Source organism: Lolium perenne, chromosome 7, assembly GCF_019359855.2.
Source record: "Lolium perenne isolate Kyuss_39 chromosome 7, Kyuss_2.0, whole genome shotgun sequence".
NCBI lineage: Eukaryota > Viridiplantae > Streptophyta > Magnoliopsida > Poales > Poaceae > Lolium > Lolium perenne.
In genome coordinates, this window is record NC_067250.2 from 58,535,778 (window position 1) to 58,607,866 (window position 72,089).

Consider the following 72,089-nt stretch of genomic DNA (forward strand, 5'->3'; position numbering starts at 1 on the left):
ACACCACTAAGGCCAACAATCCCTCTAGGGCTCCAAGAACCCTAGAGGGAACTCACACGAACTCACATGAGACCGAAACCCCAGAGAGAACCCAAACCGATGCACCTAATGCAATGGCTAAGAACACCACTAAGATGCCCAACTTCTTCTCTCCAAAACTCCAACAAAAGCTACAAAAGCTATTGGGGGAATAAGGGAGGAAGAGCAAATATGAGGAGGAATACCAAATTACTCCAAGATCTAGATCTAGCAAGATCCCCTCACTTGGAGGGGGTGGAGCACTAGATCTAGATATCCTCTCTCCTTTCCCCCAAAAAGATGCAAAAAATAGTGGAGGATCAAGAGGAGGATCAAGTTCTTCAAGGTCAACAATAGAGGAGAGAGAATAGATGGGAAGAGCTAGATTGGACGGAGGTGGAAGAGAGGTATAAATAGGGGGCTCCAAAATATAGCTGTTGGTGACGAGGGATCACCTCAGCAATGCCTATGTGTTGTAGACTTGGGTTTCAGGAAAGAGCGACGATGGAGATTCCGGGAGCGAGATTGGGCACACGATATTGATAACCCACAAGTATAGGGGACCGCAACAGTCTTCGCTGGAAGTAAAACCCAATTTATTGATTCGACACAAGGGGAGACAAAGAATACTTGAAAGCCTTAACAGCGGAGTTGTCAATTCAGCTGCACCTGGAAACAGACTTGCTCGCAAGAGTTTATCAGTAGTAACAGTTTTATAGCAGTAGCAGTAGCGAAATAACAGCAGCAGAGTAACAGAGACAGCAGTAGTGATTTTAGTAAACAGCAGGATTAAAATACTGTAGGCACAGGGATGGATGACGGGCGTTGCATGGATGAGAGAAACTCATGTAACAATCAAAGCAGGGCATTTGCAGATAATAATAAAACGGTGTCCAAGTACAAAGCAATCCATAGGCATGTGTTCCGTATATAGTCATACGTGCTCGCAATGAGAAACTTGCACAACATCTTTTGTCCTACCAGCCGATGGCAGCCGGGCCTCTAGGGAATCTACTGGATATTAAGGTACTCCTTTTAATAGAGTACCGGAGCAAAGCATTAACACTCCGTGAACACATGTGATCCTCACATCACCGCCATCCCCTCCGGTTGTCCCGATTTCTGTCACTTCGGGGCCTTTGGTTCCGGACAGCGACATGTGTATACAACTTGCAGGTATGATCATAAAACAATGCATATCATGATGAAATAATAACATGTTCAGATCTGAGATCATGGCACTCGGGCCCTAGTGACAAGCATTAAGCATAACAAGTTGCAACAATATCATCAAAGTACCAATTACGGACACTAGGCACTATGCCCTAACAATCTTATGCTATTACATGACCAATCTCATCCAATCCCTACCATCCCCTTCATCCTACAGCGGGGGAATTACTCACACATGGATGGGGGAAGCATTGCTGGTCGATGGAGACGCGTCGGTGGTGATGATGGCGATGATCTCCTCCAATTCCCCATCCCGGCGGAGTGCCAGAACGGAGTTTCTGGTCCCCGAGACGGAGTTTCGCGATGTGGCGGCGTTCTGGAGGGTTTCTGGCGACTTCCACCTCTTCCTCGCGTTTTTTAGATCGAACCCCTTAAGTAGTCCAGAGGGGGGCGTCGGAGGCCAGCCGAGGGGGCCACACACTAGGGCGGCGCGCCCCCCTGGGCCACGCCGGCCTGGTGTGTGGGGCCCTCGGGCCTCCACCTGGCTTGCCCTTCTGGCTCCCTGAGTCTTCTGGTAAAATAGGCCCTTTGGTATAAATTCCGAGGATTTTCCCGAAAGTTGAATTTCTGCACAAAAACAAGACACCAGAGTAATTCTGCTGAAAACAGCGTTAGTCCGTGTTAGTTGTATCCAAAATACACAAATTAGAGGCAAAACAATAGCAAAAGTGTTCGGGAAAGTAGATACGTTTTGGACGTATCAGATATACCTAGCGTCGGGTCCCCTCGATGGAGGATCCTTACGTGCTGCTAGCAATCTAGTATATGATTACAAGTAGGTTACAAGGAGCCGCCGTAGCGGAGCTATGTTGTCTATCTCTTCTCCCCCCTCTATCGGGTGCCCTGGCTAGCTTTATATATGCAACCAGCCTAAGGTTTTACAAGAGTCCTAGTCGACTACTTCTTCGGGTTTCCTTCTTGGGCCTTCTCCATATTGGGCTGAGCCAGGTATACTAATAATGGGTACCTGAATGTTATGCCCAGGACAGTAGCCCCCGAGTGTCTAGGAAAGTCAAAGACTTGCGTAGAGACTCCAATCATAATCATCTCCGAAGTCGAAGAAATACAAGGCGAGGCCATAACAGCTAGGTCAACGTCGTAGATCACGTGTATCGTAGATGATGTCAACGATTCTCGAAGTTATTTCTCTATTGGGTGCGCGGCCAGCACTCCCAATGGGAGTAGCCCCCGAGTCTATGGGCATGTGTTTGCACCTGTGCATAGACTCAAGTTGTACTACTCGATGAAGAACTCGACTATATTTCTAGGCGCAACCCCTATTTTTATGGACTCCTGCTGGAGGACTTAATGAAATACATGCGCTCCCGATGAGAGTAGACTCCACTCGAGTCGTAGAGTCGAGTTGAGTCTACAAACCTTATATATTTACCTGCAAGACAAAACACGAAACTCGGGTTGAACAAATTAGTTTACTATCTTGTCTATTTTGATATATTTCTTTATAAATCTGAAGCTTTGTGTAAACAACTTTGCTATATTTATTTGACTTGCAGAATCGAATGACATCTCCATGCTTTCTCTCCTTTTCAAATTCTTCGAGTCCGTGGAAACCCTATATTTTCTTCGACTTCTATATTGCACAGGGATATAGGTAAATGCGTTTGGTTCATTTGACAGATCAGGTACCAGCTAATTGCTCTAGTGGCAAATCCAGATAAACCTACTTCAAACTCACGTCCCCGGAGACGAATTCGGGATACTGGCGTAATTCACAACGTGCCTCTTTAGGACTTACCAAAACTGAATTCCAACAAAATTATCGGATCCACAGCGCGTCCGCCGGGAATTTTCTTCACATTTGTTGATGTGGATAGAGTGGGAGAGCGCATTGGGGTACGATGCCATGCCACACAGGACGGATCCTGGGATCTTACCTTCGTGACCTTTTTATGAGTAACGACATTCGAAGTTTTTACCGCGGAGGACACGCTCCGAGAATATGTTGTCTAGCGCCTTGTTCGGCTAATGTAATGACCCATTTTGTCGGGATTTTCTATATTGTCATCGAGTGTGATGCAGTAGCCGAATTTATCACATTCTTCTATATTTTCGTCGGGTATGCCGCCGATTCTTGTGATGGGAGCCCATGAAAGTTGGTGTGCATCGAACAACCACACCTCAAGGTGAGGCCTCTTGTGGCGTTCGGGAGCACTAAGCCACCACACCTCTCCAATGGAGATTATCATTCACAAGAGTGTGAACTTTGGGATAAATCATTGTCTCCCGCGTGCCTCGATTATTTATATACCCGAGCTCTTTACTTATGCGCTTTACTTTGTGATAGCCATCGTGCTTGAAGTTATATATCGTGCTATCACATAGTTGCTTGTATTGCTATGCATAAGTTGTTGGTGCACATAGGTGAACCATAGTATATAGGTTTTGGGCTTGACAAAATGAACGCTAGTTTTATTCCGCATTTCTTAAGCCCATCTCGTAAAAGTTTTAAATCACCTATTCACCCCCTTCTAGGCGACATTCGTGTCCTTTCAACCTTTTCCAGCATTGATGGGCCTTTGCCTAGCCAGATTCAGACTACTAGGAAAAGGCCTATAGCCACATGGGTTGCCGCTGGTGCACCAATCTGGACATGCGCCGGTGCTAAATACCGTAGGCGCACCATGTTCGGCCGCACCGCTGACGACTCAATACCACCGGCGCAGAGAAAATTCAGTGCGCCGGTAATAAGGGTGAACCTAGGTCCGGGCCAAACCCAAAATCGGATCCCTCTTACCGCCGGTGCACCACCATGTTGGTGCGGTGGGGGTAATTTACTTACCACCGGCGCACCAACATGGTGGTGCGCTGGCGGTAAGAAGAGCTGCGGTTTTTCCTCCCCACCCCCACCCCCCGTGGATCGCCTTTTCAATTTTTGAAAAAATAAATGAAAATGATAGAAAATTCAAAAAATAAATTCCTTCAAAATGCCCATGTGTTATGTCATATAGTTTCCTTGAAAATTTTAAAAAATGAATTTCGATATATTATGCAAAATAGCGTCGAATCTTGGTAAAACGGGATTTCTGGTTGCATACGACCTCCGATGGAAAAAAATTTATATCTAAATCTATCTACGCAAAATTTCCTATTCAAATTCAACGACCCACGGTCGTTTGGACAAAAAATGGATTCGCCAAATTCATAATAGAAACAGGACTTTTTTTAACTTTTCGATTTTGGTAAAAAAATAAAAAAAAACCCGGCGCACCGCCATATTATGTGCGCCGGCGGTAACTTAGACTATATATATGCTGACGGCCCTCATGCCTCTTCTCCTTCCTTACTTATCCACTTCTCATCTTTCCCTCCTCGTCTTCTCCTTGTAATCCTCACCAGCGGCCTCCTCCTCCTCCTCCTTCTCTTACTCCGGTGACATCCTCCACCTCGGGCCTCCTCCTCCTCCTCCTTCTCCTACTCCGATGACCTCCTCCTCCTCCGGTGACATCCTCCAACTCGGGTCTCCTCCTCCACCTCCACCTTCGGCCTTCTCCTTCTCCTCCACCTCCACCTTCGGCCTTCTCCTCCTCCTCCTAAACCACCACCTTCGGCATCAGCCTCCTCCTCCTCCTCCTAAACCACCACCTCCGACCTCATCCTCATCCTCCTCCTCCTCCTCCTCCCCCTCCTCCTACTCCTACACTGGCGCGGAAAAGACAACAAGGCGGTGCACGACCACCATTTTCTAGGACGAACCCGAGATAGATGAGCCAGAGCTAGATCTAGATCTAGATCGGCCTTTTTTTTGAATTTTCAAAAAAAAACATACCACTGGCGCACCAGGCCTAGTGCACCGGGGATAATTCGTGTTAATGATGGCGCACCAGCTGGTGCGCCGGAGGTGACTCATTATCACCGGCATGTTTCCACCGGCGGGCTCTGGTGCGTCGGCAATAAGGCTTTTCGTAGTAGTGTCATGGTTGGTGATGCCAAATCAGCGAACCTTATTAATCATTGACAATGTTACATGATTTTTTTTGTATAAGTGATTTCAAAACGTAACAAAATTGTATAAGGATTGTTGTGAGATAAGACGGGATATGTTGCTTTGGTTTCAAGGAGTTTGCTACAAATAGTGTTTTTCTTCGATTTTTCAGCAATGATGCAAACACATAGTTTTTTGGTGCAAATGTTTGTGATTCTTGTTGGAATAGTTGGTATTTTTCCAATGGCAAAAAGTTGTTGCTCAACCATTTTTTATTGTGGCAAACTCATGGTTTTCTTGTTGCAATCGCTACTGATTTTTGTTGAAGTCGCTGATAAATTTTCTTTGTAAATCAATCTCGAGCAAAAATTATTGTTCAGTCACTTTCATAGCATTACTAAAAAATTGTGTCATTTTTTTTACAATAGCATATTTTTTGGAGGTACGGTTAGATTTTTTTTGCAATACTCGCTACACTTGTGGTGAATGACCATAGTGGCATATTTGTTGTGAATGTTAGAAAAGTCAGGGGAAAAGGTATATACCTTGATTTTAGTGGATAAGCATGAGAATGCGGGTTCATTTTCCAAAAACTAAGTGACAAAAATAAAAAAATACATTATGTAGTATTGGAAAATTCTTTGATCTGGAAGGAATTAGAATAAACTGAATAATGGGATTATTTCAAGCGAGTTCTTTAAAAGGAAGAAGGCTATCAAATGTATAAAGCAAATTAAATTATCATATGACATTTATACTTTAAGTGTATTTTAAAAGAAAGAAGCAATAATTCTAGGTCTTCAAACTCCTTGTTTCTCAAAGACACGAGACTTTTCTGAAGGCAGAGGTAGCATGATGACATGGAGACAAAACAAAATGCATGTAAATTCCAGTGAGGATTCTTCGATAATTTTTATTTTAGGCCGCACTGACAAGGCTATGTGCTCGACACGTTCACTGAAAAAATTCACCAACATCTGCAAGAGTACCAACACACCAGTTACTACCAAAAGTCTGGCCGGTGTCACTTGGGAATTGAGAGTATGCATTGCCATTGGTGAGGATGTAGCAACCATGAAAAATATTGTGAGAAGCATCATCCTCATGATAACCATTAGAAAAACAATCCAAAATCGATTTGGCAAAGCATAATGTAAAAGATCGAAATTTAGTCTTTCAACACCACCATTTACGTCGAGAAATAATTCTCGTCGTCAAGCAAGGTACCGAAGAGTACTTATTGAATATGATGTCTTCTCCATCGACACGATGCCCAAAAAGAACATGGAAACCAAGAACCTAAACCAATCTACGGAAACAATTGCTTTTGTTGGAGAACTCCACTCATAGATCATGTTCCCCAACCCTCCTGACACCAAAAAAGATGGTCGGAGGAGTGGGGGCAATGGATGATGGAGGTGAATCTATGGCAGCTAGGGTTCCAGAAGAGATGGCACCTAGTATTGGGAAATATTCCCTAGAGGCAATTATGTATGATGTATTTCCAAATGTATTCATAACATTAATTAAGTCTTACTTGTATAGACATTTTATATATACCACCAAATATGTGATTTGGTTGTGGAACCATGTATTCATGTTGTTCATAATAGATTATCCTTATGGACCGAGGTTGTGCTGGATACACGACTTAGACTAACGTGCAAGTCGGATGATGGCCCGGTTCCAATTCTCATGGGAATGGTGATGCTAATCCGACTTACACTGACTCTGCTAATTTTTTTAGCGAGTCAGACATACTCATATTGAGATACAATGAGCAAGTTGTCATTTTCTCAATCATTCTTTAGCTTTCCCTCAATGTTAAAAGCGAAATGAGTCTAGCTTGACATCATTTGGGTCTTCATCCTTTATGTGCATCATGTTGCATAGCTTCGTAAAATTTATTTAAGTGCATAATTGCATCCTCAAAATCCAAGTCATAACCCCCAAGAGAAGGGGATCACTTCGGCACCTCCCAATGTGGAATGGGTATCGAACCACATGAGAAAGAAGGAAATGCTATTTACTCTCTCCAACTAGAGTATCATAATTCTAGTTGTTTATGCACTAAACGAAACAAAGTAACGAAGCCGTCTAACTTGATGCTTGAAAGTAAGAAAAAACAGAAAACGTAAAAGTGTCCAAATCATGTAAGTGCAAGAGGACTAGATGGATGCTTACTCTTGTGGAAACAATGGATCCCAGTTTCATGGTTTCACTTATTTTTTCTCTCTTAAAAAATGGTGGATATCATGTTACAAGATGATTATAGTACAAACAATTGTCATGATTTAGAGGTTAACATTAATAGCGGCTAGATGTCCTAAAATTCTTTTGAAAAGAAGTACACATATTGTGTGCCGTGTCATGGGGCATGAGATTATTGTCACTTCTCCACTTCATAATTCTCCCCTTTGATCTCCCGCACAAAGGATGTTGGTGGTACCACTTCTATCACTCGGCTATGTTATTGTTGTCACTTGGCTACACCCTTCATCTACATACATCATACTTATCTATACACAAACACACTACAATACTATGGAAAAGGTTTTCTTTGTTGTGCGCATACCACATCTCTCTCATCAACCTACACTAAGTGTTGTCAAAAACCTCTTGATGTGGGAATACAAGTCTACCACTAGCATTACCCCGATGCTTCTGTGACGCATAATAACAAAATGCTTTCAAATTATGACAAACTATAAAGTCTCAACACACCGTCTAATGCATAACATGTATCATCTGACACCACAATCTCTACCATAGAAATTACATGGATAGCAACACAATCTTGTGGGAAGATCATATGTGATAGAACCATGATCATATGTAGAAAGTTTGGATCAAGTTACTACCACAAAACCTAAGTCAGGGGGGTGGATGATGCGTGTAGTTGACACGTCCGTTGGGAACCCCAAGAGGAAGGTGTGATGCGCACAGCGGCAAGTTTCCCTCAGTAAGAAACCAAGGTTTAATCGAACCAGTAGGAGTCAAGAAGCACGTTGAAGGTTGATGGCGGCGGGATGTAGTGCGGCGCAACACCAGAGATTCCGGCGCCAACGTGGAACCTGCACAACACAACCAAAGTACTTTGCCCCAACAAAACAGTGAGGTTGTCAATCTCACCGGCTTGCTGTAACAAAGGATTAGATGTATAGTGTGGATGATGATTGTTTGCAGAAAACAGTAGAACAGTATTGCAGTAGATTGTATTTCAGTATAGAGAATTGGACCGGGGTCCACAGTTCACTAGAGGTGTCTCTCCCATAAGATAAACAGCATGTTGGGTGAACAAATTACAGTTGGGCAATTGACAAATAAAGAGGGCATGACCATGCACATACATATTATGATGAGTATAGTGAGATTTAATTGGGCATTACGACAAAGTACATAGACCGCTATCCAGCATGCATCTATGCCTAAAAAGTCCACCTTCAGGTTATCATCCGAACCCTCCGATATTAAGTTGCTAACAACAGACAATTGCATTAAGTATTGCGCGTAATGTAATCAGTAACTACATCCTTGAACATAGCACCAATGTTTTATCCCTAGTGGCAACAAGACATCCATAATCTTAGAGATTTCTCGTCACTTCCCGCATTCACGGAGACATGAACCCACTATCGAGCATAAATACTCCCTCTTGGAGTTACAAGCATCTACTTGGCCAGAGCATCTACTAGTAACGGAGAGCATGCAAGATCATAAACAACACATAGATATAAATTGATAATCAACATAACAAGTATTCTCTATTCATCGGATCCCAACAAACACAACATATAGAATTACAGATAGATGATCTTGATCATGTTCGGCAGCTCACAAGACCCGACAATTAAGCACAATGGGGAGAAGACAACCATCTAGCTACTGCTATGGACCCATAGTCCAGGGGTAGACTACTCACACATCACTCCGGAGGCGACCATGGCGGCGTAGAGTCCTCCGGGAGATGATTCCCCTCTCCGGCAGGGTGCCGGAGGCGATCTCCTGAATCCCCCGAGATGGGATTGGCGGCGGCGGCGTCTCAGGAAGGTTTTCCGTATCGTGGCTCTCGGTACTGGGAGTTTCGCGACGGAGGCTTTAAGTAGGCGGAAGGGCAGGTCAGGGGGCCACACGAGGGCCCCACACCACAGGTCGGCGCGGCCAAGGGCCAGGCCGCGCCGCCCTAGGGTGTGGCCGCCTCGTGGCCCCACTTCGTCTCCTCTTCGGTCTTCTGGAAGCTTCGTGGTAAAATAGGACCCTGGGCGTTGATTTCGTCCAATTCCGAGAATATTTCGTTACTAGGATTTCTGAAACCAAAAACAGCAGAAAACAAAGAATCGGCACTTCAGCATCTTGTTAATAGGTTAGTTCCAGAAAATGCACGAATATGACATAAAGTGTGCATAAAACATGTAGATATTATCAATAATGTGGCATGGAACACAAGAAATTATCGATACGTCGGAGACGTATCAGCATCCCCAAGCTTAGTTCTGCTCGTCCCGAGCAGGTAAAACGATAACAAAGATAATTTCTGGAGTGACATGCCATCATAACCTTGATCATACTATTTGTAAACATATGTAATGAATGCAGCGATCAAAATAATGTATATGACATGAGTAAACAAGTGAATCATATAGCAAAGACTTTTCGTGAATAGTACTTCAAGACAAGCATCAATAAGTCTTGCGTAAGAGTTAACTCATAAAGCAATAATTCATAGTAAAAGCATTGAAGCAACACAAAGGAAGATTAAGTTTCAGCGGTTGCTTTCAACTTGTAACATGTATATCTCATGGATATTGTCAACATAGAGTAATATAATAAGTGCAATATGCAAGTATGTAGGAATCAATGCACAGTTCACACAAGTGTTTGCTTCTTGAGGTGGAGAGAAATAGGTGAACTGACTCAACATTAAAAGTAAAAGAATGGTCCTCCATAGAGGAAAAGCATCGATTGCTATATTTGTGCTAGAGCTTTGGTTTTGAAAACATGAAACAATTTTGTCAACGGTAGTAATAAAGCATATGAGTTATGTAAATTATATCTTACAAGTTGCAAGCCTCATGCATAGTATACTAATAGTGCCCGCACCTTGTCCTAATTAGCTTGGACTACCGGGATCATCGCAATGCACATGTTTTAACCAAGTGTCACAATGGGGTACCTCTATGCCGCCTGTACAAAGGTCTAAGGAGAAAGCTCGCATCGGATTTCTCGCTATTGATTATTCTCAACTTAGACATCCATACCGGGACAACATAGACAACAGATAATGGACTCCTCTTTTATGCATAAGCATGTAACAACAATTAATTTTCTCATACGAGATTGAGGATATTTTTCCAAAACTGAAACTTCCACCATGAATCATGGCTTTAGTTAGCGGCCCAATGTTCTTCTCTAACAATATGCATGCTTAACCATAAGGTGGTAGATCGCTCTTACTTCAGACAAGACGAACATGCATAGCAACTCACATGAAATTCAACAAAGAATAGTTGATGGCGTCCCCAGTGAACATGGTTATCGCACAACAAGCAAATTAATAAGAGATAAAGTGCATAAGTACATATTCAATACCACAATAGTTTTTAAGCTATTTGTCCCATGAGCTATATATTGTAAAGGTGAATGATGGAATTTTAAAGGTAGCACTCAAGCAATTTACTTTGGAATGGCGGAGAAATACCATGTAGTAGGTAGGTATGGTGGACACAAATGGCATAGTGGTTGGCTCAAGGGTTTTGGATGCATGAGAAGTATTCCCTCTCGATACAAGGCTTAGGCTAGCAAGGTTGTTTGAAGCGAACACAAGCATGAACTAGTACATCAAAACTTACATAAAAGACATATTACAAGCATTATAAGACTATACATCGTCTTCCTTGTTGTTCAAACACCTCACCAGAAAATATCTAGACTCTAGAGAAACCACTCATGCAAACCAAATTTTAACCAGTTCTATGTATTTCTTCACTAATAGGTGCAAAGTATATGATGCAAGAGCTTAAACATGAGCACAACAATTGCCAAGTATCACATTATCCAAGACATTATAGCAATTACTACATGTATCATTTTCCAATTCCAACCATATAACGATTTAACGAAGAAGAAACTTCGCCATGAATATTATGAGTAGAGCCTAAGGACATACTTGTCCATACGCAACAGCGGAGCGTGTCTCTCTCCCACAAAGTGAATGCTAGGATCCATTTTATTCAAACAAAACAAAAACAAAAACAAACCGACGCTCCAAGAAAAGCACATAAGATGTGATGGAATAAAAATATAGTTTCAGGGGAGGAACCTGATAATGTTGTCGATGAAGAAGGGGATGCCTTGGGCATCCCCAAGCTTAGACGCTTGAGTCTTCTTGATATATGCAGGGGTGAACCACCGGGGCATCCCCAAGCTTAGAGCTTTCACTCTCCTTGATCATGTTGTATCATCTCCCTCTCTTGATCCTTGAAAACTTCCTCCACACCAAACTCGAAACAACTCATTAGAGGGTTAGTGGACAATAAAAATTAACATGTTCAGAGGTGACACAATCATTTTTAACACTTCTGGACATTGCATAAAGCTACTGGACATTAATGGATCAAAGAAATTCATCCAACATAGCAAAAGAGGCAATGCGAAATAAAAGGCAGAATCTGTCAAAACAGAACAGTTCGTATTGACGAATTTTATCGAGGCACCAGACTTGCTCAAATGAAAATGCTCAAATTGAATGAAAGTTGCGTACATATCTGAGGATCACTCACGTAAATTGGCATAATTTTCTGAGTTACCTACAGAGAAAACATCCCAGATTTGTGACAGCAAAGAAATCTGTTTCTGCGCAGTAATCCAAATCTAGTATGAACTTTACTATCAACGACTTTACTTGGCACAATAAAACACTAAACTAAGATAAGGAGAGGTTGCTACAGTAGTAAACAACTTCCAAGACACAAAATAAAAACAAAGTACTATAGTAAAAACCATGGGTTGTCTCCCATAAGCGCTTTTCTTTAACGCCTTTCAGCTAGGCTAAAGTGTGTATCAAGTATTATCAAGAGACGAAGTGTCAACATCATAATTTGTTCTAATAATAGAATCAAAAGGTAACTTCATTCTCTTTCTAGGGAAGTGTTCCATACCTTTCTTGAGAGGAAATTGATATTTAATATTACCTTCTTTCATATCAATGATAGCACCAACGGTTCGAAGAAAAGGTCTTCCCAATATAATGGGACAAGATGCATTGCATTCAATATCCAAGACAACAAAATCAACGGGGACAAGGTTATTGTTAACGGTAATGCGAACATTATCAACTTTCCCCAAAGGTTTCTTTGTAGAATGATCAGCAAGATTAACATCCAAATAACAATTTTTCAGCGGTGGCAAGTCAAGCATATTATAGATTTTCTTAGGCATAACAGAAATACTTGCACCAAGATCACATAAAGCATTACAATCAAAATCTTTAACCTTCATCTTAATGATGGGCTCCCAACCATCCTCTAGCTTTCTAGGAATAGAGGCTTCGCGCTCTAGTTTCTCTTCTCTAGCTTTTATGAGAGCATTTGTAATATGTTGCGTGAAAGCCAAATTTATAGCACTAGCATTAGGACTTTTAGCAAGTTTTTGCAAGAACTTTATAATTTCAGAGATGTGGCAATCATCAAAATCTAAATCATTATGAGCTACAGCAATGGGATCATCATCCCCAAGGTTGGAAAAAATTTCAGCAGTTTTATCACAGGCAGTTTCAGCAGTTTTAGCAATTTCAGTCAGTTTTGTACGCTTTGCACTAGGAGTAGAAATATTGCCAACACCAATTATTTTACCATTAATAGTAGGAGGTGCAGCAACATGTGAAGAATCAACATTGCTTGTGGTGGTAATAGTCCAAACTTTAGCTACATTTTTCTCTTTAGCTAGTTTTTCATTTTCTTCTCTATCCCACCTAGCACGCAATTCAGCCATTAATCTTATATTCTCATTAATTCTAACTTGGATGGCATTTGCTGTAGTAACAATTTTATTTTCAATATCCCTATTAGGCATAACTTTCGATTTCAAAAGATCAACATCAGAGGCAAGACTATCAACCTTAGAAGCGAGAATATCAATTTTATTGAGTTTTTCCTCAACAGATTTGTTAAAGGCAGTTTGTGTACTAATAAATTCTTTAAGCATAGCTTCAAGTCCAGGGGGTGTGTTCCTATTATTATGGTAAGAATTCCCATAAGAATTAGCATAACCGTTACCATTATTATAAGGATATGGCCTATAGTTATTACTAGAATTGTTCCGATAAGCATTGCTGTTGAAATTATTATTTTTAATGAAGTTTACATCAACATGTTCTTCTTGGGCAACCAATGAAGCTAACGGAACATTATTAGGATCAACATTAGTCCTATCATTCACAAGCATAGACATAATAGCATCAATCTTATCACTCAAGGAAGAGGTTTCTTCGACAGAATTTACCTTCTTACCTTGTGGAGCTCTTTCCGTGTGCCATTCAGAGTAATTGATCATCATATTGTCAAGAAGCTTTGTTGCTTCACCAAAAGTGATGGACATAAAGGTACCTCCAGCAGCTGAATCCAATAGGTTCCGCGAAGAAAAATTCAGTCCTGCATAAAAGGTTTGGATGATCATCCAAGTAGTCAATCCATGGGTTGGGCAATTTTTAACCAGAGATTTCATTCTTTCCCATGCTTGTGCAACATGTTCAGTATCTAATTGTTTAAAATTCATTATGCTACTTCTCAAAGATATAATTTTAGCAGGGGATAATATCTACCAATAAAAGCATCCTTGCATTTAGTCCAGGAATCAATACTATTCTTAGGCAGAGATAGCAACCAATCTTTAGCTCTTCCTCTTAATGAGAAAGGGAACAATTTTAATTTTATAATGTCACCATCTACATCTTTATAATTTTGCATTTCACATAGTTCAACAAAATTATTAAGATGGGCAGCAACATCATCAGAACTAACACCAGAAAATTGCTCTCGCATAACAAGATTCAGTAAAGCAGGTTTAATTTCAAAGAATTCTGCTGTAGTAGCAGGTGGAGCAATAGGTGTGCATAAGAAATCATTATTATTTGTGGTTGTGAAGTCACACAACTTAGTATTTTCAGGGGTGGCCATTTTAGCAGTAGTAAATAAAGCAAACTAGATAAAGTAAATGCGAGTAACTAATTTTTTTGTGTTTTTGATATAGTAAACAAGGTAGCAAATAAAGTAAAACTAGCAACTAATTTTTTTGTGTTTTGATATAATGCAGCAAACAAAGTAGTAAATAAAATAAAGCAAGACAAAAACAAAGTAAAGAGATTGGGAAGTGGAGACTCCCCTTGCAGCGTGTCTTGATCTCCCCGGCAACGGCGCCAGAAATTTGCTGTTGCCGTGGGAGTTGGCAATTTTCGTGGTGTAGCTTTTCTTCAGTTCCCCGGCAACGGCGCCAGAAATTTGCTTGATGCGTGTAGTTGACACGTCCGTTGGGAACCCCAAGAGGAAGGTGTGATGCGCACAGCGGCAAGTTTCCCTCAGTAAGAAACCAAGGTTTAATCGAACCAGTAGGAGTCAAGAAGCACGTTGAAGGTTGATGACGGCGGGATGTAGTGTGGCGCAACACCAGAGATTCCGGCGCCAACGTGGAACCTGCACAACACAACCAAAGTACTTTGCCCCAACGAAACAGTGAGGTTGTCAATCTCACCGGCTTGCTGTAACAAAGGATTAGATGTATAGTGTGGATGATGATTGTTTGCAGAAAACAGTAGAACAGTATTGGCAAGAGATTGTATTTCAAGATAGAGAATTGGACCGGGGTCCACAGTTCACTAGAGGTGTCTCTCCCATAAGATAAACAGCATGTTGGGTGAACAAATTACAGTTGGGCAATTGACAAATAAAGAGGGCATGACCATGCACATACATATTATGATGAGTATAGTGAGATTTAATTGGGCATTACGACAAAGTACATAGACCGCTATCCAGCATGCATCTATGCCTAAAAAGTCCACCTTCAGGTTATCATCCGAACCCCCTCCAGTATTAAGTTGCTAACAACAGACAATTGCATTAAGTATTGCGCGTAATGTAATCAGTAACTACATCCTTGAACATAGCACCAATGTTTTATCCCTAGTGGCAACAACACATCCATAATCTTAGAGATTTCTGTCACTTCCCCAGATTCACGGAGACATGAACCCACTATCGAGCATAAATACTCCCTCTTGGAGTTACAAGCATCTACTTGGCCAGAGCATCTACTAGTAACGGAGAGCATGCAAGATCATAAACAACACATAGATATAAATTGATAATCAACATAACAAGTATTCTCTATTCATCGGATCCCAACAAACACAACATATAGAATTACAGATAGATGATCTTGATCATGTTCGGCAGCTCACAAGACCCGACAATTAAGCACAATGGGGAGAAGACAACCATCTAGCTACTGCTATGGACCCATAGTCCAGGGGTAGACTACTCACACATCACTCCGGAGGCGACCATGGCGGCGTAGAGTCCTCCGGGAGATGATTCCCCTCTCCGGCAGGGTGCCGGAGGCGATCTCCTGAATCCCCCGAGATGGGATTGGCGGCGGCGGCGTCTCTGGAAGGTTTTCCGTATCGTGGCTCTCGGTACTGGGGGTTTCGCGATGGAGGCTTTAAGTAGGCGGAAGGGCAGGTCAGGGGGCCACACGAGGGCCCCACACCACAGGTCGGCGCGGCCAAGGGCCAGGCCGCGCCGCCCTAGGGTGTGGCCGCCTCGTGGCCCCACTTCGTCTCCTCTTCGGTCTTCTGGAAGCTTCGTGGCAAAATAGGACCCTGGGCGTTGATTTCGTCCAATTCCGAGAATATTTCGTTACTAGGATTTCTGAAACCAAAAACAGCAGAACAAGAATCGGCACTTCGGCATCTTGTTAATAGGTTAGTTCCAGAAAATGCACGAATATGACATAAAGTGTGCATAAAACATGTAGATATCATCAATAATGTGGCATGGAACACAAGAAATTATCGATACGTCGGAGACGTATCAGTGGACTACTCCCCTCCCATGGTGGAGAGCCATGTGGCCGGAGGCGTTGGATAAGGAGGAGAGGTGGCCTAAGGAGATTCCGACAGTGGTTCCTCCTTCAATCTTATGTCGGTGGCGAACTACAGACTATCTATTTTGTGTTTTCTATGTCCGCGTTCGCACATCGTGAGATCACCATCAGGGCCCCTTTTGTAGATGGTTTTAGGTCAAGACGAAGAGTTTGATGCGAAGACGGGCGACATGGGGCGCTCGAGGCCCAAAGTGAGCCCCATGGCGTGACACTTTTATCTAGCCACGCCATGGGCCTCATCTTGGGCCTCCAAGCCAACCTGGTGAGGTCCAAGTATGTCAAACCTTTCTTCCATAAAAACTTCCGCATACCAAATCACAAGTCCTTTTGAATTCGCGAAGGTCACTCAAAGTAAAAAAAAATAATAAAACATGTTTTTTCTAGCCTCCAAGGTTATAATACTAATAAAAGGGACCATTTAGGAAAATCTTTAAAATTATTCATCATTATAACACCTTATATGATGCAAATATAATGAAATATGGCACAATAAACTACAAAGAACACATATGCATTTTACACTACTATGAAAAGACTTATAAGCCCCGAGATACCACCGGTGCGCCAAAAAAAGAAGATCCGCTGGTGCTATATTACCACCGGCGCACCAAATATTGGTGCGTCGGTGCTTCTAAAATACCACTGGCGTACCCAACATTTTACACGTCGGGGTTAAGGGTCGCCCAGATCCGGGCCAGGGCAGAGATGTGACGTGCACTTACCGCCAACGCACATGTATAGTGGTGCACCCCCTCCCTGTAATCATCTTTTTAGTTTTTTTTTAATGATAGAAACATCAAATTTAAAATCCTTCTAGATGTCCATATGTTATGCAATCTAGTTGTAAGGAAAAAAACAAGAAATGTGAATTTTGACATATTTTGAAAAAAATGGCGCCATGTTCGGTAAAATGGCTATCAATTTTGCATATGACCTCCGATGGAAATGATTTTTATATGAAAATGTATCTACACAAAAGGTTACATCGGATCTTTTAGATTCCTCAAAATCAAAAAGGAAAATAGAGTTTTCAGAGGATTTATATTTCGCTATTTTTTTCCAAAAGGGCTCACTTATCGCCGGCGCATCACCATATTGGTGTGCCAGCGGTAAATTTCACTTCAGTTTGAAACCAGTCGGCGTGGCTCTCTTCTCCTTTACCCTCCTGCTCCTCCTCTTCCTCTTCTCCACCTTCTCGCTCCTTCTCTTTCACTTGTTCACCTTCTTTTCCTCCCCCTCTTCCACTTCTTCACCTTCTCCCCTTCGCATCTTCCCTTTCTCCCGCCGGCACCCCATGTTCTCCTCCCTTCGGTGCCCTTCCACTACTTCTCTCTGGCGACCTCGAGCTCCTCCCTCCCGCGACCACCACCTTCTTTGCCCCTTCCTCTGGTGACCACCTCCTCTCTGGCGCCCTTTCCTCCGGCAGCCGCTTTCGGCGACCACCTCCCTCCCGCGCGATGATCCACAACCAAGGTGGCCACGGTTCGGCGGTTCCCGAGCGATCACCAAATTCTCGATCTAAGTCTCGATCCAGCGCCTTTTTTGAATTCTGGAAAAAATACCGCCAACGATAAGTCGTTACCACCGCTTATCGCTGGCGTGCGCCAGCGCCGGTGGTAGCCTTGTTTGGCGTGTTGTAGGTTTTTTCCTAGTAGAGTTAGATGCATCACCAAGTTCAATAGTTTAGGCTTAATTCCATAGTTCTCCACCGTGTGACAGTGGGTTGCGCGAGAGGTGCATTGAGATAATTATCATTAGGAGTAGCAGACTCCCCAAGATTCTTTGTTGCCATACTACTATTTTTTTGGGGGTTTTCAAAAATAAAAAAACAAGTAAACTAAGAACAAGTGGGAATCAATCTATACATGATATAGAGGAGGCGAAACCGATCTTTATTTTTTCTTAAAACAAAAGCAAACAAAGAAAAATAGTTTAAGCATCGAAGATCAGTAAATCATGCAATGTTAACAATCTCTTGGGTGTTGGGGGGAGTATCTATAGAGGCAAGATAACCTGTCAAATACCGGGCGAGATTCTCAAACAAAATTAAATTTTAAACTTGAAAATGTCAAGCATTTTGAAATTAATGTTTTGTGGAGGATCTAGCGAAAGTTTCAGGCAAAAGATTTCGGGCATGGGGTTATAGCGGAGGGGGAACACACACGGTTTGGGTTGGACTTACCAACCAACCCAAATACAAATGAAATTCAGGTGAACTGAGATTTCTTTGGCACAGTAAACTCATTTACCGGAAGGGGCCGGATATTCCGATTACCAGGGGAACCATGATATTTTACTCGGTATCCAAATCCCTACCGGTTACCGAAAATACTGGTCCGAATACCATCTGAGATTCTTTAAAAGTTCAAAATTTTATCTAGGTTTTATCAAAATTCTTTCATTTAATCAAATTACATAAATTTTGATAAATACATGCCGATATTTTCTTATACCGATGGGTAGCGAGAAATATCAGCCGAAAAAGTGTCAACATTGTGTTTTTTGAGGGAGGTTTGGAGTGGGAGGAACAAACGTATCTTCCACAGTTGACCTTCCTCGGCACCCGGCACGTTCACGAAGATTGTTTTTAAACATAAGGCCAAAGGCCCAGCTTTAAATTAATAAAGCCCAAACGGCAGATACAGAGTGCAACAAGGCTTACACAGCTTACAAACCAAAGAGAAAAAATCACAAGACAACTATGATCACTAAGGCCATCGTCTTCCCGAGCAGCCACCAGAGGAAGAAACAGAGCTAGAAGGAAGCACCATCAGCAGAAGGAACGAGCTCGCCAGCTTCCAGAAGAGTGATTAGTGTCCAACTCATGGCCTCTGACTCCGAAGAGGACCCTTCCCTCTCGCCTTGGTCTGAAGATCGCCGCCGTCGGCAGACAGAGAAGCTCTCCCAAGAGCAAACCAGAGTAAGAACACCCGAAGAACATGGAAGTAGGCAAGCCGGCTAACGCAACAGAGAGCTCCCGACGAGCGCCATCAGCCGCCTCGGCACCAACAAGAGGAGGACACAAGCTGCTGGGCGTCGGCATACCACGAAGACCGGCAAACAAGAGCATCAACCTGGCCACAAGCGCAGGGTTGACATTGGAGCAGAACGCACTTCCAAGCACCACCACGACCAACCGAAACCCGCCAACCACCAATGCAATCGTCAGACGAAGCCTCCAGGAAGGGAACGCCATCGCAATGCCGCCAACGCCCACACGGAGGATTAGGGTTTTCAGCCCGTGCAGAGGTGTGGGTGGGAAAGGAACAAGGGATCTCAACGCTGCCTCCAAGGAGGGAAACGGCGCCAAGAGCGTCGCCAACGTCGTGGCCACCGCCGGCCACAGGTTTCCCCGGTCCCGAGCCTCCCGCCACCATCCATCAAACCAGAGCAAGCAGATCTGGCCATGGGATGCAGGTTTCACCGGCCGGAGAAGGAGATCTCCCGGGGATAGGCATAGAGAGCTGGCGGCAGCTCGCCAGGCCACACCGCACGCCCGCCACCCCTTCGCCGTCCGCACGACCAGAGAGGAGGGCAAGCACTCACAGCAACCGCTCGCTGTAGAGACGGAGCCGTCCACCAGATCAGGGCCGCCGCCCTGAGGTCTAGGGCCCCCGCCGAGGATGCCGCCGGCAGCACCCTCCCTTACCTTCGGCTAGGCCAGAGGCCAGCCAATGGCGACGGAAGAGCCACCGAGCAGACCCACCGGCCGCGGCGAACCCAGCGCGAAACTCCTCCACCTATCTTCCACGCGGGGGGCGAAGGCCCAGATCCCCGCCGCCCCTTACCGGCGTCGTGGGCTTAGCCCGGCTGCGCCTCTAGGGTCGACGAGGAGGTAGAGGACGACTGGAGGAGGCGGCGGCGGCGCGACTAGGGTTTCGCCCCCCTGGTCGCCTGGAGGGGGCGGCCCGAGAGGAAGATTGTGCAGACAGGCGGTCAAGAAAGTGGGAACAATTCAACTTCTTTTTCCTCACACAGAAGTGACGGGAGAAGAAAAAAAGAATATTAAAGATGAGCAGCGACCCACGCCCAAAGTTACATTAAAATCGGAAACACGTTAATCCGGGATAAGATAAGCATCTGCACAGCGGACCGATAAACCTTCTCTTAATCCTAATCCAGCCAGAGGTGCTATATATATTGGCGGCGCCCCCGTCTCTACTCGTCAAAGCCTCCTCTGCTCCCTGCATTTTCCTCTTTCCTTTCGATCGTAGTTGTGCTCCTGCTTTCTCGTTTGCGCAATGGCGGTTGATCTGACACCGAGGCAGCCGACCAAGGCGTACGGCGGCGAAGGAGGTGCCTACTATGAGTGGAGCCCCGCGGAGCTGCCTATGCTCGGCGTTGCGTCCATTGGCGCCGCCAAGCTCTCTCTCGCTGCCGGTGGGATGTCCCTCCCCAGCTACTCTGACTCCGCCAAGGTCGCCTACGTCCTTCAAGGTACGAACTCGTGATCGCGCATCGGTTAATTGTGGATTACTCCGATTGCGATCTCAGCTGTTTTATCTCGTCAGATTATCTGTCAGCTGTTTGATGCGATCAGTTCTGACGTCGTACGTAGCTGTTTAGTTTGGTCAGGTCTGCATCAGATCCTGCTTATCTGAAAGACTGAAACCTTTTCTTTTTGAACTTCTTTTCTGAAAGACTGAAACCAATCTTGACAGTAGCTGTAGTTAAATTTCTAATAACTGAATTGTTGTGGCTATTGATTTGATTGAATATATTTGTTTGAGATATCATGGTTGGTCATCTGTTTTGTCAAATCAACACACAGTTCTTGTTTCCGAGACTGTCCGCATGTCCCTTCTGTAATGTCACAACTTTGATGCATGTGTGCCCCTCCGATCTAAACACAACACATTGTGATGATGCAACCAATCCTAGAGTCATACTTGCTCTTTTTTTTGATTTCATGCTGTAGATTATTCTACTAAATTCTTGTAAAAAAATTCAGCATGCTTTGCTTGTTTTGATCTTTGAACCATAGGAAAGGGAACCTGCGGCATCGTCTTGCCTGAGAGCATGTCTAGTAGAACCCTTAAAACTGTAAAAGTTTTCTAGGATTTACAGGCCGAGATTTGCAAGTTTTGGACACATTTACAGGTTGAAAAACAGGGGCAAAGAATAGAACCCCTAAACCCAACCCGTGTAACAGAATATTCCGTTTTAGGGGTTTGAGGGTTTAGGGGTTCTATTCTTTGCCTCAACCCCAATCTCTAAACCTGTCACATATTCATCACAATATGACACAAAAACACAATGAATCATCAAACATACTACAAAAGTAATAATCATGGATGCATGGTTTAGTAGTTTTTACATCACATAATCATCATCTTGCCCATCTCATTGGCACCATCACCAAAAAATTACACGTCGGTGCCATATGCTAGGCCACTCCACCACCATCAAACCCCACCATCATGCGAGTTGTCGACACCGCCATCGCTCATGGTAGTGTCAACTACAAAGGTAGAGGAGGCGCGGCGGCGGCCGGGCGGGCGGCACGGCGGCGGCCGGGGCGGGCGGCACAACGGCGGCCGGGGCGGCCATTTCGTCGAACACCTCCGGGCGGCCGGGGCGGGCGGCACGGCGGCGGCCACCGGCAGCTTCGTCGGGGCCCTCCTCTTGGCCACGGCCTTCCGGGGCGCCGGGGAGGAAGCCGCCTTGGCCTTGGCAGCACGAGGACCACCGGTGGGCACGTTCGCCCGTGCCGGGGGAGGTGCGGGTGGTGGGGCCGGTGGGGGGGCGGGGGCGGGAGCGACGGTCGGTGCGGGGGCGACGGCCGGCACGAGGTGATGCCCCGCACGCCGCCGCCCGCGCCGACGTGGGTCGCAGCGACCACGGCGGCGACGTGCGGGTGGGCGGCCGGTGCGGGGGTGGGGCGGGAGCGACGGGCGGCGGGCGGGCGGCGGGCCAGGGGCGGGCGGCGGGCCGGGGGCGGGAGCGACGGGCGGCGGGGCGGGCGGCGCGGCCACGGGCGGCACGGGCGGGGCGGGGAGGCGGCCATGCGGCGGCGGCCGGTGCGCGGGGGCGGGGGCGGGGCGACGGGCGGCGGTGGCGGGTGGGTGGGATTGGGAAATTTCCCTCCCGCCCGAAATGCAGTTTAGAGGGTCAACCCCTCTCCAACCCGTTTTTGTACAGGCCAAGAATAGATTCCCAGGTCGGACCTGGGAAATTTTTTACAGTTTTACAGTTTTAGGGGCTCTAGTCTTTGCGATTTTTTCGTCAAAAACTGTAAAAAAACGGTTATTTTTACAGATTTAGGGGTTTAGGGGCTCTACTAGACATGCTCTGAGGCCGCCAAAGAGAAGGTGGTCCCTGTGAAGGAGGGCGACGCTCTGGCGCTCCCCTTCGGCGTGCTTACATGGTGGGACAACACTCCTGAGTCGGCCACGGAGCTCGTCGTCCTCTTTCTCGGCGACACCTCCAAGGGCCACAAGACTGGCCAGTTCACCAACTTCCAGCTCACCGGTTCCAGCGGCATCTTCACCGGCTTCTCCACGGAGTTTGTCGGCCGTGCCTGGGACCTCAAGGAGGACGACGCTGCCAAGCTCGTCTCCACCCAGCCGGCTTCCGGCATTGTCAAGCTCACTGCAGGGCAAAAGGTCCCTGAGGCCATCCCCGAGGACCGCAAGGACATGGCATTGAACTGCCTCGAGGCCAAGCTCGACGTGGACATCCCCAACGGCGGCCGCGTAGTGGTTCTCAACACTGCCAACCTGCCGCTGGTGAAGGAGGTCGGGCTAGGTGCCGATCTCGTCAGGATCGACGCCCATTCCATGTGCTCCCCGGGGTTCTCTTGTGACTCGGCGTACCAGGTGACGTACATCGTCCGTGGAAGCGGCCGCGTGCAGGTCGTCGGCCCTGACGGCAAGCGCGTCCTGGAGACCCGCATCGAGGGCGGCAGCCTCTTCATCGTGCCACGCTTCCATGTCGTCTCCAAGATCGCGGACGCATCCGGCATGGAGTGGTTCTCCATCATCACCACCCCCAAGTAAGAAACGCAATCTATTTATTCGTTGGCATTCAGTTGTACCATCGGTTTCCATGGCGACGGAGCTCATGATCCTTACGACAATGTGTATGTGTTTGTGCAGCCCGATCTTCAGCCACCTAGCCGGGAAGACCTCGGTGTGGAAGGCAATCTCACCGGAGGTGCTGGAGGCCGCGTTCAACACAACGCCGGAGATGGAAAAGCTGTTCCGCTCCAAGAGGCTTGACTCGGAGATCTTCTTCGCCCCCAACTAGAGGAAGCCATTCATTCATCCGCCCGGCCGGCCGGTCGTGTTAGGAAATAAATTTGTTTAGGAAATTGAAGTGTGTCAGTTAAGCTGGTTGTGATTTTGATCGATCACCTCAGGGAATCTGTCTTAGTTTTTTGAAGTGTGTAACCCTCCGAGCTGGTTTTAGAACTGAATGATGCAATCTATATGCCGTTTGATGATGTTACCATCTTTTTGTTTGAATTTTTTATTTCATTGTTATATTTGTTTGCTCATCTTCGTCTGAATGATGTAACCACCCTAATGTTTAGGGTCTTAAATCTGCATTATTATTAGTATAGAATCTATGAGGCGGAAAACAAAATCCTGAAAAATACAAGGATCACTATCTTTGTGATGGCACTGTATAAAAAGTGAAGTTCACACCAAATCAAAATACCGATCAGTACTTTGCTATGTGGTACACTTTTATGAAAATGAGTAGAGAAGATACACAAAACAGACACCATGAAACAGAGGCCCGGCCGGAGTTGTTTCATTTCATGATTTTCCTCCTCCGCAGGCGGCCACGCAGCAGTCGGCCACGCACTCCTTGCTGGTTTGCCTCTTGCAGTCGGAGCATGTACTGCCATAGCAAACGCCGGAGCACGCCATGTTGGCGTTGCTGTCGCAGGCGTCGCAGGGCTTGCCTTTGCAGGTGGCCCTGCACCTCTTGACCTCGTCGGACTTGCAGTCGGCGCAGCTGGAAGGGCCGCAGACCGGGCTGCATTCCTGGGCAACGGAGGCGTCGCACTTCGGGCTGCAGTAGCTGCAGTTGCATTCCACCGCCGGCGCCGGCGTTGCAGCTGGTACTGGTTCTGGGCCCTGCGATGGACACCGCGCCGAGGAAGGCAGCACCAGCACGGCGAGGACGGCAGCGACGGCGGCCGCCTTGATTGCGAGGGTGGCTGAACCTGAAGGCATATTGGAGAGGAATGAGAAGATTGACTGAGTGGTGTGTGCATACGAAGGAGCATAGCGACTCCATTTATAGGCGGCCCAAGGTCCCTAGAATGAGCAGCCTAATAGCTCCTACTCCTGGAGTATAGACATAATGCAATATACTGGTATTTATTGAAGTGCACATGGTTATCAGTTGAGATCTGCGCCATCCACGTTACTTCACAATTACTGTACTCATCTTGACCGTGCACGATTCCTCGTGTAAAACACGGAGTAGTAGCGCACTGCTTCTTCATTCGGTAGCCAGGCATAAAATCTTATCAACAAGATACTCAGCGCGTCTTTGGTAGGTTGGGCCAAATTTTACATATAAGGGCATCTCCAGCGGCGCGACGCAAACGGACGCTGAGCGACCGTTTGTGTCCGCCGTGACCGGAAATGCGTCTGGCACCACCTTCAGCGGGGCGACGCAAAGTGACCGGGCCGTCCGCGGAGACGCAAACCTGACCCAAATATGCGTCAGGTTTGCGTCTCGGCGGACGCTGCGCGGACGCGCAAAGTGTCCGCTCGTCCTCGCACGGGCCTGCCTGGTAGCGGCACAACTGCTTCGTCTTCCGCGGCATTACCTTCTGGGCGGCGCGCTGCAGCCTTTGCAGGGGCCGCGTTAATGGCGTGCCTCGGCTTCCGCGAGCGTGCGCAGCTAGTAGGCTTTGCACTGGCAGGCCATTGAAGGCGAGATGGCGTCGGAGCCTCTTAAAGGGACGCTGCCGACGCCCATTTCCCCGACCAAAACCATTGCCAAATCCCACAGTATCCACCACACCGACGCCATGGGGAAGAAATGCTGGCCGTTCCGGAAGACGAAGAACGACCAGGAGGCTAGCGGCTCGCGTTCCGGCAAGAAGGCACGGGTCGGCCGGTACGTCCGCGTTGACCTCGCGCGGCAGCTATGGGAGGAAAACCGGCCGGTACCATGGTCGGACGCGAACTTGCTGGGAGGGGGCTGGTACCTGAACTCGCGGCGCGTGTCGGTCCCCCCGTGCCGCGCGGGGGCCGAGAGCGGCGGGACGAGGTGCGCCGCCGCCGAGCGATCTTGCCGCCAGATCCGCGGGAGGATCCGGCGTACGCGCTAAACTCCTACAACTGGATTTCCTTCGGGACGTGGGAGTTCGACGCGCGGCGCCGCGCTGCCTACCTCGCCGACGTAGACTACTTTGAGCGCGAGATCGCCGCCGAAGAAGAAGAGAACGACCATGAGGACGCGGACGAGGACGGCGACGAGGATGAGGACGGCGACGTGACCATGGCGCAGTACGACCACGACGATGGCGGGCCGGCGTGGGATCCGGAGACCCAGCCGCCGGACATTTCAGAGGAGGAGGCCATTGCCATGGCACTGGCCAACAGCGAGCAGGACGAGCTCAACGAGCTCGCTTTGTGGGACGGGCTCGCAATCCAGCTCCACGAGTCCGCGCTCACGCAGGGGAGGCCGGCGACTGCTCCGGCCACGCCGACGCGTTCCAACGTCCGCGCTCCGCCTGCTGCTCCAGCGTGGGATCCCTGGCCACAGCCTCCTGCCCGTGCGGCGGTACCTCCTCCACCGCTGGCGTACGAGCTTCCATGGCCGACGCCGCAGCTGATTGACCGCGTCAGCGACGACGACCAGTAGACATCGCGTATTTTAGCACGCCCTTCTGGCTCTTTTATGTCCTTTTTTCCATGTAAATTATGGCGTATGAATGAAAAAAAAAATTATGCGTCGTGCCGCTGGAGCCACCCCCGATGCAAACGGACGCCCGGACGGTTTCGACCATTTGGCCGCGTCCATTTGGACGTCCGAAATGGGTCGCGCCGCTGAAGATGCCCTAATTAGGAGCCTCTCACTTCAAATGTTCCGTTGACCAAAGCAAAAGTAGATAAGGATGAAGAACTAGTTTTAATATGTTCCGTGACATGTTGCTAATAAAGTATAATATAATGCATATTTTCTTGGATTCTTTTTTAACAATCAAAATAAAATAAAAATTAAGTACGCATGATCCACGCACGAAATATTCTGCGCGATTTCGGCAGAAAACGCACCCATCAATTGCCCGAGTGGCTGAGACTAGTCACAATGGGAAGTATCATACACTAGTATTATGCACATGATACTAGTTTATGATGCTACCCCCACAATGCATAGTATCATAAGATAGTATCATGGTATCATCATAATTAATGTTTTGTAGAATCTCAATACAAATTTGTGTACATGATGTGCTTGCCATTAAGTTTTTTAGTTTTACGTGCTATGATACGGTATCATATTAGGCTAGTCATAGTGGGGAGTAACTTAGACTAGTAACATGACATATGTTACTAGTCTAAGTTACTACCTCCATAGTGGGTAGTAACCAATATGTGGTGTCATGCATTGTGTCATTTACTATGGTGTAGACTCAACTTGTCTTGGGGTGTGTGATGTTATGGTAACATAGCTAGTTACCACCTCACTCTTTTTCTTCATTCATTGTCATGCCATGTCACCAAAATGCATTGAGTTGTGTGATGTTACTAGCTAAGTTACTCCCACTATGAGCAGTCTTATGATACCACTTCCATCTCTCACCTCATTAATTGGTGTGCCACATCAGATTTTTACCAACATGGCATGTATGATACTACTTATGATACTCCCATTGTGGCTAGTCTGAGCCACTAGTTCACCACTCAACCAAGCTCGTCCCACTACGGTCACACGCCTACACACCACCACCGGACGTCCATTCTGCATAGCACTTGCGACCTTCTATCTTGCTGTCAGTCCAGCCCATGGCGACCAGTGTTCCGGCACCGGCAGGCCCTGTCCCGTTCAAGGACGTTGAGAACAACATCGACCTGCAGGTCAACACCGTGCCAGCGGAGAGATCTCCAGAAGAGCGCGATGACGCCATGCTGGTATCCGCGCTGCCGATCAAGCTGGCAGCCGGCACCAAGCTGAAGCTTCGCTGCTACCAGGGCTTCTGGCTGCCGGAGCACTTCGTCCCGGCGGCGGTCGCCATGCAGCGTCGACTCGTTCCCCGTCCCGACGACGTCGTCATCGCCAGCTTGCCCAAGTGCGGCACCACGTGGCTCAACGCCCTCGCGTTCGCCACGATGGCGCGCCGCTCCTACCCGCCCGCCGGCGCCGACCACCCGCTCCTCCGCCTCAACCCGCACGAGTGCGTCCCTTTCCTGGACGCCCTCCTCGCCGAAGGCGGCAGCAGGGAGGCCCGCCTCGCCGCGCTCCCGTCCCCGCGCCTCATGTACACGCACATGCCGCACGCCATGCTGCCGCGCGGCTTGAACAAGGTCGTGTACATCTGCAGGGAGCCCAAGGACACGGCTGTCTCGCTGTGGCAGTTCCGCCGGAGCGCGCACCCGGAGACCCCGTTCGGCGACACCCTCGACTCCATCTGCGACGGCGGCAGCACGTACGGCCCGTTCTGGGACCACGTCCTCGGGTACTGGAGCGCGAGCGCGGCGTGTCCGGAGCAGGTGCTCTTCCAGAGGTACGAGGAGCTGCTGCGCGACCCCGCCGCGAACGTGAGGAGGCTGGCGCGGTTCGTCGGCGTGCCGTTCTCCGAGGCGGAGGAGGAGGCCGGCGCCGTCCGCGGCATCGTCGAGCTCTGCAGCCTCGGCAGTCTGAGGAACGTGGAGGTGAACAGGACGGGGCTCATGGACGGCCTCGGGTTCCCGCGCAAGGCGCTGTTCAGGAAGGGCGTGGCCGGCGACTGGGCGAACCACATGACGCCGGAGATGGCGCGATGCATGGACGAGGTCGTCGCCGACAAGCTCCGCGGCACGGGGCTTACTTTTCAGTGAACCCAGAGAAACCATCCTGTGTAATCGACCATTGATTCAGTTGTATGCTGCTTCGATGTTCATCGTACCACAAATAAAGATTCACTGTTACATTACATTGGCCACCTCATAAACAACGCAACTTTCTTTTACGAAAATAGGGGAAATTGGTTCTATACCATTAAAAGATCCACATTTTAGAAAAATACCACTGAAAGATTTGGCTTTAGAAAACTACCATCGAAAGGTTGCTCCGTTAACTATTTCTACCACCACCGTTAACTGAACGTTTTGACTAGAACGATCCATTGTAATTTGGAAAACAAGTTCTGTACTGAACGCACGCACACACCTGATTGACAAAGCCAGCTGAACACATGCGACCTGAACACAACGCACGCACACAGAACTCCCAGACCACACGTGCACACCCTACCCAGCCCAGCCGACGTAGACCACCTGGCCGAGCGGGCTCCCAGCGGCGTATCTCCCGGCGGCGCGCCTCCCGCCTCCCCCGCGGCGTACCTCCCGGCGGCGCGCTTCCCCGGCAGCGCGCCCCCCGGCGGTGGCGGCTCTTCTTCCGGAATGCCCCTCATGGTAGGCACCTCTTTATCACTTTTTCTCTTGTCGCCTCTTCTTCCCGTGCTCGTGAATGGTCTGAACCCTAGTTTTCTTGGGGATTTTGCAGTGCTGAGACAAGAAATCGTGAAATTGGGGATGCATAGCAGTTGTTCCATTTGTTTTTTTTAGCTCAACGGTGGTGGTAGAAATAGACAACAGAGCAACCTTTGGATGGTAGTTTTCTAAAGCTAAAATTTTCAGTGGTATTTTTCTAAAGTGTGGATCTTTTGATGGTATAGAACCAATTTTCCCACGAAAATATACAGAGCAACTAAAGCTTTCCACCACCACGCACACGGCACACAGAGAGTCCGGCGGTCTCAGAGCTTGCTGGAGACGGCGATGGGCCTGGTCCTGGGCCGGGCGGGCGCGGGCTCCTTTGGCACGACGACGGTGAGCACGCCGTTTTCCACGCCGGCCCTGATCTGCTCCACCTTCACGTGCTCCGGCAGAGCCACCTCCCGCGCGAACTCCGGCTTCCCGCGCTCCGCCACGTGCCACACGGTCTCTTCGTTTTCCTCCTTTCCATTTTCCATCGCCGCGGCCCTGACTGTCAGCACGTTGCCGTCCTCCACCTGCACCTTGACATCGTCCTTGCCCAACCCCGGGACGTTGATCTTGATGATGTGGGAGGTCGGGGTCTCCACCCAGTCCATGGCGGCCGTGGCCGAGGCGTACGGGCGGGCGTAGAGCAGGCGCCTGAAGGGGCTGCCGAGGAAGAGGTCCGCCATTTCTTGGATTCGGAGAGCTCGGAAGGGATCAGCTGGTCGGCAATTTGGATACTGGAATTGGAGTGTCGATTGGTGTTGGAGAGTTGGGGAAGGCGAAGGAACTAGGAGAATGGCGCAAATAAATTGAGAAGTGTTCGCGGTTCGACGTCGGGAGATGATTCGAGAGACACGGGGAGACTGGATGATAGTGGATAATGGTGTAGAACGGAGAAGGTTCTGGGGTGTGGTTTGTTGAAGTCTGCACTCTTCTGGCTCATTTTTCAGTCGTTTGCTACCGGTGTCTCGATTGTCCCTTTCCCATCAACTGATCGAGCATAATGCAATGGTCCGAGTTCCTTCCAGACCAGTACGGTTCAGTGCAGTCTGCCTTCACAACCAAATTATATGTTCCAGACTGTTGCAAATGCTGAATAATGCACCACATGGTTAAGCTTTTTTTTCTGGACAGATGGTCCTAGCCAGGCCTTAAATTAATACATTTTTTTTCGATTTAAATTAATACATATAAATCGGTTGAAGATAAAAAAATGTTAAACCAACTTATAAAAACAAGCAAAGCCCCACACACTTACACACGGGATCAAGCCAAAATTTTCTACAGAGACTAATGAAGGCAGAACAAAACAGGCTGAATCTTTGCCGCAAAGACCATTTGACCCATTGAAATGCCACAAAGGACTTGTAAGCGGATTTGCTAAAAGTACAGTGGCGGCACGACAGTCAACCAATGTCGTGGGGATTGAACCTGAATGAATCTCAGAAAATCTGAGTGAAATGTACATGGGAGAATAACATTTATCGGGTTCCACAAATACAAAACCAGAACAAATATTGTAGCAGTTTGAAGAAAAAAGGGTGTACCCCAGCCCACTAGAGTTCAAACCCCAGGTTTGACATCTGTGTGTCTCATAAAGTCGGAATATTCATTCAGTGGGAGGGATGTTCGCGTCGATAGCGAGGCGTCTATGGTGACTTCGTCAATTTCAAGATCCAATCCACTGACTCAGTCTTCCGAAGGTGCTCATAGGTGTAGGGTGTACGTGTCTGCGTTCATGGGGATGAATGTATGCGCGTGTATGTGAACGTCTGTGTTTGTACTGTGTTTCTAAAAAAAGGTCTCATAGTGGAAAGAAAATCTTGTGCAACCAAGATCGTACGCTCCCTTCGCACTGGTAGAAAAATGGCCTTTAGTCGCGGTTCGCAACTGCCATTAGTCGCGGTTGCACAACCGCGACTAATTAAGCGCGACTAAAGCCCCCCCCCCCCCACCCCCTTTAGTCGCGGTTGCTTACGAACCGCGACTAAAGGCCCGTCCACGTGGGCGGCTACCGTGCGCCTGGGCGAAGGACCTTTAGTCGCGGTTGGTGTCCCCAACCGAGACTAAAGGCTATTTCGTTAAAAAAAATTAATTCATTTGGATTTCTAATTTTTTTTCACTCCGTTTTTTTTTCTTTTTTTTTCAGAATTTCTCTTATTTCAGTTATTTGCATAGCTTAGTCTCTATCTCTAACTACACTTATCTCTAGTCAAATTACTTACTCGTGGTCAAACTTCCCGCTCGGTCACCCATCCTCCCACTACTCCACCTCTAGCACGCTTAACTTCCGAGTTCCATTCCGTTCCGCATCCAAGTGCTTCGCGCGCATGTATGTGATAGTAGTATCATATCAATCCTATTAACATGTTGATCGATGTCACATTTCTTTATTGTTTGAATTTCAAATAATTCTTTTAATAAATAAAAGTAATGATGTAATAATAATATTGAATAAATAAATAAACATTAACTTTTTAATTTGTATTATTTTTAATTTTATTAATTAATTAAATTTTTTTTTTGCCAAACCTAAAATCTAAAAATTTGAAAATCTAAAAATTGGGTAAAAATGATAGTAATCTTTATGCAGAATGAAATTATTAATTTTAGGTTTTAAAAAATTAAAAAAATATAAAGTCCATAATTTATAGAAAAAACTAAAATCTTCCTGCTTTTGTATTTCCATTTGGAATTTTGAGAATCTAAAAATTGGCTAACCGGGTAAACCCCGGTGAATCCGGATGTAACTTTTTCCCAGGTTTTTTTTTGATATATTATACGTTTTTTTCCGACGTCGTATGCAAAAGTTATTGCGGTTTTACCATTTTTTAAACTTTTTTTGCAAAAAAAGTGGAAATTCGAATTTCTTAATTTCTCCGAATAGTAGGTTGCATAACATACAAGAATCTGAAAACAATTTTTTTTTGAATTTTCTATCATTTTCTTTTGTATTTTACAAACCAAAAAAAGGCGATCCACGGGGGGGGGGGGGGGGGTGCAGGGTGCGTGGGAGTAATAAAACTCGGAAAAACCTTTAGTCGCGGTTGGGGATACCAACCGCGACTAAAGGGGCCCTTTAGTCGCGGTTGGGGATACCAACCGCGACTAAAGGGGCCCTTTAGTCGCGGTTGGGGACCGACTAAAGGTTTTTCCGCCGGCCGCCTCCCGAACCGCGACTAAAGGGGTACCCTTTCGTCGCGGATGGAGCATTAGTCGCGGGTCGCCTCCCGAACCGCGACTAAAGCCCCCTTTAGTCGCGGTTCGAATATTTCCGGGACTAATGGAGGTGGACGGAAGCCTCTTTTTCTACTAGTGTCGGATTTGTTTGGTAGGGGAGTATTTACGGGGATACCCACAAAAGCTCATCTCATACAATCCCTAAACCACACTGCTAAAGACAGCTCTTTAGATTTGGTTGGCAACGATCGTTGCACGGATTGGTGCATGACGGCAAATCAACAAACCTTGGCAAAGATTCAATTTTTAGGTTAAATCTCACTTAGTAGTACATGTACGTGAAACATAGGCCACACAACAGTATATATATTGTTAGAATATGTAATAAGTTTTTTTTCCATGTTTCTACTCTCAATAGGTATGTGTATTGGAGTCCCTCTCTTGTACAACTTGATCCATGTTTGGCCCTATACTTAACACGTAACTGAGGGAAGACAAATCCACTCGTTCCAAACCTAGTCTAGCGACATGGTATCACAGCTCTGCTCTCCCTCGACAACCTAGCTGTTGCCGCCGCCGTTGACCTTCAGCTGCCACCGGCGCCAAGAAACCTTGCCACCGCTGTAGTTCATCTGTTGCCGTTGCGATACATCTCAAAACCGGCCGCCGTCATCGCTGTTCTTTCAGCCGCCACCACCGCCATACAATCAAGATTCAGCTGCTTAAATATCCCTTCTAGTGCCGCCGTCTACAACACCTAGAAAACCTCAACCCGTCTACAACCTACACAACAATCCCGAAAACCCAATCCTCAGCCTCCATACACCACCTCAAGACCCAAAAGAAAACCCAATCCTCAGCCTCCATACACCACCTCAAGACCCAAAACCCTAGATCGATATGCTCTTCATCACTCCAGGCTGACTGCTTCCCTCGGTGCCCCCCTCCCGCGCAACAACTAACTCGTGGAAACTTTCTGCTATGGAAGGCCCTAGTGTTCCTGGTGTTTCTCGGTGCCAAGGTCTTGGCACTGCTTGAAGGCACCGATGTTGCTCCTGCCAAGACCGTCGAAATTGAAGACTCTAAGAAGAAAAAGATTCAAGTTGAGAATCCTTCCTATGTCATGTAGCTTGCTCGTGATCAGTAGCTCCTTCGGTTCCTTCTCAACACGCTTTCACCAGACATCCTGTCGCATCTCCTTGATGTGAGTTCCACTACTGGGGCATGGTCGGCCATCAGCGCCATGTTCAAGATGGCCTCATGTACCAAAGCCCAGCACCTTCGTGCGAAAATCAACGACACAAATAAGCTCTCCATGACAGCCGTCACCTACTACACCAAATACAAGGTATTTTGAGTTAAGATTTTGCAGTTTCCACCATTTTAGACGTCAGATTTTATCATTTATTTTAAGCCACAAATACAAGGTATTTTGAGTTAAGATTTTACATGTTGCTAATAAAGTAGTACATAATGGACATTTTAGATATTTTCTTAGATTCTTTTTGATAATCAAAATATAATAAAATTGAGTACGCATGATCCACGCACGAAATATTCTGCGTGATTTGGGTAAAACGCACACATCAGAATTGCCCGAGTGGCCGAGCCACTAAATCACCACTCAACCAAGCGCATCCCCACTACGATCACACACCTACACACCACCATCGGACGTCCATTCTGCATAGGCTTCCATCTTGCTGTCTGTCCAGCCCATGGCGACCAGTGTTCCGGCACCGGCAGGCCCCGTCCCGTTCAAGGACGTTGAGAACAACATCGACCTGCAGGTCACCACCGTGCCAGCGGAGAGATTTCCAGAGGAGCACGATGACGCCATGCTGCTGGTATCCGCGTTGCCGATCAAGCTCGCAGCCGGCACCAAGCTCAAGCTCCGCTGCTACCAGGGCTTCTGGCTGCCGGAGCGCTTCGTCCCGGCGGCTGCCGCCATGCAGCGCCGCCTCGTTCCCCGCCCCGACGACGTCGTCATCGCCAGCCTGCCCAAGTGCGGCACCACGTGGCTCAACGCCCTCGCGTTCGCCACGATGGCCCGCCGCTCCTACCCGCCCGCCGGCGCCGACCACCCGCTCCTCCGCCTCAACCCGCACGAGTGCGTCCCTTTCCTGGACGCCCTCCTCGCCGAAGGCGGCAGCAGGGAGGCCCGCCTCGCCGCGCTCCCGTCCCCGCGCCTCATGTACACGCACATGCCGCACGCCATGCTGCCGCGCGGCTTGAACAAGGTCGTGTACATCTGCAGGGAGCCCAAGGACACGGCTGTCTCGCTGTGGCAGTTCCGCCGGAGCGCGCACCCGGAGATCCCGTTCGGCGACACCTTCGACTCCGTCTGCGACGGCGGCAGCACGTACGGCCCGTTCTGGGACCACGTCCTCGGGTACTGGCGCGCGAGCGCGGCGTGTCCGGAGCAGGTGCTCTTCCTGAGGTACGAGGAGCTGCTGCGCGACCCCGCCGCGAACGTGAGGAGGCTGGCGCGGTTCGTCGGCGTGCCGTTCTCCGAGGCGGAGGAGGAGGCCGGCGCCGTCCGCGGCATCGTCGAGCTCTGCAGCCTCGGCAGTCTGAGGAACGTGGAGGTGAACAGGACGGGGCTCATGGACGGCCTCGGGTTCCCGCGCAAGGCGCTGTTCAGGAAGGGCGTGGCCGGCGACTGGGCGAACCACATGACGCCGGAGATGGCGCGCCGCATGGACGAGGTCGTCGCCGACAAGCTCCGCGGCACGGGGCTTACTTTCCAGTGAACCCAGAGAAATCTTGCTGTGTAATCGACCATTGATTCAGTTGTATTCCTCGCTGCTTCGATGTTCACATACTCAAAAATAAAGATTCACTGTTACATTGTCCACCTCATAAACAGCGCAACTTTCTTTTACGAAAATATACGGAGCAACTAAAGCTTTCCACCACCGCGCACACGGCACACAGAGAGTCCGGCGGTCTCAGAGCTTGCTGGAGACGGCGATGGGCCTGGTCCTGGGGCGGGCGGGCGCGGGCTCCTTGGGCACGACGACGGTGAGCACGCCGTTCTCCACGCCGGCCCTGATCTGCTCCACCTTCACGTGCTCCGGCAGAGCCACCTCCCGCGCGAACTCCGGCTTCCCGCGCTCCGCCACGTGCCACACGGTCTCTTCGTTTTCCTCCTTTCCATTTTCCATCGCCGCGGCCCTGACTGTCAGCACGTTGCCGTCCTCCACCTGCACCTTGACATCGTCCTTGCCCAACCCCGGGACGTTGATCTTGATGATGTGGGAGGTCGGGGTCTCCACCCAGTCCATGGCGGCCGTGGCCGAGGCGTACGGGCGGGCGTAGAGGAGGCGCCGGAAGGGGCTGCCGAGGAAGAGGTCTGCCATTTCTTGGATTCGGAGAGCTTTGGGATTGGAGTGTCGATCGGCGTTGGCGAGCTTGGCAAGGCGAAGGAACTGGGAGATTGGCGCAAATAAATTGGGAAGTGTTCGCGGCGTCGACGTCGGGAGATGATTCGAGAGACACGGAGAGACTGGATAGTGTGGATAATGGTGTAAAGCGGAGAAGGTTCTGGAGTGTGGTTTGTTGACATCTGCACTCTTCTGGCTCATTTTTCAGTTGTTTGCTACCGGTGTCTCGATTGTCCCTTTCCCATCCAACTCATCCAGCATAATGCAATGGTCCAGACCAGTACGGTTCAGTGCAGTCTGGCTTCACAACCAAATTATGTTCCAAACTGTTGCAAATGCTGAATAACGCACCACATGTCCTAGCCAGGCCTTAAATTAATACATACAAATCGGTTGAAGATAAAAGAAATGTTAAACCAACTTATAAAAACAAACAAAGCCCCACACACTTACACACGGGATCAAGCCAAAATTTTCTACAAAGACTAATGAAGGCAGAACAAAACAGGCTAAATCTTTGCCGCAAAGACCATTCGACCAACTGAAATGCCACAAAGGACTTGTAAGCGGATTTGCTAAAAGTACAGTGGCGGCACGACAGTCAACCGATGTCGCGGGGATTGAACCTGAATGAATCTCAGAAAATCTGAGTGAAATGTACATGGGAGAATAACATTTCTCTGCTCCCACAAATACAAAACCAGAACAAATATCGTAGCAGAGACAGGTTTGAAGAAGAAAGGGCCTCATAGCGGGAAGAAAATCTTGTACAACCAAGGTCGTACGCTTCCTTCGGATTTGTTTGGTAGGGGAGTATTTGTGGGGATACCCACAAAAGCTCATCTCATACAATCCCTAAACCACACTGCTAAAAACAGCTCTTTAGATTTGGTTGGCAGGGATCGTGGCACGGATTGATGCATGACGGCAAATCAACAAACCTTAGCAAAGATTCAATTTTTAGGTGAAATGTCACTTGGTAGTACATGTACGTGAAACATAGGCCACACAACAGTATATATATTGTTAGAATATGTAATAAGTTTTGTTTTTTCATGTTTCTACTCTCAATACGTATGTGTATTGGAGTCCCTCTCTTGTACCACTCGGTCCATGTTTGACCCTATACTTAACACGTAACTGAGGAAAGACGAATCCACTCGTTCCAAACATAGTCTACCGACATGGTATCACAGCTCTGCTCTCCCTCGACAACCTAGTTGTTGCCGCCGCCGTTGACCTTCAGCTGCTGCCGCCGCCAAGAAACCTTGCCACCGATGCAGTTCATCTGTTGCCGTCGCGATACATCTCAAAACCGGCTGTCGTCGTCGCTGGTCTTTCAGCCGCCACCACCGCCATACAATCAAGATTCGGCTGCTGCCATATCCCTTCTGGTGTCGCCATCTACACCACCTAGAAAACCTCAACCCGTCTACAACCTACACAACAATCCCGAAAACCCAATCCTCATCCGCCATACACCACCTCAACACCCAAAACCCTAGATCGATATGCTCTTCATCACTCCGGGCTGACTGCTGCCCTCGGTGCCCCCCCCCCCCCCCCCCGCGCAGCAGCTAACTCGTGGAAATTTTCTGCTATGGAAGGCCCTAGTGTTCCTGCCGTTTCTCGGTGCCAAAGTCATGGCACTGCTTGAAGGCACCGATGTTGCTCCTGCCAAGACCGTCGAAATTGAAGACTCAGAGAAGAAGAAGATTCAAGTTGAGAATCCTGCCTACATCATGTAGCTTGTTCGTGATCAGTAGCTCCTTCGGTTTCTTCTCAACACGCTGTCACCAGACATCCTGTCGCATCTCCTTGATGTGAGTACCCCTGATGGGGCATGGTCGGCCATCAACGCCATGTTCAAGACGGCCTCACGTACCAAAGCCCAGCACCTTCGTGCGAAACTCAACGACACAAATAAGCTCTCCATGACAGCGTCGCCTACTACACCAAGATGAAAGGTTTTGCCTCGGAACTTTCAGCTCTTGGTAAACCGGTTGAAGATGATGAGATGCTTGGTTATTTGCTGCATGGTCTAGACAAGGGTGAATATAATGCCTTAATTACTTCTATTAATGGCAATCCTGGTACTACTCTTGATGATTTTTATGAGCAGCTGCGTTCTTATGATATGCGCAATGCATGGAGTTGAAGAAAACAGAGAATTTGTGTCCTCTGCAAACCTTGCTCGCCATGGAGCAGGACGTGATCAGCGTCCACATGGCCGCACTCTGCCGCCTAGTGGCCACACTCCACCTCCTCGTGGTAGCATCCCTGATCATGGTCCTTACCATGGTGGTGGAGGTGGTGGCTACCGTGACAGGGAGGATGACCGTGGATATTGGCGCCGTGATGAGCGCCATAGTGATCACCGTGATGATCGTCGTGACAGACGCCGAGATGATGGTGGAGGTGATCGTCGTCACTCAGATGGTGGTGGTCGTCGTTTTGATTGCACCCCCACCCCATATGTGAACACTGATTGTCAGATATGCACTAAGCATGGCCATCCTGCTAGAAAGTGCTGGTGGCGCTACTCAAATGACAAGAAGAATAAAGATGATGGTGAAAAGGGTGCACACCTTGCATCATATGGTGTTGATACAAACTGGTACACTCACATAGGGGCAACCGACCAGATCAGTAGCGAGCTGAACAAACTTCTCATGGCCAACAAGTACCATGGGCAAGACAGTGTTCGCACTGCTGAAGGTACAGGTATGAACATTAGTCACATTGGCAGTTCAATTTTGCGCACTCCTCATGGTTCCTTTGATCTCAAAAATATCCTTCATGTTCTTAGTGCTTCCAAAAATCTATTATATGGTCATCGCTTTACTCTTGATAATCATGTCTTTATTGAGTTTCATCATTTCTTATTTTTAATCAAGGACCAAGCAACACGAAGAGTTCTATTTAGAGGCCCTTGCAGTGGTCTCTATCCCTTGGTGCCCATGTTCCTTGAGTTTCAAGCATGCCTTCATCTCAATAAATCCATCATCCTCCACATGGCATCACCGCTTAGGACATCCATCTTCATTTGTGGTTCAGTAAGTTCTTGGAAGAAATAAAATAGCTTACACCCCAGAGAGTACTCCATATGTTTGTGATTCTTGTCAGTTGGCCAAGAGCAACTAGTTACCATACCCCATATCTTCTAGTGTCTCTACTGTTCCTTTGGAGCTGGTATTCTTTGATGCATGGGGTCCCGCCCCTCTCTCTGTGGGAAACATGCATACTATGTAAGCTTTATCGATGATTTTAGTAAATTCACATGGATTTATTTGCTTAAAAAGTGTTTTGATGTTTATCAAGCTTTTCTCAATTATCAGCAATATGTTGAACACAAGTTTGATAGGAAAATTATTACTATGCAAACTGACTAGGGAGGTGAGAAAAAATTGAATGGATTCTTCCAAAAGGTTGGCATCACACATCATGTCTCTTGTCCCCATGCCCATCAACAAAATGGTTCAGCTGAAAGAAAACACCGTCATATAAATGAAGTTGGTCTTGCCTTGCTTGCTAATGCTTCCATGACTCTCAAATTTTGGGATGAAGCTTTTGTCACTGCCACTTTTCTCATAAATCTTCTTCCTATCAATTTTCTTAAGTATGAAACACCCACTGAATGTCTACTTCATGTAACATGAAATTATGATGCTCTTAGAACTTTTGGTTGTACTTGTTGGCCTAAGCTTCATCCCTACAATAAACGAAAACTCGCTTTTCGGTCAAAAAGGTGTGTGTTTCTTGGATATAGTCCACTTCACAAAGGTGTTAAATGTCTAGAAATATCTACAGGACGTGTGTACATCTCTCGTGACGTTGTTTTTGATGAAAATATCTTTCCCTTTGCCTCCCTTCATCCAAAGTCGGTGCTCTTCTCAAGAAAGAAATTTTGCTTCTTCCATCTTCCACCTCCAACTCCCATGAGAGTGTCCATAATTGCAATGAACATATTGTGTCTATTGTCGCTAGTACTAATGTGCAACAGGAAGATGCAGCTACAGAAGAAAATCTCACTGAAAACAGTGAAGAAAATGATGCAGAAAATGATGTTGAAGATGATTCAGAAATGGACGAAATGGGCGCTGGAAACGAGGAAGATTTGGAGGAACATTCCCTTGGCCAAACAGATCCTAAGGCGCGGCAGTCCGAGGCAGATTCGCCCGCCCAGTCGCCCGTCCCGTTGTCGCATATGCGCAGTCGGTCCCCCCGCATAGCGAGTCGCATGCTGCTACCGCGCGTGGTGGCCACGCGCCTGACGGGGACCACGCCCATCCACCTAGTGCCTTGCCGCCACCAGGCGCTTACGGATGGAGCCCGCCTGCGCCTATCCCTCCATCTAGGCCATTGTCCCCTGCAGCACAGGGATCCCCGGGAGGATCCTTTGCAGTCGGTGCCGGTGGGGGTGAGCCTGCCACAAGCTCAGAAAATTCAAGCACAAGCTCTGAAAATTTAACCTTTTCACATTCTGAAAATTCTGATGTTGAAGCCTCTTCGCTGCCATCACCACCTGGTGTTCGTACTCGGCTACAGAAAGGTATATGTCATCCAAAGCAATACAATGATGGTACCATTAGATAAGGTATGCTCTCCTCTACAGGTGAACCATATACTCTTACAGAAGCCTTGAATGATTGAAATTGGAGTCAAGCTATAGAGGAGGAATATAATGCACTTATTGAGAACAAGACTTGGCATCTTGTTCCTCCAAGCAGTAACAAAAACTTGATTGATTGCAAATGGGTATGTCGTATAAAGAAGGAAGATGGTTCTATTGATAGATACAAGTCACGACTAGTTGCAAAAGGTTTCAAGCCAAGGTATGACATTGATTATGAAGACACTTTCAACCCTTTGGTAAAGATTGCTACTATCAGAATTGTTTTATCTCTTTCTGTCTCTCGTGGATGGAGTCTACGGCAGCTAGATGTCAAGAAAGTGTTTTTACATGGTGTTCTGGAAGAGGAGGTTTATATGAAACAACCCCCAGGTTTTGAAATCCTCACGCTCAACATTATATTTGCAAACTTCAAAAAGCTCTATATGGATTAAAACCAGCCCCTCGAGCCTGGAATTCTAGGTTGAGTTCCAAGCTGTGTGAGCCTGGATTTACACCACCAAAGGCTGATACTTCATTATTTCTCTTCAACAAGTCAGGTACTACTATGTTTGTTCTGATTTATGTTGATGACATCATAGTTACTGCTTCTTCTGATCATGCCATTACTGCTCTTCTTCGAGATATAAATAAAAACTTTGCTATCAAAGATCTAGGTGATTTTTATTACTGCCTCGGAAGAGGTAAAAAAGGTACACAATGGTATACTTCTTACATAGGAAAAATATGCTACAGATTTACTTGATAGAGTTGGAATGCGTAGCTGCAAGTCTGCCCCTACATCTCTGTCTTCCTCTGAACAATTGTCTCTGACAGATGGTACACTTCTTGGCTCTGAGTATAGTACTCAATACAGAAGTATTGTTGGAGCTCTTCAGGCCTAGACATTGACACGCCTTGATTTAGCCTTCTCAGTAAACAAGCTTTGTCAGTATCTACATGCTCCAACTACAGAACACTGGACAGCTGCAAAACGTATTCTCAGATGTGAAAGACACACTGTAGCTTGGAATTACTTTCACAAAATCCTCATCCACATTCTTAAGTGCTTTTTCAGATGCAGATTGGACTGGCTGTCTGGATGATAGACGTTCTATAGATGGGTTTTCTATATTTGTTGGACCAAATTTGGTTTCTTGGATTGCTAGAAAACAAGCCACAGTGTCTCGATCTAGCACTGAGGGAGAGTACAAAGCGTTAGCAAATGGCACAGCTGAATTGATTTGGGTGGAAGCTCTCCTTGTTGAACTTGGAGTTAAGTTAAAGGAAAAAAAAACAAATTCTTTGGTGTGACGATCTAGGTGCAACCTACTTGTCTGCAATTCCAGTGTTTCATGCTCGTACTACGCACGTTGAGAATGATTTTCACTTCGTTAGAGAAAGAGTTGATAACCAAAGTTTGGCTATTTGATTTGTCTCAAGCAAAGATCAAGTTGCAGATGGTTTTACAAAGATGCTTCCAGTCAAAAAGCTTGATGAGTTCAAATGTAATCTCAACCTTTCAAAAGGTTTAGATTAAGGGGGGGTGTTAGAATATGTAATAGGTTTTGTTTTCTCATGTTTCTACTTGCAATACATATATGTATTGGAGCCCCTATCTTGTACAACTCGGCCCATATTTGGCCCTATACTTAACACGTAACCGACAGAAGGCGAATCCACTCGTTCCAAACCTAGTCTACCGACATATATCTGAGGTTTAGCATACATTAAAATTCAAAATAGTACAACCTGAAAGAATACATCTGCTCGATCAAGTCATGAAATAAATCATAGGCCAGATGGAAGTACATTAACATGTGCCCATCTCCTTGACTTGTGCTTCCTGGGAGGCACCGTGTCACTCCTTGGTCACCTCCACCAAAGAATTTTTCATCTGGCGAGGCCACATATTGAGCATTCATTCAGTACATAAAGGAAAGTTTATTTGCACCATAGAACAATTTACCAGAGGAAAGTAGGTACTGATGCAACCCCAGTTCATACATCATGTTCTACCAACTCAGAGGCACAATAAGATTAGAGATGCAGAAAGAAGGACTTTGTTTTGTGAGCCAGTTGATCGCTACCTCTGTTTTCTTCTTTTAAATGCCTGATGAAAACTCATTGAGTCACATCGGGCATGGGTCAGAGGACAAACTAATACAAAAAGTAGGATTATAATTGTTGCCACTGGGATTATAATATATAGGGCTTCCTAGTGAATAAAAAAAGAGACCAGAGGACAAACCTAAACAAGACAATAGAGCCATGATATATTTCTGAAGAACAACAATTCCCAGAAATTACCCAGAAATTCCTATTTTTCCAGATGCCGGAGGAAGCCAGAAGGGGAGCCTACAGTGGGCCAGGAGGGGCCCACACCACCCCTAGGCGCAGGCCACCCCCTGGCCACACCTAGGCATGGTGTGGTGGCCCTGGCCCACCACTGACAGCGTTCCTTCGCGTATTTCATCCCCTGAGAACCCTAAATAGAGGGGGAGCGAACAGAGAAATATTCCGCCGCCGCGATGGGCGGAAAACCCCAGAGAGAGAAAAGCTCTCCGGCAGGCAGGAATCTACCGAGGAAATTCCTTCCCGGAGGGGGGAAATCATCGCCATCATCACCGTCATGGAGCTGGACTTCATCGGGATAATCATCCTCATCATCTCCATCACTAGCAGCATCATCTCCACCATCTCCACTCCGTCCCACTGTAACATTTTGGGTCTGATCTTGTTTAGTTCATAGGGGAAACTTTCCCGGTGTTAATTACTCATTTTAGTTGATGCTATTGAGTGAAACCATTGGATTAAGAACTATGTCTAGATTGTTATTCATCATTGTATCACCTCTGATCATGATCCATATGATGTCTTGTGAGTAGTTTGTTTAGTTCTTGAGGACATGGGAGAAGTTAAGATGTTAGTAGTGGAACTATGTTGAGTAATATTTAATGGTTTGATTTAAGTTGTGGTGTTATTCTTCTAGTGGTGTCATGTGAACGTCAACTACATGATACTTCACCTTTATGGGCCTAGTGGAATGCATCGTGTATTTGGTTAGTAATTGTGTGGTTGCGGGAGTGACAAAAACCTAAACCCCCGTTGGGAAACCAGTGCATGAGGGAGTGTAGGATCTCAAAGTTTAAGGTTGTGGTTAGAGTTATCTTAATTAATTTCTTGTAGTTGCGGATGCTTGCAAAGGGGTATAATCACAAGTATGCATTAGTACAAGTAGGGGTAGTGCATTAGCATAGGTTCACCCACACAACACCTACCAACCCGATAAAGATTATTCAGCTGCGTGAAGCGAAAGATCTTGATGAAGTTCCTGTGTGTCCTCGGGAACGTTTAGACATCATAAGTAGAACAACCAGCTTGTCCTTTGCTCTAGAAAGGATTGGTCCACTCGCTGCAATTATTATTACTGTCTTTTATTTACTCGTGCTTTATTTATTTGCAATATAAAATACCCTTGAAAACCTATTTTCTAGTGTTTACAGTGAATCCGTGGTCAAAATTGCTTGTCAATACCTTCTGCTCCTCGTTGGATTCGACACTCTTATTTATCGAAAGTACTACGATGCACCCCTATACTTGTGGGTCATCAAGCCATTTTTATGTTCAAACATAGTCCTTATACGACATGGGCAGATTAGATCAGATCCGGGAAGCAAAATAAACAACATGGCTATTTTTATGTTCAAAGGAAACTAGCACTCAAAACAGTCACACAACCATCAGTGACAAAATAGCAGAACCTCGAGCAAGAGAGTTGCTAATTATCACTACTCACTACAATAGCTATTCACTCACATCATAGTATGTAGTTGTAAAAATGTAGAGTTAGCTAAAACTGAGCTTAACTCATGCTAACTTGGCCATCTCACTACGAAGTGAACTAAGCACACTTTCATCTTTGTCATCGATGGTGTTGAGAAAAATCGCATGGTTGTCGACACTTTTGAAGACCAGAAAGGCTCTTGGTTTTGTAGTAGGATCAAATCCTTGCTAGGTTCTGAATGCAGCTATGCATTTGGTTATTGTAAATTTTTGTGCAGCTGCATTGTTTGCTTCTTTCTCCTTGATATTGACAAACCTGTCCATCACTCCAACTAGGTTTGATCTTGGGGCCTCTCACGACGCTTTTTAGACATGTTTGTTGAATGACCAACACCCCGTGTTTGATTGACCTCCACCTGCTTCACCATAGCTTGTCTTTGATTTACCTCTACATGCTCTACTCTAGGTTGATCGAAGACTTCTAAATCAGCCGCTTGATGTCTACGGGTGCTTCTATTCTTGTAGACAGTGTTGGGCCTCCAAGAGCAGAGGTTTGTAGAACAGCAGCAAGTTTCCCTTAAGTGGATCACCCAAGGTTTATCGAACTCAGGGAGGAAGAGGTCAAAGATATCCCTCTCATGCAACCCTGCAATCACGATACAAGAAGTCTCTTGTGTCCCCAACACACCTAATAGGTGCACTAGTTCGGCGAAGAGATAGTGAAATACAAGTGGTATGAATGAATATGAGCAGTAGTAACGGCGCCAGAAAAGTGCTTGCTGGCGTGCAGTTGATGGTAGTAATATTACAGGAAGTAAAGATGCAGTAAAACAGTAAACAAGCAGCGATAGCAGTATTTAGGAACAAGGCCTAGGGATCATACTTTCACTAGTGGACACTCTCAACATTGATCACATAACAGAATAAATAAATAGATGCTAGACTCTACACTCTCTTGTTGGATGATGAACACCACTAACTGTGTAGGATTACACGAACCCTCAATGCCGGAGTTAACAAGCTCCACAATATTCAATGTTCATATTTAAATAACCTTAGAGTGCATGACAGATCAACATAACCAAACCAAGTACTAACATAGCATGCACACTGTCACCTTCACACTACGAAAGGAGGAATAGATCACATCAATACTATCATAGCAATAGTTAACTTCATAATCTACAGGAGATCACAATCATAGCCTACGCCAAGTACTACACGATGCACACACTGTCACCATTACACCGTGCAGGAGGAATAAACTACTTTAATAACATCACTAGAGTAGCACGCAGATATATTGTGATACAAAACACATTGCAATCATAAAGGGATATAAATAAGCACTTCACTATGCCATTCATAACAGTGAATAAGTATTCTGTGAAATATAACCTAAGAGACCCACACGGTGCACACACTGTCACCTTTACACACGTGGGACAAGGAGTCTCCGGAGATCACATAAGTAAAACCCACTTGACTAGCATAATGACATCTAGATTACAAGCATCATCATATGAATCTCAATCATGTAAGGCAGCTCATGAGATTATTGTATTGAAGTACATAGGAGAGAGATGAACCACATAGCTACCGGTACAGCCCCGAGCCTCGATGGAGAACTACTCCCTCCTCATGGGAGACAGCAGCGTTGATGAAGATGGCGGTGGTGTCGATGGAGAAGCCTTCCGGGGGCACTTCCCCGTCCCGGCGGCGTGCCGGAACAGAGACTCCTGTCCCCCAGATCTTGGCTTCGCGATGGCGGCGGCTCTGGAAGGTTTTCTCTGGTTTCGTCGAACGTGGTAGGGTTTTCGTGACGGAGACTTTAAGTAGGCGGAAGGGCAAGGTCGGTGGAGTCCTGGTGGGGCCACACACTAGGCCGGCGCGGCCAGGGCTTGGGCCGCGCCGCCCTACTATGTCCCCACCTCGTGGCCCCACTTCGTTTCCCCTTCGGACTTCTGGAAGCTTCGTGGAAAAATAGGACCCTGGGCGTTGATTTCGTCCAATTCCGAGAATATTTCCTTACTAGGATTTCTGAAACCAAAAACAGCAGAAAACAGCAACTGGCCCTTCGGCATCTCGTCAATAGGTTAGTTCCGGAAAACGCATAATAATGACATAAAGTATGCATAAAACATGTAGATATCATCAATAATGTGGCATGGAACATAAGAAATTATCGATACGTCGGAGACGTATCAGCATCCCCAAGCTTAGTTCCTGCTCGTCCCGAGAAGGTAAACGATAACAAAGATAATTTCTGGAGTGACATGCCATCATAACCTTGATCATACTATTGTAAGCATATGTAATGAATGCAGCGATCAAAACAATGGTAATGACATGAGTAAACAAATGAATCATAAAGCAAAGACTTTTCATGAATAGTACTTTCAAGACAAGCATCAATAAGTCTTGCATAAGAGTTAACTCACAAAGCAATAAATCAAAGTAAAGGTATTGAAGCAACACAAAGGAAGATCGAGTTTCAGCGGTTGCTTTCAACTTATAACATGTATATCTCATGGATAGTGTCAATGTAAAGTAATATAACAAGTGCAATATGCAAGTATGTAGGAATCAATGCACAGTTCACACAAGTGTTTGCTTCTTGAGATGGAGAGAAATAGGTGAACTGACTCAACATAAAAGTAAAAGAAAGGCCCTTCGCAGAGGGAAGCATCGATTGCTATATTTGTGCTAGAGCTTTTATTTTGAAAACATGGAACAATTTTGTCAACGGTAGTAATAAAGCATATGTATCATGTAAATTATATCTTACAAGTTGCAAGCCTCATGCATAGTATACTAGTAGTGCCCGCACCTTGTCCTAAATTCTAATTAGCTCGGATTAACACGGATTATCATCGCAATACACATGTTTTAACCAAGTTTCACAAAGGGGTACCTCTATGCCGCCTGTACAGAGGTCTAAGGAGAAAGCTCGCATTTGGATTTCTCGCTTTTGATTATTCTCAACTTAGACATCCATACCGGGACAACATAGACAACAGATAATGGACTCCTCTTTAATGCATAAGCATTTAACAACAATTAATTTTCTCATAAGAGATTGAGGATTGATTGTCCAAACTGAAACTTCCACCATGAATCATGGCTTTAGTTAGCGGCCCAATGTTCTTCTCTAACAGTATGCACACTCAAACCATTTGATTGTGAAAACCGCCCTTACTTCAGACAAGACGAACATGCATAGCAACTCACATGATATTCAACAAAGGTAAAAGAGTTGATGGCGTCCCCAGAAAACATGGTTACCGCTCAACAAGCAACTTACTAAGAAATAAGACACATAAGTACATATTCTTCACCACGATAGTTTTTAAGGCTATTTTGTCCCATGAGCTATATATTGCAAAGGAGAATGATGGAAATTTAAAGGTAGCACTCAAGCAATTTACTTTGGAATGGCGGAGAAATACCATGTAGTAGGTAGGTATGGTGGACACAAATGGCATAGTGGTTGGCTCAAGGATTTTGGATGCATGAGAAGTATTCCCTCTCGATACAAGGTTTAGGCTAGCAAGGTTATTTGAAACAAACACAAGGATGAACCGGTGCAGCAAAACTCACATAAAAGACATATTGTAAACATTATAAGACTCTACACCGTCTTTCTTGTTGTTCAAAACTCAATACTAGAAATTATCTAGACTTTAGAGAGACCAATTATGCAAACCAAATTTTAGCAAGATCTATGTATTTCTTCATTAATGGGTGCAAAGTATATGATGCAAGAGCTTAAACATAAGCACAACAATTGCCAAGTATCAAATTATTCAAGACATTTTAGAATTACTACATGTAGCATTTCCCGATTCCAACCATATAACAATTTAACGAAGAAGATTCAACCTTCGCCATGAATACTATGAGTAAAGCCTAAGGACATATTTGTCCATATGCAACAGTGGAGCGTGTCTCTCTCCCACACAATGAATGCTAGGATCCATTTTATTCAAACAAAAACAAAAACAAACCGATGCTCCAAGCAAAGCACATAAGATGTGATGGAATAAAAATATAGTTTCAGGGGAGGAACCTGATAATGTTGTCGATGAAGAAGGGGATGCCTTGGGCATCCCCAAGCTTAGACGCTTGAGTCTTCTTAAAATATGCAGGGGTGAACCACCGGGGCATCTCCAAGCTTAGAGCTTTCACTCTCCTTGATCATATTGTATCATTCTCCTCTCTTGATCCTTGAAAACTTCCTCCACACCAAACTCAAAACAACTCATTAGAGGGTTAGTGCACAATAAAAATTTACATGTTCAGAGGTGACATAATCATTCTTAACACTTCTGGACATTGCACAAAGCTACTGGACATTAATGGATCAAAGAAATTCATCTATCATAGCAAAAGAGGCAATGCGAAATAAAAGGCAGAATCTGTCAAAACAGAACAGTTCGTAAAGATGAATTTTAAAGTGGCACCAGACTTGCTCAAATGAAAATACCCAAATTGAATGAAAGTTGCGTACATATCTGAGGATCACTCACGTAAATTGGCATAATTTTCTGAGTTACCTACAGAGAATTAGGCCCAGATTCGTGACAGCAAAGAAATCTGTTTCTGCGCAGTAATCCAAATCTAGTATGAACCTTACTATCAACGACTTTACTTGGCACAACAATGCACAAAACTAAGATAAGGAGAGGTTGCTACAGTAGTAAACAACTTCCAAGACTTAAATATAAAATAAAGGTACTGTAGTAAAAACATGGGTTGTCTCCCATAAGCGCTTTTCTTTAACGCCTTTCAGCTAGGCGCAGAAAGTGTATATCAAGTGTTATCAAGAGATGCAGCATCAACATTACCTTGGGCTTTACCCTTACCTTTCTTGTTCTTTTTCTTACTCTTTGATTTAGGGAATATATGTCTACCCCCGGGTGTAGAGGTGAATTTTAGGGTGCCTTCTCCCATATCTATGACGGCTCCCAATAGTTTCAGCAGGGATCTTCCGAGTGCGATTTGTCCTGTTCCTGCACATTCAATAACAAGATAATCAATGGATATTGTTCTCCCAAGAACGGTTGTATGCACACCGCAGCTATTCCTTTAGGAATTATAACAGAGTTATCAATAAGAGTTATTCCTTCTCCCCCTTCAATGAATCCCCAAAGTTTCAAAGATTCATGAATACTCTTAGGCATTAAGCAAAATTCAGACATAATATCACAATTGGCATGAAGAGTTTGGTCACCGATAACAATTTTAATAGTAGGATCCCATAACGAAGGTTCGGAGTTCACTAAAACTTGATCAAGACGGTTACGAACATATCTATAATTTTCATTCAAGCGAGATGCACTTGTCTCAAGAGTGTTTAATCTATTATAAATGCTAATAAGGGCTGAATCAAAGTTATTAGCTGAATCATGTGATGCAACCAACTTCTTTATGGCGTTAAAAGCTTGATCCCCATTGCAATGAAGGAAATCTCCTCCCACTACAGCATCCAAGGCATATCTATACTAAGGAGCAAACTTAGAGTCATTTGAGGTTCAGCTTTACGATAAGAAGTAAAAATTCTGGACCAAGCATCTTTAAAACTCTCCTCATCCCCTTGTTTAAAAGTGAAGACTAATTCCTCAGGTGAAGAAGTAACAGGTGCAGAACTAGACATGGTAGCAAAAGTAAAATGCAAGTAACTAATTTTTTTTTGTGTTTTTGATATAGAGAACAAGATAGTAAATAAAGTAAAACTAGCAACTAATTTTTTTGTGTTTTGATATAATGCAGCAAACAAAGTAGTAAATAAAATAAAGCAAGACAAAAACAAAGTAAAGAGATTGGATTGTGGAGACTCCCCTTGCAGCGTGTCTTGATCTCCCCGGCAACGGCGCCAGAAAAGTGCTTGATGTCTACGGGTGCTTCTATTCTTGTAGACAGTGTTGGGCCTCCAAGAGCAGAGGTTTGTAGAACAGCAGCAAGTTTCCCTTAAGTGGATCTCCCAAGGTTTATCGAACTCAGGGAGGAAGAGGTCAAAGATATCCCTCTCATGCAACCCTGCAATCACGATACAAGAAGTCTCTTGTGTCCCCAACACACCTAATAGGTGCACTAGTTCAGCGAAGAGATAGTGAAATGCAAGTGGTATGAATGAATATGAGAAGTAGTAACGGCGCCAGAAAAGTGCTTGCTGGCGTGCAGTTGATGGTAGTAATATTGCAAGAAGTAAAGATGCAGTAAAACAGTAAACAAGCAGCGATAGCAGTATTTAGGAACAAGGCCTAGGGATCATACTTTCACTAGTGGACACTCTCAACATTGATCACATAACAGAATAAATAAATAGATGCTAGACTCTACACCCTCTTGTTGGATGATGAACACCACTAACTGTGTAGGATTACACGAACCCTCAATGCCGGAGTTAACAAGCTCCACAATATTCAATGTTCATATTTAAATAACCTTAGAGTGCATGACAGATCAACATAACCAAACCAAGTACTAACATAGCATGCACACTGTCACCTTCACACTACGAAAGGAGGAATAGATCACATCAATACTATCATAGCAATAGTTAACTTCATAATCTACAAGAGATCACAATCATAGCCTATGCCAAGTACTACACGATGCACACACTGTCACCATTACACCGTGCAGGAGGAATAAACTACTTTAATAACATCACTAGAGTAGCACGCAGATATATTGTGATACAAAACACATTGCAATCATAAAGGGATATAAATAAGCACTTCACTATGCCATTCATAACAGTGAATAAGTATTCTGTGAAATATAGCCTAAGAGACCCACACGGTGCACACACTGTCACCTTTACACACGTGGGACAAGGAGTCTCCGGAGATCACATAAGTAAAACCCACTTGACTAGCATAATGACATCTAGATTACAAGCATCATCATATGAATCTCAATCATGTAAGGCAGCTCATGAGATTATTGTATTGAAGTACATAGGAGAGAGATGAACCACATAGCTACCGGTACAGCCCCGAGCCTCGATGGAGAACTACTCCCTCCTCATGGGAGACAGCAGCGTTGATGAAGATGGCGGTGGTGTCGATGGAGAAGCCTTCCGGGGGCACTTCCCCGTCCCGGCGGCGTGCTGGAACAGAGACTCCTGTCCCCCAGATCTTGGCTTCGCGATGGCGGCGGCTCTGGAAGGTTTTCTCTGGTTTCGTCGAACGTGGTAGGGTTTTCGCGATGGAGACTTTAAGTAGGCGAAAGGGCAAGGTCGGTGGAGTCCTGGTGGGGCCACACACTAGGCCGGCGCGGCCAGGGCTTGGGCCGCGCCGCCCTACTGTGTCCCCACCTCGTGGCCCCACTTCGTTTCCCCTTCGGACTTCTGGAAGCTTCGTGGAAAAATAGGACCCTGGGCGTTGATTTCGTCCAATTCCGAGAATATTTCCTTACTAGGATTTCTGAAACCAAAAACAGCAACTGGCCCTTCGGCATCTCGTCAATAGGTTAGTTCCGGAAAACGCATAATAATGACATAAAGTATGCATAAAACATGTAGATATCATCAATAATGTGGCATGGAACATAAGAAATTATCGATACGTCGGAGACGTATCACCGCTCTCTCTCCATCACCATCAATTTCATCATTATCACTTTTGATTTCCACGTGGGTGTTTTGTTTAGCATAGGTAAAGTTGAAGTTTCCCTCCGCGGTATGTTCTGCAATTCCACTAGAAAGAAAAAGTTAAGCCTTAAAACATAATATCAGTTGAGCATTGTATACATGATATACAAGATCCCTCTTTGAGATGGGTAGCTAGTGATGGAAAGTCTTGACATTTGCATATTAATGGATTTAGCGAACATGCATACTTATCTTAGGTAGAACCTATAAAGTATGGACGTTTGGATATTCCTTCGCAATAATCAGTAATTCTGAGTATGTCATTTTAGTTACCAGAACTTGCATCATGTGTCCAAGCATGCTTTAGGTGACTGGAAATAATTGAAATATGGATTTTCTTATATCTACATGCTAGGACTATCTTTAATGTCTATCAGGTTGTCAAGAAGATATTGATTTTGTGTTACTGGAATTATACTATCTAATGAATGGAACAAATAGATGTGTTCCCATTTTGTAGAGATATATAATATTTCTCACATGAAATTATGCCAGGTCACTTAATTCACCAATGTTTCATCAGTTTGCATTTTATTCACAAAATTATAGCGCTGATTTTATCTACATGAGCAATGAGCTACATAAGCATAGCACATAGTGACCTACATGAGCAAGAAATAATTAGACTGAGCAATGAGGAAAAAAAGAGTAGATAAACATATTGTGGTAGACATCTGCAAGTGTCTTAGAAAGAGGAAATATTTTTTTCTTGAACTTCAAGATTCTTGGACCTAAAGACTGCAAGATATATGAATGAAGCATTAAACTTGGACCAAAAGGCTGCAAGTATAATTGAACAGAACTAAAATTGCATATAACTTACAATTGCAAGATTATCCCACATATGAGGTTAAACATTCAACTTGGACTAGCTATCAATCCACCCAATTCCACTTTGCCCGCGAGCATTTTTCAGCATTCTGTAATCCATTTTGAGCTCCTTATCCTTTTCATAAACATGTGAATTTTCAAACCTCACATGCTGATTTCTTTGCTGGAACATGTCCACCATTGTTGTTCAAGATTCACCACTCCAACCATTCTGACCTCTATGGTACGTGTTGTCATGCTCATGGAGGATCTCAACAAGAGCCTTTCAAGCAAAGTGTTCCATTGTGCTCTTAGCTTTGCAACTGCACAAGCATACACAAAATGATCCAATAACAAGTGATGAATGAAGCCATGAAGGATCATTAGTAGTATATTTTAATATCTTTTGGAGAATTCCGTTTACGAATCTTTTTTCCTTGCTTAGGAGACTGCTTCTTGTGTTAGAGCTGGACTGAACCGTGTTGTACCCTTTTGTTTGCATATCTATGTCAGGCAAGTAACACACCAACTAAATACAAAATACATTACCAAAAAGAGTAGAAAGTGTACACCAAGTGCATTATTAGAAGATGAAGAACATACATAGTTCACCATTACATTACAAGACTAGAAGATGAAGAACACAAAAGAGTTAAATATTATAATTCAAGACTCCAAATAAAACACTAGCTACTCACCGTGGTAATCATTCCACATCTGCATTGAGATCTAGTCCCTCAAATTGTTGCCTTCCGCATGGTTCCCCGAGAGTTGTACAACATCATCATCTTCTTCAGGGAGATTCACAATTTTTTTGGGTCTATGTTATCTTCTTGGTTTTCAAGCCAGTCTTCATCACCATTGTGTTGTTTGATGATATTGTGAAATGTTGTTGTAGCGCCGGGTATCTTAACTGGATTCCATATTTTGTGAAATGTGCCAACTTTGAGAATATATTGGAAAATGTTTTTTAGAATTCCCAAAAGCATCTCAATAAGGTTTCTAAGGACAACATGGCGATGGTTAAACAATTCCATGTAGTTTTGTAGACGTCGGTGGCCACGTCCAAAATCCTTTAAGTGGTAACGAATCCCTCCTTATGGTGCAAGAAATAATTGGGTGTTGCCATAGCCACCATCAACTAGGTAAATTTTTCTAGCAGGGACTACGAAACCTCGTTGTATAGAAGAATTAAGCACCCTAGCATCACTAGCTAACCCTTCCTAGCCACAGGAAATAAATGTTACGTTGAGGTCAAAGTCACATGCAAACATAACATTCTGTCTCAGGGTGCCTTTTCTATTTCTCCATGGAGAGGCACGACTAGATGTTCTAGTGAATGACACATAGGACACATCGATAGATCTAATACAGTTATACATATAGAAAGTTTGGGAAAAAAATAAATAGATAAGAGAACAATTTTGGCTAGAAAGTAAGGTTTGAAGGCTGGACCTGGAAATATGGGAAGAAGTGGCGGTCTGTAGCTAATTTGGATGAGTTTCATAGAGATTTAGAGGCTTGACGATTTTTGTTGTTAAGGTTGGAAAACTATCAACTAATTCCCTAACATACTTGCTGAAACTCCAACCACTATGCTTAAGCTCTAATTTAATTTTTTCATATGAAACATCGTGTGAGAGCATGTACAAGAAAAATGTTAGCTTCTCTTCCACCTTGATTCTAGAATCTAAAATCAAGCCCTGATTTCTAAGATATGACACCAACCACATGAAAATGTTTGGGTCCATCCTAAAGGCAACTAAGCAATCCTTGAGGTGTCCTCCAAGCACTTTTCTAACATGCTCCTTGACATATACAAATGAACGGTGTCATTTCTATATTTGCTTTTGCCATGTCAAATGGAAGTGCAATGCAGGAAAAATGATAAACATAAATTCTTCATCTTCATTTTTCCTCTTCCTAACATGTTCTACACTCTGCAAATCCATGACACGCTATATTTAAGCAAAACAAGGTTATTTTAGCACTCAAGTTGTTCTCGCACATTGATGTTTACTCTAATTGTTTAACCCATGTGCAACTAAAACACCATATGTACCATCCCTGCACTTCCTGCAGACGTTGATGCTTTGGTGAAGCAGCAGCCTCTGCACCAGTGAAAAGGGTGCAAGGTGATTGATACGTACATTTTACATCATCATTATTGTTACAAATATGTTTAGTTTCCATTGATATATGCCATCATACAACATTATTTATGCACTTTTAGTTTTAGATGATTTCCTGGACTTTTCTACAAAGTCTCCTTCATTTCTATTTAATTTATGGGAGGCAGAAAACCTCCTTTTTCGTTTTTTATTGTTTCAGGGACCTTCTGAACATCTAAAAATTGAGGCAAAAATATCTATTCAGTTTTTCACCCGAAGAAGCGCCGTGGGCGAAAGAATCACGCGAGAGGGGCCATGGGGAAGAAAATAGCACATGTGGTGCGCCCTACCCGCTGGGCGCGTGATACGTTGCAAACGTATCTATAAATTTTTATGCTCCATGCTTGTTTTACACCAATTGCTAAATGCTTTAAGGTGTGCTTTTGCAGCCCTACGAGGTGAATTGGTGTTCGTTATCCAACCGAAGAGTGGTTCAGAGTAGCATAGTGAATAGAAGATATTTATGTATTCAATTATGATATCATTGTTGAGAGTGTCCACTAGTGAAAGTAAGATCCCTAGGCCTTGTTTCTAAGCATTGAAACACCATTTACAACCAGTTCTGCTATATGTTTGCTTGCTGCCATTTTTATTTTAGATTACAATTACCTCTTATAATCATCCATATTACTTGTATTTCACTATCTGTTCGTCGAAATAATGCACCTATACACCTAACAAGTGTATTGGGTGTGTTGGAGACAGAAGAGACTTCTTGTATCTTAATTGCAGGGTTGCTTGAGAGGGATATCTTTGACCTTTACCTCCATGAGTTCGATAAACCTTGGGTGATTCACTTAAGGGAAACTTGTTGTTGTTCTACAAACCTCTTCACATGGAGGCCCAACACTGTCTACAAGAATAGAAGCATGCGTAGACATCAAGTTCTTTTCTGGCGCCGTTGCCGGGGAGGTAAGGTAAAAGGTACTCACATCCTCTGGCTACTAAGCTATCTTCTAGTACTGTTACTGGTTTGTGAGTGCTTTAAGTTGTTTTCTTTAGATTCTACAATTATATCTTTTTGGTTCTTGTTTTTATTTTCACTAGTTAGGCTTAATGGAAAACAACAACAAAATTAGAGAGCTTTATAGTATTTATCTTGAGTTAGGACATGATGTGTTTGAAGAGGAAATTAAAAAACTATGGAACTTTATTTGCATGCTAATAGCAATGTTATTAGTATGAATTCTTTGAACACCATTATTGCTAACGCTATGAAAAATTCTAAGCTTGGGAAAGCTAATTTTTATGAAAATGATGTTTTTAGTTCCCTAGCTTTAGAGGAAAAAACTTGCTATGATGATACTATTCCTCCAATATATGATGATTACAATGAGGAATATGATATTTTCAGTCCACCTACTATTGAGGAGAAAATAAGTTATGATTACAATATGCCTCCTATATTTGATGATTATGGTGATGAGAATAATAATGATAGCTATTTTGTTGAATTTGCTCCCACTATAATTAATAAGAATGACTATTCTTATGTGGGGAATAATAATTATTTTATGCATGTGGCTCATGATAAGCATGTTTTATGTGATAGTTATATTGTTAATTTTATTCATGATGCTACTGAAAGTTATTATGAGAGAGGAAAACATGGTTTTATGTATCTCAACAATATTAAGTTTCACCTCTTGATACGTCTCAAACGTATCCATAATTTCGTATGTTCCATGCTACTTTTATGACAGTACTCACATGTTTTATACACACTTTACATCATTATTATGCATTTTCCGGCACTAACCTATTGACGAGATGCCGAAGAGCCAGTTGTTGTTTTCTGCTGTTTTTGGTTTCAGAAATCCTACAAAGGAAATATTCTCGGAATTGGACGAAATCAACGCCTAGGGTCTTATTTTTCCACGGAGCTTCCAGAAGACCGAAGAGCATACGGAGTGGGGCCACGAGGTGGCCAAACCATAAGGCGGCGCAGCCAAGGAGGGGCCCGCGCCGCCCTATGGTGTGGGCCCCTCGTCAGCCCTCCGACTCTGCCCTTCCGCCTACTTAAACTCTCCGTCGCGAAAACCCTATTACCGAGAGCCACGATACGGAAATAGTTCCAGAGACGCCGCCGCCGCCAATCCCATCTCGGGGGATTCAGGAGATCGCCTCCGGCACCCTGCCGGAGAGGGGAATCATCTCCCGGAGGACTCTTCATCACCATGATCGCCTCCGGACTGATGTGTGAGTAGTTCACCTTTGGACTATGGGTCCATAGAAGTAGCTAGATGGTTGTCTTCTCCTCTTGTGCTATCATGTTAGATCTTGTGAGCTGCCTATCATGATCAAGATCGTCTATCTGTAATGCTACATGTTGTGTTTGTTGGGATCCGATGAATATGGAATACTATGTCAAGTTGATTATCAATCTATCATATATGTGTTGTTTATGTTTTTGCATGCTCTCCGTTGCTAGTAGAGGCTCTGGCCAAGTTGATACTTGTAACTCCAAGAGGGGGTATTTATGCTCGATAGTGGGTTCATGTCTCCATTGAATCTGGGGGAGTGACAGCAACCCCTAAGGTTGTGGATGTGCTGTTCCCACTAGGGATAAAACATCAATGCTTTGTCTAAGGATATTTGTGTTGATTACATTACGCACCATACTTAATGCAATTGTCTGTTGTTTGCAACTTAATACTGGAAGGGGTGCGGATGCTAACCTGAAAGTGGACTTTTTAGGCATAGATGCATGCTGGATATCGGTCTATGTACTTTGTCGTAATGCCCTGATTAAATCTCATAGTAGTCATCGTGATATGTATGTGCATTTTTATACCCTCTCTATTTGTCAATTGCCCAACTGTAATTTGTTCACCCAACATGCTATTTATCTTATTGGAGAGACACCACTAGTGAACCGTGGACCCCAGTCCATTCTTTTACATCTGAAATACAATCTACTGCAAACTCTGTTCTTTACTGTTCTTCGCAAACAAACATCATTTTCCACACCATACGTTTAATCCTTTGTTTACAGCAAGCCGGTGAGATTGACAACCTCACTGTTAAGTTGGGGCAAAGTATTGTGATTGTGTTGTGCAGGTTCCACGTTGGCGCCGGAATCCCTGGTGTTGCGCCGCACTACACTCCGTCACCAACAACCTTCACGTGGCCCTTGACTCCTACTGGTTCGATAAACCTTGGTTTCTTACTGAGAGAAACCTGCTGCTGTACGCATCACACCTTCCACTTGGGGTTCCCAACGGGCGTGTGCTTTACGCGTCAACAAGCTAAATTTCTGGCGCCGTTGCCGGGGAGATCAAGACACGCTGTAAGGGGAGTCTCCCACATCCAATATCTTTACTTTGTTTTTGTCTTGCTTTACTTTATTTTATTTACTGCTTTGTTTGCTCTCTATATCAAAAATACAAAAAAATTAGTTACTAGCTTTACTTTATTTACTGTCTTGTTTGCATTCTCTATATTAAAAACACAAAAAAATTAGTTACTTGCATTTACTTTACTTATTTCATCATGCTTCCTCCCAAGATCACTCTGAAAGATATACCGGTAGGGCAAGGATCTATCATTGGAAGAGATAATATAGAAGAATTTTCACTCATGTTAGTACGGTTAAAGATTTTGAAGATAGACACTTGGTAGAACTTGCCCCTACTTATGAAATTGCTACCGCCTCTTTAGTGCACATGTTGGAAGCTAGGTTTGTTAATCTTAATCCTATAATGCAACATATATTTCTTACACTATCTGATATGGAAGAAGGAGAGAAGAAAGATTTTGTTTTAGAAACCCTTCTTAAAGAATTTGGTGATATAGCTAAAGAAGCTAGAAAAGTTTTTATTAAGCATAAGAGGCTTGGATTTTGTACTGATTTTGCAAAAACACTTGAAAAGATGGACATGGATAGATTAAAGTACACTAATAAAGTCAATGGTGAGGGGGAGATTAAAGTACTGATACCTAGTAAGCTCCTAGGGATGCATGAAGCTCTAGAAAATAACTATGCTTGGCTTGTTCCTGAAAATTTGTTTGATGAGGATAGTAAGCCTAAGAGCAATAAAAGAGGAGTTACTTACATAGACAAGATACAATGCATTGTTGAGAAAACTCCCAACACCCCTGGTAATAATGTTAATGCTTCATCTCTTGATAATACTTGATTCACACTTTCTGCGCCTAGCTGAAAGGCGTTAAAAAAAAGCGCTTATGGGAGACAACCCATTATTTTTTACTTCTGCACTTTTGTTTTATATTTGTGTCTTGGAAGTTGATACTACTGTAGCAACCTCTCCTTATCTTTATTTTATTGCATTGTTGTGCCAAGTAAAGTCTTTGATAGTAAGGTTGATACAAGAATTGGATTACTGCGCAGAAACAGATTTCTTGCTGTCACGAAATTTAGCAGCCCCGTCTGTAGGTAACTCAGAAAAATCTGCCAATTTACGTGTGTGATCCTCAGATATGTATGCAACTTTCATTAAATTTGAGCTTTTTCATCTGAGCAAGTTAAGTGCCCCTGAAAAATCCGTCTTTACGGACTGTTCTGTTTTGACAGATTCTACCTTTTATTTTGCATTGCCTCTTTTGCTATGTTGAATGGATTTCTTTGTTCCATTAAGTTTCAGTAGCTTTGTGCAATGTCCAGAAGTGTTAATAATGATTATGTCACCTCTGAACATGTGAATTTTTGATTATGCACTAACCCTCTAATGAGTTTGTTTTGAGTTTGGTGTGGAGGAAGTTTTCAAGGGTCAAGAGAGGAGGATGATACAATATGATCAAGAAGAGTGAAAAGTCTAAGCTTGGGGATTCCCCCGTGGTTCATCCCTGCATATTTCAAGAAGACTCAAGCATCTAAGCTTGGGGATGCCCAAGGCATCCCTTCTTCATCGACAACTTATCAGGTCACCTCTAGTGAAACTATATTTTTATTCTGTCAGATCTTATGTGCTTTACTTGGAGCGTCTGTATGTTTTTATTTGTTTTGTTTGAATAAAATCGGATCCTAGCATTCCTTGTGTGGGAGAGAGACACGCTCCGCTCGTTCATATGAACACTGTTGTTCTTAGCTTTACTTTTAATGTTCATGGTGAAGGTTGAAACTGCTTCGTTCATCGCTATTTGGTTGGAAATAGAAAATGCTTCATGTGGTAATTGATATAATGTCTTGAATAATTTGATACTTGGCAATTGTTGTGCTCAAATAGATCATGTTTAAGCTCTTGCATCATGTACTTTGTACCCATTAATGAAGAACCACCATAGAGCTTGTTGAAATTTGGTTTGCATGATTGGTCTCTCTAAAGTCTAGATATTTTCTGGTTAAGGTGTTTGAACAACAAGGAGACAGTGTAGAGTCTTATAATGCTTGCAATATGTTCTTATGTAAATTTTGCTGTACCGGTTTATACTTGAGTTTGCTTCAAACAACCTTGCTATCCAAAGCCTTGTATTGAGAGGGATTTCTTCTCGTGCATCCAAATCCTTGAGCCAAAAACTATGCCATTTGTGTCCACCATACCTACCTACTATGTGATATTTTTCTGCCATTCCAAAGTACATTACTTGAGTGCTACCTTTAAAATTTCATTCCTTGTCTTTGCAATATATAGCTCATGGGAAAATAGCCTTAAAAACTATTGTGGTATTGAATATGTAGCTTATGTGTCTTATTTCTTATAAGTTGCTTGTTGAGCGGTAACCATGTTTCTGGGGACGCCATCAACTATTACACCTTTGTTGAATATCATGTGAGTTGCTATGCATGTTCGTCTTGTCTGAAGTAAGGGTGATTTAGCATGATCAAATGGTTTGAGTATGCATATTGTTAGAGAAGAACATTGGGCCGCTAACTAAAGCCATGAATCATGGTGGAAGTTTCAGTTTGGACATTAATCCTCAATCTCTTATGAGTATATTATCTGTTGTTGAATGCTTATGCATTAAAGAAGAGTCCATTATCTGTTTTCTATGTTGTCCCAGTATGGATGTCCTAAGTTGAGATTTACCAAAAACGAGAAATCAAATGCGATCTATCTCCTTGGACCTTTGTACAGGCGACATAGAGGTACCCCTTTGTGATACTTGGTTGAAACATATGTTATGCAATGATAATACATGTAAATCCAAGCTAATTAGGACAAAGTGCGGGCACTATTGGTACTCTATGCATGAGGCTTGCAACTTATAAGATGTCTTATGCATAACACATATGAATTATTACTACCGTTGACAAAATTGTTTCTATGTTTTCAAAATGAAAAGCTCTAGCACAAAAATAGTAATCCATGCTTCCCTCTGCGAAGGGCCATTCTTTTACTTTATGTTGAGTCAGTTCACCTACTTCTTTCTATCTTAGAAGCAAACACTTGTGTCAACTGTGTGCATTGATTCTTACATGTTTACCTATTGCACTTGATTATATTGCTTTATGTTGACAATTATCCATGAGATACATCCATGAGATAAACATGTTGAAGTTGAAATCAACTGCTGAAACTTATATCTTCCTTTGTGTTGCTTCAAAGCTTTCTACTAAGAATTTATTGCTTTATGAGGTAACTCCTATGCAAGTCTTGTAGATGCTTGTCTTGAAAGTACTATTCATGAAAAGTCTTTGCTATATGATTCAGTTGTTTAATCATTGTCTTTACCATTGCTTCGAATCACTTCATTCATCTCATATGCTTTACAATAGTATTGATCAAGATTATGATAGCATGTCACTTCAGAAATTATCCTTGTTATCGTTTACCTACTCGAGGGCGAGTAGGAACTAAGCTTGGGGATACTTGATACGTCTCAAACGTATCCATAATTTCTTATGTTCCATGCTACTTTTATGACAATACTCACATGTTTTATACACACTTTACATCACTATTATGCATTTTCCGGCACTAACCTATTGACGAGATGCCGAAGAGCCAGTTGCTGTTTTCAGCTGTTTTTGGTTTCAGAAATCCTACAAAGGAAATATTCTCGGAATTGGACGAAATCAACGCCCAGGGTCTTATTTTTCCACGGAGCTTCCAGAAGACCGAAGAGCATACGCAGTGGGGCCACGAGGTGGTCAAACCATAAGGCGGCGCAGCCAAGGAGGGGCCCGCGCCGCCCTATGGTGTGGGCCCCTCGTCAGCCCTCCGACTCTGCCCTTCCGCCTACTTAAACTCTCCTTCGCGAAAACCCTATTACCGAGAGCCACGATACGGAAATAGTTCCAGAGAGGCCGCCGTCGCCAATCCCATCTCGGGGGATTCAGGAGATCGCCTCCGGCACCGTGCCGGAGAGGGGAATCATCTCCCGGAGGACTCTTCATCACCATGATCGCCTCCGGACTGATGTGTGAGTAGTTCACCTTTGGACTATGGGTCCATAGCAGTAGCTAGATTGTTGTCTTCTCCTCTTGTGCTATCATGTTAGATCTTGTGAGCTGCCTATCATGATCAAGATCGTCTATCTGTAATGCTACATGTTGTGTTTGTTGGGATCCGATGAATATGGAATACTATGTCAAGTTGATTATCAATCTATCATATATGTGTTGTTTATGTTCTTGCATGCTCTCCGTTGCTAGTAGAGGCTCTGGCCAAGTTGATACTTGTAACTCCAAGAGGGGGTATTTATGCTCGATAGTGGATTCATGTCTCCATTGAATCTGGGGGAGTGACAGCAACCCCTAAGGTTGTGGATGTGCTGTTCCCACTAGGGATAAAATATCAATGCTTTGTCTAAGGATATTTGTGTTGATTACATTACGCACCATACTTAATGCAATTGTCTGTTGTTTGCAACTTAATACTGGAAGGGGTGCAGATGCTAACCTGAAAGTGGACTTTTTAGGCATAGATGCATGCTGGATAGCGGTCTATGTACTTTATCGTAATGCCCTGATTAAATCTCATAGTAGTCATCGTGATATGTATGTGCATTGTTATGCCCTCTCTATTTGTCAATTGCCCAACTGTAATTTGTTCACCCAACATGCTATTTATCTTATTGGAAAGACACCACTAGTGAACTGTGGACCCCGGTCCATTCTTTTACATCTGAAATACAATCTACTGCAAACTCTGTTCTTTACTGTTCTTCGCAAACAAACATCATTTTCCACACCATACGTTTAATCCTTTGTTTACAGCAAGCCGGTGAGATTGACAACCTCACTGTTAAGTTGGGGCAAAGTATTGTGATTGTGTTGTGCAGGTTCCACGTTGGCGCCGGAATCCCTGGTGTTGCGCCGCACTACACTCCGTCACCAACAACCTTCACGTGGCCCTTGACTCCTACTGGTTCGATAAACCTTGGTTCTTACTGAGGGAAACTTGTTGTTGTACGCATCACACCTTCCACTTGGGGTTCCCAACGGGCGTGTGCTTTACGCATCAACACCTCTTTATGTTAATTTTTTTGAAGTTGCACATGTTTCAATCTATCTTCATAGATCTTGACACTAAATATGTTTCTATCCATATTCTTTCATTGAAGTTAATTCTCAATGATACCTTTTATAATCAAGTATATAATTACATCCTTTATAACCAACTATATATCATCTACATAAAGTATTATAAATATGTCTCAGCGCTCCCACTTAATTTCTTGCAAATGCAAGCATCTTCATCGTTTCTGATGAAATCCAAAACTCTTTGACTATTTCATCCGGTGAAGATTCCAACTCCGCAATACTCACTTCATCCAATTGAAGTTCGTATACCTATCTAGTATTCCACGGACTAGCAAAACAATTGGTTGTATCTTGTATACACCTTTAATACACACTTCTGTTAAGTAATGTATTTTGCCATCCTACTATCATATCTCATGAAAGAAATATGTAGCGATTACTAGAATAATCCACATAGACTATAAGCATTGCTACGGAAGATCTAATCTTATCGTAGTCAACTCTTTGAACTTTGTCGTAAACAACTTTTCGACAAGTCGAGCTTATTCAAGGATATTCCATCCAAGTCCATCAATTTTATAGATCCATTTACTTTCAAAAAGTATTCATCTATCTTGGATTTCATGCCGTATAGCCATTTTAACGGAGTCAGGGCCCATCATAACTTCTTTGTATGTAGTTGGTTTATCATTGTTCAAAAACAATCCTTTGTTCACAAATCATTTATTTGATCACAAAGTAAACCATACCTACAAGGTTCAATAAGTACTTCGATCTCCATGACTATAACATTTTGTAGACATGGGAGCCATGATCGTCGTGGCCGCTTCCGGAACCAATTCCGATGTTGTGCTACTCTGATCATTATGCTCAGGTTCATAAACCTTATCAAGTTCTATTGTCCTCCCACTCAAATACTTTGCTAAAAACAATTTCTTGGAAATAAGTAAGAAACATTGACAAAAACTTTTGTCTTTGTCTCCATAGTGGAAAGAATTCCCAATCAATTCTGTGGGATAACCAACAAAGACATTCATCCGATTTTGGTTGTAAACTTATTTACTTTATGCTATGCATTCCAAAATTTAAGAAAGGACTATTAGGGTTCATACCCATGCCATAACTCGTATGGTGTCATTTCAACGGATCATGATGATGCTCTATTCAGTGTAAAAGCGGTAGTCTCTAAAGCATAATCCACAAAAATATAATGGCATCAATATTTTATCTCATCATTGATCCAACAAGGTTTGGATACATCTCTTGGATACTCCATCATCATTATGATACTCCAAGAAACGTGAGTTGTAGAACAATTTCATAACTCTCTTAGATGTTCGCTAAAACTCGTAATTCAAATATTTCCCCCATGATCCAATCATAGATATTTGACTTTTCTATTACGATTATTTCCACTTCATGCTGAAATTTATTTGAATCCATTGAAATGTTTCAAACTTCTTCCTTATCGAATATATCCACATATATACTCAATTCATTGTTTGGAAGTTTTCATGAAGTAGAAGAATCTCCCGCACACAACTATGCCCAGTGAACCTCATACATCATCATGTATGTTTCCACTAAGTTAGTTGTCCGTTCAACTCTTGACCTATGAATGGTATTTTAGTCATTCTCTTTAGAAAAGATTTGCAAGCGCCAAATGATTCAAAAATCAAATGACTCCAAAAATCCATTTGCATGGAGTTCCTTCATGCGCTCCTTTCTAACATGACCTAAATGGCGGTTCCACAAATAAGTGTAATTCGAATCATTTGCCTTATGGCATTTTAGCGTCAGTATTATGTGTGTGTGTTTCACCATTAAGATTTATAATAACTTATCCATCGTACATGGAGTAATGTCATAATTTGAACAACTCATTGTTTTCATTTGACCAGAGCAAAATAACAATTATTAAGTTCTTTATTATAAATTCTAAGGGCTAGATAAAATGCCAACGATGAACATAATAATACTTTATTTTTGTTCCAGACGTGCATTCCTATCATATTCCTTGTTAGTCACTTAGGCCATTGTATTCTTGTATTGCGTTGTTTTGTATGACACTTCATACCAACCAATATGGTACAAATACCCAAGAATTTCATTGTGTGACCAAACGAGGAATACATTCATAACATGTATATCATTTATATACACCTGATCTAGACTTTCTAGTCTTTTCTTTCTTTCTGCCAAAAAAAACTTTTGTTGTTTCTCTTTTAGCTTTCCTCATTCTCAGAAAACACTTCACCTTCAATAACTTCTAGTTTTGTTGGTCAAATACCAATAACCTTGAGGTTCTTACTTTGAAGTTGATCATCATATGAAAAGTGTTCCAGATTTTACTATTAGTAACTTTGTAATATGATGAACAATTTCACTCATAATTTTATCCATCATATAATTCCGAGACCATGTCTGTACATGCTAGGCTCATAAAGTTTAACCTCAGTATTCGCATGTGCAAATCTGGCTTGCACCCGTTGTATGCACACGTAGAATCTATCACACCCGATCATCACGTGATGCTTCGAAACGACGAGTCTTAGCAACGGTGCATACTAAGGACGATCACTTCATGGATATGCGAATATCGTTAGTGCCCCAATAGTTGGAGGATTGGGACGTCTGGCGTCTTCAACCTTCATACATTCCCATAAAATTTATGAGTTTATGTAGTCTCACCAAATTATATTCTATCACCTTACAACAAGGTCTTAGATATCACATATATCTCATACCTCGCTTATTTCTGAAAACAAAATTTTCAGCTCCTTATTTTTCAAACAGATTTGAACTTCAAGTTTCACGGAGACAAGATGACTTTAGGTACTAATTGAAACCATAGCTCTTTGAATCAACAATGTGAGGTTTACTAAAAGTTTGCAATAAGACTTAATCAATTCTTGATTCTTTAACAATACGGTACCAGTCCGTAAAGTTTCTTGTCAGACTCAACAGTATTTCTATCTCAATTACAAGACTAGCGCATGGTAGAAAACGGATGCCAATACTACAAAATTAACTCAAAATACTACTCAGACTATGTTTAAGATAATTAGTTCATGTTTTAATCTAATTACTAATGAACTCCCACTTAATACAACATCCCTCATAGTTGTTAAGTGGTACACGATCCATATCCACTACACCAAAACCGATCATCACGTGAGATGATGTAGCTTCAATGGTGAACATCAACATGTTGATCATATCATCCATATGACTCGTGTTCAACCTTTCGGTTTCCGTTGTCCCGAGGCCATGTCTGTACATGCTAGGCTCGTCAAGCAAACCCAAGTATTCTGTGTGTGCAAACATGGCTTACACCCGTTGTTTATGAACGTAGAATCTATCACATCCGATCATCACGAGATGCTTCGAAACGACGAACTGTTGCAACGGTGCATACAAGGGGAGAACACTTTATTATCTTGATATTAATGTGAGGGATCATCTTATAATGCTACCGTCGCGTCTAAGCAAAATAACATGCATAAAGGATTAACATCACATGCAATTCATATGTGATATGATATGGCCCTTTAGTCTTTGCGCCTTCGATCTTCATCTCCAAAGCACGGACATGATCTCCATCATCAACGGGCATGATCTCCATCATCGTCGGCGTAGCGTCAAGGTCCATGGCGCCATCTTCATGGTTGTTCACCTCATGTAGCAACTATTACAACTACTTTGAAATACTACACAACATGAAATTTAAAGACAACCATAAGGCTCCTGCCAGTTGCCACAATACAATAATGATCATCTCATACATATTCATCATCACATTATGGCCATATCACATCACCAAACCCTGCAAAAACAAGTTAGACGTCTCTAATTTGGTTTGCATATTTTACGTGGTTTAGGGTTTTCGAGTGAGATCTAATCTACCTACGAACATGAACCACAACGGTGATACTAGTGTTGTCAATAGAAGAGTAAATTGAATCTTCACTATAGTAGGAGAGACAGACACCCGCAAAGCCACTTATGCAATACAAGTTGCATGTCGAGCGTGGAGCAAATCTCATGAACGCGGTCATGTAAAGTTAGCCCGAGCCGCTTCATCCCACTATGCCACAAAGATGCAAAGTACTCAAACTAAAGACAACATAAGCATCAACGCCCACAAACAATTGTGTTCTACTCGTGCAACCATCTATGCATAGACACGGCTCTGATACCACTGAAGGGATTCGTAGCATAGAAAACAAAAATTTTCCTACCGCGAGAACGCAATCCAAGCCAAGATGCAATCTAGAAGATGGGAGCAACGAGGGGATGAACGAGACTAACCCTTGAAGATTTCCAAAGCCTACGAGAGGAGGCTCTCGTTGCTGCGGTAGACGATCACTTGTCGCTTTCAAAAGCGCGTAGAAGATCTTAACGGTGCCACAATCGGGCAGCACCTCCGTACTCGGTCACACGTACGGTGTTGATGACGACGTCCTTCTCCCCGTTCCAGCGGGCAGCGGAAGTAGTAGATCCTCCTCGGAATCCCGGCAGCACGACGGCGTGGTGGCGGTGGTGGTGGAGAACTCCGGCAGGGCTTCGCCTATGCGCTACGGGAGTATTATGTGGAGGAGGAGAGGCTAGGGTTTGGGGAGAGGGGGTGGCTAGGGCGCCGGCCATGGGAAGCCCTAGGTAGTGCGGCCAAGAGTGGCTGCCCCCCTCCCTCTTCTCCTCATTATATAGGTCGAAATCCCCAAGAGTTGTAGTCCAAGTCTTCGAATAAGACCCCAACAACAAAACCTCCCATAGGTGGGAAACCTACTCAAGGAGGGAGTCCTACCCAAGGTGGGACTCCCACCTTTCCTTTGGGTGGGGTGGCCGGCCACCTATGGTGGAGTCCACCTGGGACTCCACCCTTTAGGGTTTGGCTGGCCATGCAAGGTGGAGTCTCTCCGGGACTCCACTTTCCATGGTGATTTCTTCCGAACTTTTCTAGAACTTTCTAGAACCTGCCATAAATGCACCTGATCATTTCCAAACTTGGAATATGACTTCCTATATATGAATCTTATTCTCCGGACCATTCCGGACCTCCTCGTGATGTCCTGGATCCCATCCGAGACTCCGAACAAAACTTCGAACTCCATTCCTTATTCCATAACCCCTTTGACTCGTTTTTATAGTTTACATACTTAAACGACATCAAACCTTAAGTGTGTCACCCTACGGTTCACGAACTATGTAGACAATGTTGAGACCTCTCTCCGACCAATAACCAATAGCGGGATCTGGAGATCCATAATGGCTCCCACATATTCAACGATGACTTAGTGATCGAATGAACCATTCACATACGATACCAATTCCCTTTGTCACGCGATATTTTACTTGTCTGAGGTTTGATCATCGGTATCTCTATACCTTGTTCAACCTCGTCTCCTGACAAGTACTCTTTACTCGTACCGTGGTATGTGGTCTCTTATGAACCATGCATATGCTTGCAAGCTATTTAGACGACATTCCACCTGTTGGAGATATGCCCAAGAGGCAATAATAAAAGTGGTTATTATATATCTTTATGTTTATGATAAATGTTTATATACCATGCTATAATTGTATTAACCGAAACATTGATACATGTGTGATATGTAAACAACAAAGAGTCCCTAGTAAGCCTCTTAACTAGCTTGTTGATTAATAGATGATTAGTTTCATAATCACGAACATTGGATGATATTAATAAACAAAATTATATCATTATATGAATTATGTAATGGACACACCCAATTAAGCGTAGCATAAGATCACATCATTAAGTTATTTGCTATAAGCTTTCGATACATAGTTACCTAGTCCTTTCGACCATGAGATCATGTAAATCACTTATACCGGAAATGTACTTTGATTACATCAAACGCCACTGCGTAAATGGGTGGTTATAAAGGTGGGATTAAGTATCCGGAAAGTATGAGTTGAGGCATATGGATCAACAGTGGGATTTGTCCATCCCGATGACGGATAGATATACTCTGGGCCCTCTCGGTGGAATGTCGTCTAATGTCTTGCAAGCATATGAATAAGTTCATAAGAGACCACATACCACGGTACGAGTAAAGAGTACTTGTCAGGAGACGAGGTTGAACAAAGTATAGAGTGATACCGATGATCAAACCTCGGACAAGTAAAATATCGCGTGACAAAGGGATTTGGTATCGTATGTGAATGGTTCATTCGATCACTAAGTCATCGTTGAATATGTGGGAGCCATTATGGATCTCCAGATCCCGCTATTGGTTATTGGTCGGAGAGAGTACTCAACCATGTCCACATAGTTCACGAACCGTAGGGTGACACACTTAAGGTTTGATGTTGAAATGGTAGTATTTGAATATGGAATGGAGTTCGAAGATTTGTTCGAAGTCCCGGATGAGATCCCGGACATCACGAGGAGTTCCGGAATGGTCCGGAGAATAAGATTCATATATAGGAAGTCATTTTATGTGTTTGAAAATGATCCGGTGCATTTATGGAAGGTTCTAGAAGGTTCTAGAATATTCCGGAAGAAAGTCACTTTGGAAGGCGGAGTCCCGAAGGGACTCCACCACCATGGCCGGCCAACCCTAAGGGGTGGAGTCCCAGGTGGACTCCACCTAAGGTGGCCGGCCACCCCCTCCCAAGGGAAGGTGGGAATCCCACCTCTAGTGTGAGTCCTAGGTTGGGTAGGTTTCATGTCATATGGAAGGTTTTGGTTTGGGGTCTTATTCGAAGACTTGTAGACCAACTCTTGGGTGTTCCACCTATATAATGAGGACCAAGGGGAGGGGGCCGGCCACCCCAACACAACAAGGTGGCCACACCACCTAGATGGCCGGCGCCCCCCTCTCCCCAAACCCTAGCCGCCCCACTCCTCCTTCTTCCCCGCATGCTTAGCGAAGCTCCGCCGGGATTCTCCACCGCCACCGACACCACGCCGTCGTGCTGTCGGATTCAAGAGGAGCTACTACTTCCGCTGCCCACTGGAACGGGGAGGTGGACGTCGTCTTCATCAACAACCGAACGTGTGACCGACTACGGAGGTGTTGCCCGTTCGTGGCGCCGTGATCAAGATCTTCTACGCACTTTTGCAAGCGGCAAGTGAACGTCTACTGCAGCAACAAGAGCCTCATCTTGTAGGCTTTGGAAATCTTCAAGGGTGAGTCTCGATCATCCCCTCGTTGCTACCGTCTTCTAGATTGCATCTTGGCTTGGATTGCGTGTTCGCGGTAGGAAATTTTTTGTTTTCTATGCAACGTTATCCTACAGTGGTATCAGAGCCGTGTCTATGCATAGATGGTTGCACGAGTAGAACACAATGGTTTTGTGGGTGTTGATGCTTTTGTTATCTTTAGTTTGAGTACTTTGCATCTTTGTGGCATAGTGGGATGAAGCGGCTCGGGCTAACTTTACATGACCGCGTTCATGAGATTTGCTCCACGCTCAACATGCAACTTGTATTGCATAAGTGGCTTTGCGGGTGTCTGTCTCTCCTACTATAGTGAAGATTCATATTACTCTTCTATTGACAACACTAGTATCACCGTTGTGGTTCATGTTCGTAGGTAGATTGGATCTCACTCGAAAACCCTAAACCACGTAAAATATGCAAACCAAATTAGAGAACGTCTAACTTGTTTTTGCAGGGTTTGGTGATGTGATATGGCCATAATGTGATGATGACTATGTATGAGATGATCAATATTGTATTGTGGCAACCGGCAGGAGCCTTATGGTTGTCTTTAAATTTCATGTTGAGTAGTTTTTCAAAGTAGTTGTAATAGTTGCTACATGGAGGACAATCATGAAGATGGCGCCATTGACCTTGGTGCTTCGCCGACGATGATGGAGATCATGCCCGTTGATGATGAAGATCATGTCCATGCTTTGGAGATGAAGATCAAAGGCGTAAAGACAAAAGGGCCATATCATATCACATATGAACTGCATGTGATGTTAATCCTTTATGCATCTTATTTTGCTTAGATCGCGGCGGTAGCATTATAAGATGATCCCTCTCACTAAAATATCAAGATAATAAAGTGTTCATCCTTAGTAGCACCGTTGCCAAGACTTGTCATTTCGAAGCATCTCGTGATGATCGGGTGTGATAGATTCAACAAGTGCATACAACGGGTGCAAGCCAGTTTTGCACATGCGGATACTAAGGTGGCCTTGACGAGCCTAGCATGTACAGACATGGTCTCGGAACACATGATACCGAAAGGTAGAGCACGAATCATATGATTGATATGATGAACACTTTGAATGTTCGCCATTGAAATTACATCCTGTCTCGTGATGATCGGACTTGGTGTGGTGGATTTGGTTCGTGTGATCACTAAGACAATGCGAGGGATATTGTTTTGAGTGGGAGTTCACCTAGTTTTTAATTATGTTGAATTAAAATTTGAACTCAATTTGTCATAAACATTAGTCTAAACTATTGCAAATATATGTTGTAGATATGGCATCCCCAATCAATTTTAACCAGTTCCTAGAGAAAGAAAAACTTAAGAGCAACGGTAGCAACTTCACCGACTGGTTCCGTCATGTGAGGATCTTCCTCAATGGCGGAAATCTGCAATATGTGCTTGATGCATCGCTAGGTGACCCTCCTGCAGAAACTGAAACCGATGAAGTAAAGAATGTTTACGCGACTCGGAAAACTCGGTACTCTCAAGTTCAGTGTGCCATCCTCTGCAGTCTGGAAGCCGATCTTCAAAAACGTTTTGAGCACCACGATCCACATGAGTTAATCAATGAGTTGAAAACTATCTTTGAAACTCATGCGGCCGTGGAATGCTATGAAGCATCGAAACACTTCTTCAGTTGCATGATGGAAGAAGGCAGCTCCGTTAGTGAGCACATGCTCGCCATGACCGGGCATGCGAAGAAACTCAGTGATTTGGGAATAGTGATTCCTAACCGACTGGGGATTAATCGTGTCTTTCAATCACTGCCACCTAGTTACAAGAACTTTGTGATGAACTACAATATGCAGAACATGAACAAAGAGTTACCTGAACTCTTCTCCATGCTAAAATCTGCTGAGATTGAGATCAAGAAAGAGCACCAAGTGTTGATGGTC

The 72,089-nt window shown here is 44.3% G+C and overlaps 5 protein-coding genes across 5 annotated transcripts; 3 read left to right on the forward strand and 2 right to left on the reverse strand.

The window, feature by feature from the left end:
- Positions 1 to 20,520: 20,520 nt before the first annotated feature.
- LOC127317386 (11S globulin seed storage protein 2) lies at positions 20,521 to 23,795 on the forward strand. The gene is made up of 4 exons (XM_071824318.1): positions 20,521 to 20,788; positions 21,336 to 21,362; positions 22,643 to 23,345; positions 23,449 to 23,795. The coding sequence occupies exons 1-4, from the start codon at positions 20,593 to 20,595 to the stop codon at positions 23,597 to 23,599; spliced, it is 1,077 nt and encodes a 358-aa protein (XP_071680419.1). The 5' UTR covers positions 20,521 to 20,592; the 3' UTR covers positions 23,600 to 23,795.
- A 3,430-nt stretch (positions 23,796 to 27,225) lies between these two features.
- Positions 27,226 to 28,457, forward strand: LOC139830052 (cytosolic sulfotransferase 5-like). The gene has a single exon (XM_071823583.1). The coding sequence runs from the start codon at positions 27,331 to 27,333 to the stop codon at positions 28,360 to 28,362; it is 1,032 nt and encodes a 343-aa protein (XP_071679684.1). The 5' UTR covers positions 27,226 to 27,330; the 3' UTR covers positions 28,363 to 28,457.
- A 757-nt stretch (positions 28,458 to 29,214) lies between these two features.
- LOC127317384 (16.0 kDa heat shock protein, peroxisomal-like) lies at positions 29,215 to 29,917 on the reverse strand. Its single transcript, XM_051347945.2, has one exon. The coding sequence runs from the start codon at positions 29,691 to 29,693 to the stop codon at positions 29,283 to 29,285; it is 411 nt and encodes a 136-aa protein (XP_051203905.1). The 5' UTR covers positions 29,694 to 29,917; the 3' UTR covers positions 29,215 to 29,282.
- Positions 29,918 to 33,615: 3,698 nt separating this feature from the next.
- On the forward strand, positions 33,616 to 35,053 carry LOC127317382 (cytosolic sulfotransferase 5). The gene has a single exon (XM_051347942.2). The coding sequence runs from the start codon at positions 33,906 to 33,908 to the stop codon at positions 34,938 to 34,940; it is 1,035 nt and encodes a 344-aa protein (XP_051203902.1). The 5' UTR covers positions 33,616 to 33,905; the 3' UTR covers positions 34,941 to 35,053.
- On the reverse strand, positions 34,962 to 35,727 carry LOC127317383 (16.0 kDa heat shock protein, peroxisomal-like). Its single transcript, XM_051347944.2, has one exon. The coding sequence runs from the start codon at positions 35,547 to 35,549 to the stop codon at positions 35,139 to 35,141; it is 411 nt and encodes a 136-aa protein (XP_051203904.1). The 5' UTR covers positions 35,550 to 35,727; the 3' UTR covers positions 34,962 to 35,138.
- Between the last annotated feature and the right edge of the window lie 36,362 nt (positions 35,728 to 72,089).

What these genes read in the sequence shown, in the direction of transcription:
- LOC127317386 (XM_071824318.1), top strand. Translation starts at nt 20,593, where the DNA reads ATGGCGGTTGATCTGACACCGAGGCAGCCGACCAAGGCGTACGGCGGC. An exon ending in AACCTGCGGCATCGTCTTGC is followed by an intron (nt 21,363 to 22,642) that starts CTGAGAGCATGT and finishes ACTAGACATGCT; the next exon opens with CTGAGGCCGCCAAAGAGAAG. An exon ending in TCCATCATCACCACCCCCAA is followed by an intron (nt 23,346 to 23,448) that starts GTAAGAAACGCA and finishes GTGTTTGTGCAG; the next exon opens with CCCGATCTTCAGCCACCTAG.
- LOC139830052 (XM_071823583.1), top strand. Translation starts at nt 27,331, where the DNA reads ATGGCGACCAGTGTTCCGGCACCGGCAGGCCCTGTCCCGTTCAAGGAC.
- LOC127317384 (XM_051347945.2), bottom strand. Translation starts at nt 29,693, where the DNA reads ATGGCGGACCTCTTCCTCGGCAGCCCCTTCAGGCGCCTGCTCTACGCC.
- LOC127317382 (XM_051347942.2), top strand. Translation starts at nt 33,906, where the DNA reads ATGGCGACCAGTGTTCCGGCACCGGCAGGCCCCGTCCCGTTCAAGGAC.
- LOC127317383 (XM_051347944.2), bottom strand. Translation starts at nt 35,549, where the DNA reads ATGGCAGACCTCTTCCTCGGCAGCCCCTTCCGGCGCCTCCTCTACGCC.